At 36.6% G+C, this 72,089-nt stretch overlaps 1 pseudogene; it reads right to left on the bottom strand.

Annotated features, from left to right (window-relative positions):
* Positions 1–40,108: 40,108 nt before the first annotated feature.
* Positions 40,109–40,506, bottom strand: LOC118850903 (annotated as a pseudogene).
* Between the last annotated feature and the right edge of the window lie 31,583 nt (positions 40,507–72,089).

Raw genomic sequence — 72,089 nt, 5'->3', positions numbered from 1 at the left:
CTACCTAGCAAAAGAGCTATAAGGTGAAATATGGAGCTTCAGGGGAAGGAAGGTAAATGAAGGAGTTCCTCTTTACCACAGATCTTTGATTATAGGATACTAAGTGGAAATATCAAAAATGGAATACAGGAATTCATGTTTTGTGTAGACATTAGATGACCTCTGAGGAACCTTCTAGTCTTAAATCAACATGATCTATTATCAACACTTATGCCCTCCCTTAGCAAAATAAGATAAAATACAAAATCCATTTAAAATTTAAGAAAGACTACTTAGACAGAGGCCACAGATTATATAAGGCACTTACATACTTTGAGTTGCTATATGGTGTTTCTGATTCTGTTCAGGCATTCTTCTATTTTCAATATGAATATTCTTTTCAATGTTGGGTATTGAATTTTGGGAGATCCCATAAGTGTCAACATAACCAACACAATAATGAATAACACACACGTTTATGTGTACATATACATACATGCATGTATATGTGTGTACATATACATACACATATGCATATATACACACACATATATGTATGGCAGAAGTAATTCAAAATTTAGTACCAAGCACAATCCAAATACCACAGCACTAACCCTTCACTTGACTTGGTTCAAACAAATAAAGAAGCAAAAACCAAAATTAACTGAAACAACAAAAACATAAACAAGGTAACTCTAGTAAATAAGATAGGTCAATGTAAAAAAAAATACTCAAATCACAATGATTCTGTTAACAAAGGCTAACATAATACCAACAATGTCACAAAAAAATTAAAAAAAAGAATTACATACCAAAGTAGTTTTTAACAGGTTACCACTCCACATAAAGTAAGTAGCATAAACTAATGGAATATATCAAAGGGATATGGTTGTTATTGTCATTCGGTTGTTCAGTCATGTCCAACTCTTTGTGACCCTATGGACCACATCGTCCATGGAGTTTTCTTGGCAAAGACTTGAGTGGTTTGCCATTTCTTTTTTCAGTGGATTAAAGCAAACAGAGGTGACCTGCCCAGGGTTACACAGCTAGTAAGTATTTGAGGCCTAATTTGAACTCAGGTCTTCCTGATTCCAGGCCCAATGCTATATGCAGTGAGCCAATTAGCTCCCTTCTAAAGGGATATTATTCAGATGACTATGGTAATAAAACAATATCACCCATAATCCTATTAGACCACTGCCCAGATTCCACCTCATGGCTCAAGGAGGCAATGGAAAAATAGTGGAATATCATAAACCACAGCGTTATACATCAGGTATGTCATTTACCCTAGAAGCATGACAGTAACTGTGAAAGCCTAGGGGAACGTTGGCTGGACTGGACTTCATCTCGACTGCTACTGACTGCATTCACAGCCCAGCAAATGATGCATCTTCTACTAAGAGCTAAAGAAATAGACTTAGCAATAAAAGATTTCAGGCAGCCCTACATGATGTTCATTTTGACATGGGAGACAGTAGAGCAAATATCCTTCCTTTGTCTTCTGGTAACACAAGAAGGGAAGATACATTAAGAGGAACCAGAAATACCAATACCACTAAATTCCCACTAAAAAGTGGAAAAATCAGAAGTGTGGCTGAAATGTACTGAAAACAAGAATAAATCAATAAATGAAAAGCATTTAATTTATTGAACACTATGTGCCAAAAATTGTGCTGAGTATTGGTGACAAAAAGAGAAAAAAAGAGATGGTCTCACTTCTGAAGATACTCACAGCCTAATTAGAATGAAAACAAATATAAGAGAGATCAGTGGTGAGGCAAATGGAAAGTCCTAGTAGTTTAGCTACAAGGCTAAAAGAAAGGCCTGGAAGTCTTAAGCAAATATATAAGGTGTCTGCCTCATAGATGTAGGCCACCACCATTGAGCAGAGATAATGGGTCTTAGTGTCAGAGCAGAGAGTCAATTCTAGATTGCTTTTGGCATAAGGTGGGACAAGGGTTCATGGTCTGCCCAGGAAGGGTGAAAGGGATGACTCTCTTTCTCTTTCTCTCTCTCTCTCTCTCCCCTGCCCTCTCCCCCTTTTTCTTCCTCCTCGCTCACTCTTCCCACCCTCTTTCTCTCCCTCTCTTCCTCCCTCTCCTTTCATAGATAGAAAGAAAGCTAGCTAGACAGACAGCACTTAATTTGAGTTTTGAAGAAAGTGGTTCTAAGAAACAAGTGGGGGGGGGTGATACTCCAGGTATTGTTATAGTCTTGAGGCCCACAGGTTCCCCACCCCTGGCCTATGCAAAGGTTTATAGAATGTCATTGATAAGAAACATTAAGTTAAGATTGATAAGGAACATTAAGGTCAGTTTGGTTGGGACATAAAGTATGTGATGGTGGGAAACATTTTATCAGCTTGGAAAGAGGATGGATCCAAATTTTTTAAATACCAAAAGGGAACTTATATATATATAACTTATCCTAGAGGAAAATGGTATGTTTCTTGGGAATTACATTGTACCATGATTGGCCATCTGTGGAAAGGATAGTTTAAAGGAGGAGAGGATAAATTAGATCCAAAGAGATGAAGTATAAGTCTACTGTAGTTGTCAAGGAGAGAGAGGTGATGATTTTGATCAGGGTAGGTGTGGTAGAAATGGAGAGAAAAGAAGAAATATAAAAGATTTGGTGAGGTAGAATGAACAGTGCTTGACAACTTACTTGAGATGGACTTTGACGGAGTTCTAGGAAAATCCCAGGGTTTCAAATTTGGGTGACTAGAAAGATAGTGATGCTTTCAAGCAAAATTGAGAATTTTGAAGAAAGGTAGGTTTGGGGAGAAAGATAAGTTCTATTTTAGACATATTTAATTTAAAATGATCATGCTATTTCCATATTAAAATACACAGATATCATTTGGATATAAGGAACTTGTTCAAGACATTACTGAAAACAGGATATGTAAATTTTAGAAGCATCTGTATAAGAACCATAGTTGAGTGCACAAGAGCTGATAACACCACCAAGAAAGAGTATGCTGAGAGACAGTGACAGGGTCTTAGATTGTACCCACACAAAGAGTATGATAGAATGATTATTTTGGAAAGAAGATTGAAAAAGTTGATAAGACAGATAGAAGGATAAATGAAAAATAAGTGTATCACCAAAACACAGAAGAGAGAGAAAATCCAAAAGGTGGTTAAAGGCATCAAAGGCTCCACCAATATCAAGAATGACAAAACCCGAAAAAGGCCATTAGGATTGGCAGTAAGGAGATTGTTGGAGACTTACAAATCACATGACCAATAAGATGGTAGAATAGGCTTTCTCTAGTTCTCACAAATTCTCCAACAAAACAAAAGGAGATTGATGTACCAGAGGTAAAGCAATTACATCTATGTCCACAGAATTAGAAAGTAAGAAGCTCAACAAAATAAGAGCTTTATGAATAACAGCCGAGAATGAGAACACAAATCCTTAATGCATTCACTCATCTCCCCTCCCCCACGTACAAGGAGAACCAGACAATATTAAAATTATCTCTGTACTCTGGGAATTTACATTCTCCTGGGAAGAAAAGAACATAAGATCATAGATTTTACTTAGATGAAAGCACTGCCAAGCCCCAGAAAAGCATATAAGCTGATGTTCAAGCTTATGTTTTGGGAGCCACTCAGGGATTTTTCTCCTGTTGTAATCTCTGAACACCACCCTCACCCTTGACCTTTCCATTCACCCAAGTTCTGTTGCAACAAGTAGTAAATTTTGATTGTCAAGTGGAGGGAGATTTTGGGAGGTCAAATTTCCTGCCTCCTGGGTTATCTATGTTTGGAAGTCCCAATGTAAAGAAATTCTGCCTTGAATAATGACCCTACCTTCCCATAAAGCATCAAGTGGCAGATGTTGATTTGTTCTAGTCTTAGGGAAAAAAAAAAAGATTAGAGAGAAGTGGGATAGAGGGCCAACGCAGCTTCATTAGGCCGGAAAGAAAAGTAACTAAAATATAATGCCAGCCAATCCCTCCCCCATTCCAAGCAGGCTATTGAGACAGAAACCATGGACATTGAAAGGACGTTTCCCTAACATATGAGGAGATCGACATAGCTTTGAGGTCCAGATCTGAGGGTAAACATATTACAAAAGGGAGTAGAATCAAAGACTGATCATTAGGGCAATAAAAGGGGAAAAAAAATTAAACCAAAAACACCAAAAACATCAAGAAGAATATTCATTTAAATACCTACGGTCCATCATCTTCTACTGTACATAACAGTATCATCACCATTATACAGCCTCATTGCCCACAAGAGTCACTAGCACAGTGAGGCCTTACCAGTGTGCATAGCCCGAGTAACTCTTCCCCACCCTAATGAAAAAGCATAAAGGAAATATTTCTTATGGCAGCCATAGAGGGCATCAGTTTGCCGTTAGGCAAAATCTCAGCTCAGGCTAGGCTTAAGGTCAATTGAAAAGGAAACACAGGGAGAAGTCAGCATGGGTTTTCTCCTACCCTTGTTTCTGGAGAGCACACTCCTATTTTCTGAGCTAGGAGCTCAATAACTGGATGGCGCACAGTCTGGGTCACTGACATACCTAAAATGAAGTGGGAAATGGAGATAAATTGATAGAAAATTCAAATCAATGACCCTTCTCCCATTCAATTCCTGTCCATTTCTCTTCAGATTGCCTCCATATTTGGATTTCTGTTCCACCTATTAAATTGTATTTATATAGTCCAAGCATTGTTGGAGCTGGAATAAACCTTAGATATGATCTATCTGCACCCTAATATTTTAAAGACAAGTAAAGTGACATCCAAAGAAGTTATAACTTCTTCATTGTCACATGACTAGTTAGCAGCAGAATCAGGACTAAAAACAAATCTCTTGATTCTTAATTCGGTGTTCTTTCAATACTGTCTTGAGACCATAGCTTTAATTCTTTATGTCATTATTTTTACATTCAAATGGGCTTAGATCATACAGCGTCACAGAGCAACCTCTTTCACCCTCCACTCCCACAACGATGTCAGCATGATCATGTGTATGTTAGACTCCTCAGAGCGGAAAATGAATTTATTAATAATTATAATTGAGATATGCAACGTGGGGGCATAACTGAGGCTTAATCATCCCACATCTGACACCAAGAACTTTGCCTTCAAAAGGATAAGTTCACTCTCAAATTCAGACACTATAAAAGTAAAATGTGTGTCATCAAACCATCTTCAGTCAATTAGCAGTACTGGCCTTATGTTCTGACTGCCAGCTTCTAAAGAAAGACACTCATTCCCAAGGTTGTCTATTTAAATTCTGCTCATTCCAAAGCTGCAATTATTGTGACAATGATACTTCAGCTAGGAATAATTGAACATTGGGGTCAAGTGAAAGATAACTCAAAGTCCTTCTGGTGGAGGTGTAATACAACATCTTTCAGAAATGAGCTTTCTCAATGCTCAAATGCCATTTACTGATGAGCCTTCTTTACCAGTTGAGGCTACTGATAATGGCAAGATGGACTAAAGCCAGCTATTTAGCTGGCCACAACTGCTGTGGGAAGGCTCCTGTGAGGTTGGTTATATGAATTGGCTAATGATGAAAGCTGATTGCTTAGTACTGAATTAATTTTCTGGCCAACAGGAGCTGAGAAATCAAATAGGATTGGACATAGTTTTAGGCCTGCCAAGTATAAAAATCTTTCTCACTTAACCAGTAGTGTGTGCTACTAAAAATGACTGTCCAATGAAACAAGAATTGAACATTTTCTTGACTTTGAATATCTAAAATATGGGGTTTTCTCCTGCCATATGTTGGTTTCTTTTGTATTGTTATTGTTGAATCTATCTCTTGATGTTAAGGTGTGAATGAAATGAAATGAGGATGAAGGATTTGATATTATTGGGATATCCAATCACTGATCATTTGGATATCAGCTGCATAACTAAATTTTTAGTAATAAGATATGTAGAATTGTTCAGAGACAATGGCATACCTATATCACCTCCTTTCCTCTACCTACTGGCAGAGTACCTCACCCTCTATCCTTCTGAGAAAATAGAGGTTATCTATCATGTGTTGCTCCTTTTCCCTGAATCCACACCTGAAAACTTGTCATGATCCATGTCTTCTCCTTTGCTCCAAAATATGATAGAATGGTTGGTCTTCTCCTTGCCAAGGTCAATTCATATTCTTGATCCCACCCCTTCCTACCTCCTCAGAGAGCTTAACTCTGATCTTTCCATTTCTTTCCCTCATCTTCAATCTTTTTCAATTCACTCGTTCTATTTCCAGCACCAGCAAACCTGCCTAGGTCTCCCTGTCTTTCAAAACTTTCCCTTAGCCCTGCCATTCCTTTAAGTTATCTATCCCCTTAAATCTCTTCTCCCATCCATAGCTAAAGTACTAGGAAAGCCTGTCTATCCTCATTACTGACATTCCCTAACATCAAACTTGAATCTTAAACCCCTGAAATCTGGCTTGGGGACCTCCTAATTGCTCACCTTGAGCAATTATAATAACCTCCTAATTGATTTTCCAGCCTATTTATCCTCCATGCAATTGCCAAAGTAATTTTCTAAAACTCAGCTCTGACACTATCACTACCCTACTCGATAAACTCCAGTGGTTGGCTGTTGTCTTTAGGAACAAATATAAACTCCTCTGTTTGGAACTTAAAGCCCTTTGTAACATGAGCCCAATTATTTTTTGAGCCTTGATATATATTATCCCCTTTTATGAACCTTAAGTTTCAGGCAGACTGGCTTTTCTGCTGCTCTTAACATGTGAGACTCCATCTTCAATCTCTCTGGCTTTGCAATGGCTGTCCTTTATGCCGAAAATGTATCCGTTCTCCAGATCTCTCATATCTTTCCCTTTCTCCCCAATTATGTGATCCCCATCCTAATTCAGGCCATTTGTCATCACCTCTCTCCTACACTATTACAGCAGTCTATTAATTGGTCATCTCCTTCCACCTTCTTTCTCCTATCCACCCTCCACAGAGGTGCCAAAATGGTATTTCTAAACCAAGATCTGACCATGTGATCACCCTTACTCAAAAATATTCAAAGGCTCTCTCCCTACCATGCTCAGGAAAAAGATAAAAAAAAATTTCTTCCCTTTGGCATTTAATGCCCTTGACATTATGCCTCTCATTTATCTTTCCTGTCAAATATGCCCATTTGTTATTTTGTATAAAAGACATTCTATATCCCAACTTGGGTGCTTTTATATAACCTGGCTCGCTGCCTTACCACACTCCTAATACACACTCTCTCTTTAACTCTGCCTTGTAGAATTTCTGACTCCCTTCGAAACACAGCTCAGTTTCTATCATCTACAACAGGAGAGGCTGGGGGACAAGAAGAACTCATACCACCTGGGGTGCCTATTTCTTTTTGCTGTTTTCCCTCTCCTCCACTGTTCCTAGAAACTTTACCAAGCTGTTTGACTAATCAGATGGCTTGAGTGACTTGGCAATCACCCATTCTTTTCCTTTCAGTGAGATGGAGGCCCACCAATTCTTATTATCTATTTTGCCACTGCACCTTACATTCACCCAGGCCTCGCCTGCAAACTACCAGCACAGTCCTCTGACCTACAGATGTAACCTGAGGACCTCTGACTCCTGTCATCTGCCTTGTTTCTGGCACACTTAAAACTCCTACCAGCAGTGGGGAACCTGCGGCCTGGAGGCCACATGTGAATTTCTGGGTCCTCGAGTGTGGCCTTTTGATGGAATCCAAGTTTTATAGAACAAATCCTTTTATTAAGGGAATTAGTTCTTGTGAAGTTTGGATTCATTCAAAGGGCCACCCTTGAGGACCTAGAGGGCCACATGTTGCCTCGAGGCTGCAGGTTCCTCATCCCTGTTAAGGCTTTCCCATCAGAAACTGAACTTTCTTTGGTTTGTTGTTTCTCCCCATAAGAGCATGCGATATCTGAGAGTATGGACTATCTAGATTTTTTTCTGTTTTTCATCTCCGTCGACTGGCACACAGTGAGTGCTTAATAAGTTTAATATCCCTTTCACTTATCTATTCCCTCTGTCCTCATGGCTTGTAGCACATACTAATGACAATATCACTTCTATTTCTCCCTCCATAGATCTTTGCCTAGAATATCTCCACTATTTCCCAACCTCCCCAACTATTATTAGTCTCTCTCTCTCTTTTGAAATTACTTTATAATGAAATGAATACAAAATCACAGAATTTTAGGATTCCTCACTAGCAATCTAATGTAACCCATACCTGGAAAAGAATCCCAGCTAAAATATATATATATATGAAAAAGTTTCATAAAACGTTTACTTAAAAACATCCACTGAGGAATAACCCTCTACCACCAAAGGCAGATGATTCCATTTTTAGACAGCTCTACTAGTTAAGAAAATTTTTCTTAAATCAAATCTCAATTGTCCTCCTTGGTAATATTCACCCTTTTCCTGAATCTTTCATTCATTCATGAACCAGGGGTGGGGATCCTGTGGCCTTCTATGAAGTCTGGATTCAGTCAAAGAGCAGCATTTGAGGACCTGGAGAGCCACATATGGACTCAAGGCTTCAGGATCCCCACCCTTGAACTAAAGCATATGCATGACAGCACTTCAAATACTTCAACATAACTATTTCCCATGAATCTTTCCCTTCACCATCCTAAAAATCACCAGAATTTAACACAATATACCAATCATGATCTGACTACGGTAAAGAACAGCAGGATCATTTCCTCCATAGTCCTGGAGGTTACTCCCTTCTTCATGTTGACCCAGATTGCATTAGATTTTTTAATTTTGTATAGCATACCATACAGCTGACTCACTAATCCACAAACAGATGCATTTCTCAAAATAAAAGTCTGTCTCACTTATACTTATAGAAAGTATCTTTTGAACCCAAGTTAATGATTTTATATTTATCCTTATTAGATCTTTAGATTTTGTCCAGTGTTCTAGCTGGTGAAAATCTTTTGTCTTATGTGTGTATGTGTGTGTGTGTATATGTGTGTGTGTGGTTATTCCTCCCAAATTTCTGTCATCTGCTAATTTTTTTAATCATGCTACCTATGTCTTTATCTAAATAATTAATAAAAATGTTAACAGCACAAGACCAAGCATACTTTACTGAGGCACACCACTGAAGACTTCCTGCCAAGTTGGCATCAAGCAATTAATGACTACTCTTTGTGCCTAGCCATTCAATCAGTTTTCAGTATATCTCACTGTGCTATCACCTATTTCATAACCATCCATTGTCTGTCCAAGAACAGCATAAAAGTTTATCAAATGCTTTGCTAAAATCAAGGTATGTAATAGCATTCCCCTGATCTATTAGTTTAATAATTGTAAAAGAAAAGGAAACAAGGCTAGTCTGGCATGACCAGATAGTTTATTATTAATGAAACCATGAAACCTTGCTACTCTTTGAGATTATTGATTTTTTTTCTGTGTATTTACTATTTTTTTTTTTACTGATCCACTATGAAATTTTGCTGGACCCCCAAGTCAAGCTCACTGGAATGTAAAGTCTAGCTTTTGTTTTTTATCCTTCTTGTCTTTTTTGTCCTTTTCCCCCATTTCTGCCTTCTTTTTCATCCTTCTTTACCTTCCTCCCCTTTTTTCCTCTTCCTCCTCCTCCTCATTCTTCTTCCTTTTCCATTCACCACTCACTTCCCTTTTTTTCGCGGGGGGGGGGGAATTTTTGCCCTTATCAAATCCCTAAATACCTCTCCTATTTTCCATTACGTTTTGAAAAATACTGACAGCAGCTTAGTGTTCATATTCCCTACTGCAGTACCTATATCTGAGCCAATGGACTTAAAATCATTAAAGACAAATAGTTGCTTCATAATTGTCTTGGGTGTCAATGACTTATTAACCATTTGTAGCATTTTCTTTCCACTCCATAGTTCATTTCTTTGCAGGGAAAACAGAAGCAAAATAGGAGTTGAGTAGTTTTTGCATCTCTCTGCCAAATTTTATCTTCCTCTCTACCCCAAAAGCATTCTTGCCCTGTCTTTGATCCACCTATTGCTCTCAAAATAGATAATAGTAAAGTAGTAAACCAACACAAAACATAAATAAAACTTGTCCTTTTTTGTTTATGTGGCCTTTTTAAAAAAATCATACCCTTATTCTGAGCTTTATCTCAGCACTTGATATGTTATCCTTACAGGACCATGCCATATGTTTGTATTCATCTATGGTTACTTGTTCTTGATTTCAACTTGTATACACTTTTTTTCTTATCCAAATCTTTAAGTCTGCTTGCCATCTTTTTTCTTTGACCTCAAAGAGGTACCCTTCAAGTTTTGCCAGGAGGCAGTTGAAACAGTAAGGCAATAAACACAACATCAGCACTAATTGTGAATATGCCTATGTAATTCTGTAACACAAAGTATGAGAGACTCTCCATAAAGAAGGTAAAAGAAGTATAACATTTATTCAGACACCAGAAAATCATATCTTACAGCCAGTCAGCTCACTTTATCATAACAGCAAGGAACTTAAAACACCATATCACAGCCTAGAAACTCACCATCCTAAAACCTCTCTGACCCCCTACTGGGGTCTTCCCCCAAACAAACTCACAGTACATCTAAGTCAGCTTGTTCACTTCTAACAATCACAAGGGCAGTCATTAGCAGCCACCAGCAGCCATAACATACATCTCCATCTCTCTCTGTCTCTCTCTGTCTGTCTCTCTGTCTCTCTCTCTCTCTCTCAACATTTTCTGTGACATAAATTCCTTTTCCTGTCAGGAAGCTCCTCCCACCATGTAACTTAGGCTTCCTATGATGTAGACAGGTCACATGGCCTATTAATGGGTGGGAAAGATCTTCAAACCTAATTGCTACTGCAACAGTCATGAAAGAATTGTGTAAAACCATTAAGAAACAGAAAGCCACCTCCTCCATCCAGGCTATATGCCATATTGTGAACTACATCTAAGGATTAAAGAGAATCTATTACTTTTGAAAAAGACAAGTCACAGCTTCTTGCATCACTCCTTATTCACACAAACAGATAATGCCCTTATCAAAGATGATATTTCCAATGAGGTTAAAGCTAGAGATATACTATAGACTGATCAATACATATTTGATAGAATACATATATTGGTTTAGGTCAGATTTCAGACTGTGTATTTGTAGAGGAAAAGGGTCATGGCTACTTAATTTGGTTCCCTGAGACTGAGCATTGTGGATAGAAATCTGACACTAGATTCAGTAAGATCTGGGTTCAAGTCCTACTTCCAATACACACTGGCTGTGTATGATAATGGGCAAGCTACTTAACCTCTCACTGAATCAGGCAACAATTGAAGACCGTAAATTGCAGAATACTTGTAAGTCTGCTTGGTGATTATGGGAAGTTCTCTGCACAGATGAAATCGCAAGTCCACATTAAGAATGAATAAGTATTTACTTTATTAATAAATATGTATGTATAATATGGTTGATTATGAAATCTATATATGGATATATGTTGGTATAGCAATAGATAAGTATACATGTATCGTATACATGCATATAAATATGCAATTTATCATTTGGAATATATACATGCATATCTATGCATCATAGACACATGCACATCATAGGAAATTCATAAGTTGCTTTTATGGGAAATCATCTCTAAATAAAATGCTCAAATGGCTATTTGATACAAGCCTTCCTCCCATTTCCACTTTTCCCCATAAACACATTTTTTTGGACTGAGAATTTCTTTATCTAGATGACAGATCAAGATCTTCAAATCACTAAATTGCCCTTTAATCAGCAGAATCCTCAAGGAGACTGAGTATCCAGGCAACCAAGCTGAGGTTGCTGGGTTGGTGCGATGAAGAAGCAGTAAGGAAATTGGTCAGTTTTTTCATCTATGAGAAAATTGTGTTAGACACATTTTTAGTAAAGTGTATGATATTTGCTATGAACGTGGAAGTAAGGAAACGCCTTTACAAAAACCAACAAGTAATCATCATGTGAACATTTTTTTTAAATCTGTAGGTTTGTACAATGCCTGTTACACCTTGTATTAATTTCTTCTAATACCTGAAAAATGTTCAAGTTTATTTATTTAATCCCTGTCAAAAAAATAACTGACCAGATCCCAAACTTGTCCGAAATCAATTATTATAATTGAACATTAATTAAAATGTTGTGTGGCATAACATTTTTTTCGAAGTGATTTGTCTCATCAGTTAGAATATTCATTTTCCACCCCCTTGTGCCACTGCAGCATCACCCTTGTTTCTAACACAGTTGGCCAAGAAGCTTAAGGATGAGAGACTTTACTCTGAATTAAGGTGCCCCTCAGAATTAGGGTGCCACTATTTCTCTCTGTGCTTATCTTTAGATAACATCTTGGGAGAGAAGAGTAGCTTAAGTAATATATTTTCCAAACATAGTAGCAGTCAATAACCCCTAAACTTTCATTCTTTTGTTGTTTGTTGGCTGAGATACGAGAGTGGCTTACCATTTCCTTCTCTACCTCATTTTACAGATGAGAAAACTGAGGTCAATAGGTTTAAGTGACTTGCTCAGGTTCACACAGCTAGTAAGTGTCTGAAGCCACATTTGAACTCAGGGAGATGAGTCTTCCTAACTCCCAGCCCAGCCCTCTTTCCACTGTGCCACTACCTGCCCCCAAATCTCATTCTAAAGTTGGGCATACAAATAATAGTTGTTAAATTACTATATCTTAACTGCTAAACTTTTCAGGGACAATGATAAATCATTAGAGAAGATTCTCCATATTACAGTGTAAGCCCAGTATGGATGTGTCAAGCTCCTTGCCCCCTTTAACAAATAGTTGGACTCTCCTGCTTAGAGACTGACAGGCCAGAACAAAGAACAGGAAACTCTTAAGACAAAGGACAGGAAATAGCTCCTCTCCCACTGGAGAAACATTAACCTGGCCAGTTCTTAGGAATGAGGGGGGCAGGGGCGGCTCCCCTCTCTGGCGGGAAAAACTTTCTTTGTTCAGGACCCTATGAAAGTCACCACGTGGGACAGGCACATTGGAAGGAACCTCAGCCATGGAAAGGATGCTTTGCCTGGGGCTACGTTCAGAAGGACCAACCAAGGAGGCTGTAAAGGGGTTCCCCAGCTTCGAAGAAGCCTTGGGTGCAGGTGCTAAATGTGAAGTGTATTTTGTATGCTGTGTGTGTGTGTGTCTTTTGTTGTTGTTGCTGCGTTTGTAGAAAAGAGAGGGATTCCCCAGCTTGAAGAAACTTCGGGCCATGGTGTTCCTCTGAATAGGTGTTGCTTCTGTGTGTCTGTGTCTCTGTTTTTGTCACTGCGTTAACTGTGTAGTAGGAATTGTTAAATAATGTGGTTGGAGGGTTAAGAGAGTATTTCCCCTGTCTTCCAATAGAAACTTTGTTCTGTTGGGAGTGTGCCTTATTGCCAGCGCGAATCTGAATCCAAACCTAACCTAGCTTAATCGAACACAGGGTTGAAAAAAAGGGAAAGAATTTTTTTTTCTTTTTAATAACTCATTGACATTTCTTAATTAAGGAATTTATCAAAGAAGGCAGTTGTAAAGCATTGTAAAGCATTACAAATATTAGAAATGAATGTTAGTTTATAGTTATTCTCACAGTGCCACAAACATAGTAGATCCTTAATAAATGCTTAACTTGACATGAATAAATGATAAAGTAACAAAAAATTGATTCAAAATACACCTCCTATACCTTATGATGTTATAAATTTTAAAATGTGATATAATATTCCCACTTCTGTGCTTTAGCCCAGGCTCAATCAATCAATAAACAATTATGAAGAACCTATTATATGTCAGGCTCTGTGCTAAGCAATAGGCATATAAAAAGAGACAAAAGACCATCCTGCCTTCAAGGAGCTCACAATCTAATGGGGAAGACAACATACAAATAAATATATAAAAGCAAGCTATATACAGGAAAAATAGGCAATAATTAACAAAGGGAAGTCAGTAGAATTAAGAAGGGTTAGAGAAAGCTTCCTGTAGAAGGTGGAAATTAAGTTAAAACTTAAAAGAAGTCAAGGAGGTCAGAAGTCAGAGCAGAGAAGAGAGACCATTATGGAAGCCAGAGAAAATGCTCATAAACTAGAGATGGAGTGTCTTGTCTTATTCGTTGAAGGCTTGAGGGCAGTGTCACTAGGATGAATATATGTCAGGGAGTAAGGTGCAACAAGACTGGAAAGGTAGAAGGGAGTTAGGTTTTGAATGCCACACAGAGAACTTTGTATTTGATCCTGGAGGCAATAAGAAGTCTCTGGAATTAATTAAATGTGTGCGTGGAGGTGGGTGGTGACATGATCGAACCTGCACTTTGGTGTCTGAATGGGGAATGAGTTAAAGCGGGGAGAGATCTGAGGCAGACAGACCCACAGCAGTCTATTGTAATAACCCAGGTGTGAAGTAATGAGGAGGTGTGCACTAGAGTGGTGGCAGGGTCAAAGGAGAGAATGAGGCATATAAGAGAGAAATTGCAGAGGTGAAATCGACAATCCATGACTCCAGCTTGGACCTGGGCTTGAGAGATAGGGAGGAACCCAGGATGACTCCTAAGTTGTGAGCCTGAGGGACAGGGGGGATGGTGCTGCACTCTGTAGTGATAGGGGAGTTTGGAGGAATGGAGGGTTTAGGAGGAAAGAGAATTCATTCTATCTGGGACATACTGAGTTGAAGATGTCTGTTAGACATGCAGTTTGAGATATCTGAAAGGCAGCTGGTCTTGAAAGAATATAGGTCAGTAGAGAGACTGGGGCAGGGTAGCTCAATTTGAGAATCATCAGCAGAGAGACAGTAATTAACTCCACAGGAATTTATGAGATTATCAAGTGAAGTAGAATAGAGGGGGAAAAGAGGAGGGCCCAGGAGAAAATGCGGAGGGACACCTATGGTTAAAGGGTATGATCAGGAAGAGGATCCAGCAAAAAAGACAGAGGAGTAGGAGGAGATAGGCAGGAGGAGAAAGAGGAGAGAATAATATTCCTAAAACCTAGAGAGAAGAATCAAGCTAGAGAGAGTGATCAGTAGTGTCAAAGGCTACAGAGATGTCAAAGAGAATGAAGGATGAGAAAAGGCCATTGGATTTGTCAACTAACAGATTATTAGTAATGTTGTAGAGAGTAATTTGCGTGGGACGATAAAGACGGAAGACAGATTGTAAGGAGCTAAGAAAAGAGTGAGAGGAGATAAGGTGAAGGTATCTATTTTAGGCAAACTTTTTTGAGGAGTTTAGTTACAAAGGGCTTAAGAGATATAGGATGCTAGTGAGCATGGGTGGAAAGATCTAGTGGGTTCTTTGGTTCCACCCACCCCCAGGAGGTAGCTGACAATGAATATGTGTGTAGGCAGCTGGAAATGAGCCAATAGACAGGAGAGATGGAAAATGTGTGAGAGTGGGGATTTCAGAGGGCTCAAATATGCTGGATGAGATGGGATGGAATGGGATCACTTGAACAAGTAAAGGGGTTAGCCACGTTAAGGAATAAGGTCACTTCATGTGAGAGGGGTGAAGGAGGAGAAAATGACAGAAGGCATCTGAGTGACAGAAGATAAGGAATAGGGCAGATTAGGGAGCTCATGGAGAATAGCTTCAATTTTTTCTGTAAAATATGAGGCAAAATTCTCAGTTGAGAGTGAGGTGAGAGGGAGCCATGGGAAGTTTGAGGAGGGATGAAAACTTTTGGAAAAGCCTCTGTGTAGACCGTGATAGTGAGTTGATAAAGGGAAGTATAGTAGGTTTCTCTATGAGCAGTGATGGCCCAGTTGAGGTTGTGTACCATAAATTTGTAATAGACCCAGTTATAATGGTTGTTTGATTTTCTCCACCTCTGCTCAGCAGCACATACCTAGTATGAAAGTAATGAATGGTGGGAGTGATCCAAGGCTGAGGCCTGACTATACTTAATTGGGATATGATAAAGGGTATAGAGATTCAACAGAGGATTCAAGAGAGGCAGTCCCCAGTGCAAATAATCTATACCTCTGCCTCTTGAAAACCCTAACTCCCTCCAAGATTCAGCACATTTATTATTTCTACAAGAGGACTTTCCTAATTGCCTTAAATGTTAAGGCTCTAGTGCCCTGAGTAGGTACAGCGCAACCAGATTGTAGAGGGCCCTGGATGCCAGGGAAAGAACCTGAAATTTTACTTAATAGACAATAAGGACCCAGAGGATATTTTTTGCCCACTAGAGTGACATGGTTGTAGAATTTGTACTACATTTTTCTTGCACAGTCTAATGATTCTAATTGTTACATGGAGAATCTTAAAACAACTCAATATCACTATTTTGAACGTGAATTCTAAAATACAGTGGTATAGGTTTAAGTATAGGATAGTGGACTGTATGTATATGGAACCAAGGGTACCTCTTGGAAGCGTTATTTGTTTGCTTCGTCAATTCATAGACAGCTCATTTTGTTGTCAGTTGGCTTTCTCAAAAAAAGAAGAGAGTACAGAGGAAGCCAGCTAATTGACAAGTGGTTTGTTACTAGTTAATCAACATTTTACTGTAAATAGAAGCTCAATGGTCTCCAAAATGCCTTTTATCCCCAGTGAGATTTGGACATGATTATAGCCAATAAGCTAAGGTATAAATGGACTTACTTTTGAAACTATAATGAATAAATGGCTAGATTCTGGACCATAACCTTCTTTTCAATTAAGTCTCTGTATAATCACTGCAGACCTTGATAGTTGAACTTGAGCTAGATTTATTTTATTGAATGAGAACTAATTTCACTACAAATTTGTGGTCAGGGTACTGTGGGCTCGAAATTCACTTATAGCTCTTTAAAACGGCCATAAAAAGTTATGCTACAAGGGGGTGGGAAGGGAGAAATGAATTTGACAGAGATGGTTTTCTGCTTTTATTTTTCTATGCTTTCGAGATACATGAGATACAAGTTGCAGCTGTGCTTATTGAATGAGTTGCTGGTGAAAAGATATTCTCTATGTTGCTCAGAAGGTTCCCTTTGTCCAAAAGCAGTGTTACATGTCACAATGTCTTCATTATTTTCAATGGTGAAAGAGTTCACCAGTGTTGTTGGTCCCTCTACTGGCATAGATTATAGCCTTTCTGATAAATTAGTGTAAGGGTTCTTAACTTGGGTTTATGATTAAAGATGTATTTATGTCAGTTTATTTCAAGATAATTGGTTTCCTTTGTAATCACATATATTTTATTTTAAACATTGAAAAGATTATTCCTAGAATGGGTCAAATAAGCTTCTTTCATGACTCAGCTATTTTCAGCAATACAATTATCTAAGGCAATTTTAAAGGACTCATGATGAAAAATGCTACCTAACTCCAGAGAAAGAAGTGATGGTGTCTGAATGCAGATCAAAGCATACTTTGTTTTTTTACTTTTTAAACTTTCTTTTGGTCTGTGTTTGTTTTTACAACATGACTAATAGAGAAATATAGTCTGTATGGTTGTACATGTATAACCTATATCAAATTGCTTGCCTTCTCAATGAGAGTGGACAGGAGGAAGGGAGAGAATTTGGAAGTCAAAATTATAGAAAAAATATTTTAAAAATAGGCTTCACCAGACTGGCATATGCCCATCACACACACACACACACACACACACACACTGAATCTTTATGCAGATTATTCCTGCTAATCTTGGGTATCCCAGAGGACTGTGTACTGAACCTTCTTATCTTATCCCCTGGTACTATTTTCCTCAGTAATCTCATCAAATCCCATGGATTTAATTGCCATCTCAATGAAGATGTTTGTCAGATTTATTTATCCAGCCCTAGCCTCTCTCCTTACCTCCAGTTTCACATCTCCAACTTCCAATTATACATCTCACACTTGAAATGCCATAGACATCCCAAGTTCAACATGTTCAAAACTCAACTCGTTACTTCCCCCCCCCCCCCCCGCCACACACACACACAAGAATTCCACTTTTCGTTACTTCCCTATTCCGAAGGCACCACCATTCTCCTAGTCACCTCGTCTAATAATCCAGACGTAATCCTCAAACTCATCACTCTCTCTCACACCCCTTAAGCACATAAAAGCAGCTGTCAAGCCCTGCTGATTCTTCCTTCAATAACATCTCTCATAGAGTCCTCTTTCTCTTCTCTAACATTGCTAACACCTTGGTTCATTCCTTCTTCATCTCATCCTGGGTCAGGTCTCTTTGCTTCAGCCTCTTTCTACTCTAGTCTATCTTCCACTTACTTGTCAGATACACATGTTCTTCTTTCCTCTCCTCCTCTTCCTTCTCCTTCTCCTCCGCCCTCAAGCAACTTGCCTAGGTTACAGAGCTAGTAAATATCTGAGACTGGATTTGAACTCAGGTCTTTTAGGGCTAGTACTCTATTCACTGAGCCACCTATCTCCCCCTCAAAATGATCTTCTTAAAGCAAAGGTCAGACCATTCCATTTTCCCAATCCTTACACATTAAACTCCACTGACTGCCCATCAACTCCACAATCAAATTTAAATTCTTCTATATAAAGTTCAAAGAATTTCATAACCTGGCCCACTCTTATCTTTCTGGTCTTCTTATTTCTGATTTCCCTCTATATACTCTGTCATCTAGAGATATTGGCTTCTTTGTTCTTCCTCAAATAAAGATACTCAATCTTAAGACTGTGCATTTTTACTTACCCATGTCTGCAATCTTTTCTTTCCTCTGTCATGGCTTCCTTTAAGTCTTGATTAAAATCCTACCTTCTCTAAGGAGCTTCTCCCAAACCCCTTTCCTCTGTTTAATATTTCCAATCAATCCTGAATATCACTCTCTTGTACATATCTGTTTGCACGTTGTCTTCTTTGTTAGAATATTAACTCCTTGAGAGCATTACTTGCCTTTGCCTTTGTTTGTATCACTAGCATAACCATCTAGTACTTAGCACAATCACTGGCATATGGTTAAGAACTTAATAAATATATGCTGAATTATTAAATAGATTAAGAAAGAAATTAAAGGGATGATGAATAAGGAAGGATTTATGTATAGTTTCCTGCAGTTGGGGATAAAAGACTAGGAAGTCTGTAATATTTTTAAAGTTTTCTGTGTCATTTGTTATTTAAACATATATGTGTTTTCCTTTAGTCATTACAAATTAAATAAAGATCTTTTATAATAATCTCTGATATCAGCCATTTGGAAGTTCCCCACTACCACAAAGAAGATAGTAATCCATCCATTCTTGTAATTTGCTGAGATTCTTGACCTTTTCCCATAATTTCGCCATGAAGCACCCATGCTATATGCTAAAGAATTACTTTGCTTTCTTATAAAATACTGAGGGTACCAATGGAGCCTGCTGGATCTCCACCTCTCATCCCATGCTATTTCCTTGTGACCAGACCACATGTTTTTTATCTAGTATATTTACTTTTACTTGTATTCTTTCTCAACATTCTTCATTGGTTATATGATCCAGACTGCTCATAACCATCATGTAGGTTTCTAATGCCCTTTGTGTACTATTAACTTTTGAATTTTTAGAGTCAATTGTATTCCATGTTTTTTTTTTTTGCCATCCAACAACACTCTTAAAACAATGATAATAATAATATTGCCAACATAGGCATTTGTTTTCATGGAAAGCTTGAGGCCATTAAAGGAGTCTACATTCCAGTTAGCTTTCCTACTCCTGCTTAATTCTGAGACTACTTCATTGTCCATCTGTAATGTCTGTCATAGCTATATAACTTAAAACCTTAGAAAACCTAATCAGGTCAGGCTACTGATTTAAGAGAAATCAATATAGGGGAGAAGGACCAACAAAGGTTCTTTTTCTGTAAGAGTTGGGGTGAGAATGATACAGGATGAGACAAAAGGTGGTAGCAACAGAAGACAAAGTGGGAAGAGTCAACAAACAAGTCTCTGAGCTCACAGACTGAACAAAACTGGCTGACCATTGGATGTGGGTGTCTTCATACTTTTTAGAATAAATTCGTTAAGGAAGAATCATTTCTCAAAAGCATCAAGTGGGAAATAGAACCTCTTTAGATAGGGAAAATCCGGCACTGCAGAGGGCTACGTAAAGATGCTGCAAAATTATCAGTCTGTCAAATGCACTAGCTGGGGAGAGTCATATTTACATTATTTCAACTAAATTTACTTTGATTCTCATTATCACCTCATGGCAATTTCTCATAGAAGAGAAAAAGGACAGACAAACTCGTCCCATTCTTGGAGTAATGTATAACAAAGAGGAAAGGATGAACGATTATTCAAAAGCAATATTCCTCTTAACTCTAATTTGACTCAGAGTACATATAACATGGAATTTGATTTGAGCTCATCCATATTTGTGTAGGTTACTTTCATAAAATGCTATGTTACCAGGTTGATACAGCAGTTCTAATTTATAAAACATGTATATGGGGATGACATTAATTCCTAGACTAAATGCATTTTTTTTTACTTTTAAGGACTTTTATATACCCTAGGGAACCAGACCTGAGTGTTCATATATCCTATCTGTATCCATGTAAAAATACTGAGTCGCACAATGAAGTGACCACCATGGCAAATAATTGAGTATTTATCATACATGTGAAATATTATTCATTCCCGTGTATTCATATGATGAGTCCTTTATCTACTAAATCCAGAATCTTTCAGGGATGCTTAAAGAAGTAGCAAATCATTATTATATGATTTCATACAGTGATCATTAATTATGAGGACTTTGAGGCTTTGAGGAAGGCCATCAGTTTGAATACAAATGGACATAATCTAAAGCAGAACAATTCATGGTATATTTTTGATCCATTTACCTCCGAAGTTCATTTTGCCTCCTTTCCCTTCTCTCTTTTCTCACCTCCCTTCTTCCCTGCCATAAAATAGCCCTTTTATATCTCCCCAACTGATCTTATTTCATTCACTATAGTGACCATTCCAACCTATTTGTTCTTCCTCAAGGCTCGTATTTATGCTCTCTTCCTACCCGCCCAGCTGAGGAACTTAACTGAAAAAAACTGGGAGCATTCTCAGAAAGCTCTCTCTTCTCCCTCCTTAAGTTAATATATCTTATTAATCTCTAGAAATATCAACCCAGTCAGAGCACTGGACCTATGATTAGTATTTGAGCTTATAAGCAGAAAGGCAAGAAGGATTCAATCAGTCAGTCAACAAGCATTTTATTAAGGGCTCACTATGTGTCAGTCATTGTGCTAAGTGCCAGGAATATAAAAGGCCAAAAATATTGTCTCTGACCTCAAGAAGCACAAATTCTAATGGACAAGGTGCTCTCCAAATAAGTAGGCACTTATGAGATGTATACCAAATTGTGGAAAGTATTCTCAGAGGTGAAGGTACTAGTAACTGGGGTGGGGAATAGGAATTGGAAGGGCTGAAATAAGTGGGATTTGAGTTGAATGAATCTTGAAAAAAAAATGAAGACTATAAGAAGTGGAGAAGAGGAAGAAATGAAATTCAGGCATATGTGGTAGCCAGGACAAAGGCATGAAGTTGTAAGATGGAATATCTGGAACAGCATGTATTAGGAATGACGAGTAACTAGATGAAAAAGTGAGAAGAGGGACTCAAATATCCAACTTGGGTTTTGAGGAGGCCTAGTTTGCCTCATGGAGAGCCTATCAAGCCCCCAACCACATGGGTTGTATGGTTTCCTTCAATTGGCTGTCTGTGTCTTTAAGTTGGTGAGATGGAGATCTTTGTTCTCTTTCTGCCATTTTTTCAGCAGGGCACTTATCTATGATTCCTATCTTCTGTGCCCTGAATGGATGCAATGGACTGAACCAGTGAGAGGGTTTTTCTGTTTACCTCTTTCTTACTCTACCTGAGAAATGGGTCTGGGGGATGTTTATGTTTTTTTTTTGTCACTTGAAGTTTCAGGTACCAGAGGTGATCCCCACAGGATAGGGAGTTCAAGCCATGGCAACCTTGGCACCATATTGCAAGTGAGGTGGTATAGTAAGCCAGTCAGGTTTCCCTGGTACTCAAGCCTAAGACTTGAAGTTGGATCTGTGATCTATTGAAATTGAGCTAAACTATGAACCTAATCCCCGTTCCCCTCCTCAGACTCTGAGGTGGTGAGGTAGGGGAAGGAGAATTATGCCTCTCATGGGTCAAAAGGATAGTGTTTGGTATTTGTGATTATCTTTTGAAGCAAATATTCTATTTTTTAAAAGCTCCACTCTTACAAATATGATAAAACTAGAAAGGTAGAAATGAACTAGGTTTGGAAGGGAGGCAAATGGCAAATCAGGGACTTAATTTTGATTCTCAAGGTAAGAGTCAATCAGTGAAGTTTACTGAGTAGGAAAATGATATGGTCAGCCCTATAATTTGGTTAAACCAACCACACAGTTGAGTGGAGGATGGATTGTAGTGAGGAAAGACTTGAATCAGGGATAGAAGTTAGCAGTCTATAGAAATAGTCTAGATGAGAGGTGATGAGAACCTACAAGTTTGTGTCTGTGGGAATGCAGAGAATGTAAATGAGAAATGTTAGGAAGGCACAAATGACATTTGAGAACTGAATGGATATATAGAGTAAATGTTAGAGATGATTTAAGCTTGGGTGATTGTGATAATGGTGGTGTCTTTGACAGTATTAGGAAAGATGGAAAGAGAAGTTTGCTTTTTGGATAAGTGCAGACATTGCATTCTATTACATTTTGAGTTTAAGATGCCTAGCCCTAGAACAGTTCTGTCAAACTCCAGCAGAAACAGATTTCTATGGGCTGTATATTAACTTAAAAATCACAAATTAACATTCTCTATGTTGTATTATAGTTTATATTTATTTTGTCAAACATTTCACATTTACATTCTCATATGGTTCAGGGGTGTTTGGTAGGTTTGTTAGTCACAGAGGGTCTAGGAAGTTTGATACTTCTGTCCCAGAGAATATTCATTTTCAGATGTCTCCCAAATATGGTGATCGGTATTACAGATCAGGAGAGAGACAAGAGATAGAAGTATAGATCTAAGAATCATATGCGTAGAGATGATAATTGGATTTATGGGATCTAATGCGATCATTGAGGGAAATAGTACTGAGTAAAAAGAGAAAAAAGGCCAGAAAAGAGCAGTGAGTAACAGGAAATACTGGGCAAAGATTTCTAGCCAATATGAGATGAGGAGAATATGTCATTGCAGAGCCAAGATGGCAGAGTAGAGGGAGCATTCAAGTTGAACTCTCACAAAATTCACTTCTAAATTAATTTAAAATAACATGTACTGAATTGAACTCTAGAGCCTAAAAGACAGTACTCCTTCCCCAGGTGAGTAAATCCTAACACTAATATAAATTTCAAAGTCAAGAAATAGGTTGAAAGATGAGCAAATAACAAACAAAAACAACCTAACCATAGAAATCTACTTTAATGACAGGGAAGATCAGGACATAAACTCAGAAGAAGACAATGATATATAAAAAAAAGCTATAAATAAAGCCTCAAAGAAAAGTGCAGATTGGACACAACCCAAGAATGATTCTCAGAAGAGATAAAGAAAGAATAAATAAAAAAAAAACTTGATTTTAAAAATCAAATCAAAGAATGATCCCAATTCTGTTGGTGAAGTATGAGTTGAGTTCCTTAGCTAAAAATATAAAAGCAGGGGAGGTGATGGGAGCCTTGAAAGGAGATCAAAAGGTTCAGAATAACAACTGTGTTGAATTGGAGAGCAAAGTGATTGAGAAAGTGATTGTTGCAGTAAGGGCTCATTAGCTAATATGAATTTGGAGGGAACCAATCAGTATGGTGTCATGATTTTCTTTAGTTCTATCCAGAAGCATATGAATAATTTTGAAAGAGGTAAATGGTGAGAGTCATATAGGGTTTGTGTTTGGCAAAGAATATTTGGAGATAGGGCAGGGACTTCAAGAGTAGAAAATATAATGTAGAGTTGAATTTGTACACTAAGATGTTGAATTAGAGAAGGAGCATAGACAGTGTAGGAAAAAAAAAAAACTATAGGATGTCAGAAGGAAATGGAGGTCGTGGTGAGAGTGAAGAAAACGATGGGAAGAGGCTTAAAAAGAATATGTCCCAAAGCACAGGTCTGACCCTTGCTCAACAAGTTCTAGTGGTTCCCTCTTGCCTCTAGGATAAAACATAAAGTTTTGTGTTGGCCTTCTAAAGCCGTTCACAATCTATCTCTCACCTTTCTTTCCAGGCTTATTACTTATTACTCTTCCTCCATTAGTTTAGAATTCAGCCAAACTATCCTGCTTGATATATCTCTTACATTCCATCCCATCTGCCATCTTGATGATTTTGTACGGGCCATTTCCATAGGCCTGTAATAAATGCTCTCCTTCTTCAACTCTCTCTTAGAATGCCTATCTTCCTTTAAAGCTGAAACCTAAATGCCACAATCCCCAGAAAACTCATCTTGATGTACCCTGTTTCTAATACTCTCTAATCATGTTGTTTTTCTCCATTAGAATGTGAGCTCCTTGAGGGCAGGGACTTTTATTTCTGTCTGTATCCCTAACACCATGCACAGTACTTAGATCCTAGAATATGGTAAACACTAAATAAATGCTTGTTACAGGGATGAATTAAATAAACTTCCCTTTCCCTTTTCATCCATATCTCTATTTTTCTAGTCTCTTAATTTTTGTATTATACCTATCACCACTAGATTATATCATTTTGGGGGAACTGATATTAGATATAAGCATTTAATATCATAGGTCACTTAAATTCTCAGCAGGTGGTCAGTGTTGTTGATTTATAGCCTGAGAATGAAGATGTTAGGAATTTTGTTCATCTCATAATGAAAAATCTAACTATTCTTGTATTCTGAGTTTCTTAGCCAATGTCTGCCTTTTCGTGATTACTGAGCCAAGGTTTTTTTTTTGTTTGTTTGTTTGTTTGTTTGTTTTGTTTTGCTTTGTTTTCTACATCTGAATTTTTCTTCTACTTTTAGAATAGGCATCCCACATTGCCTAACAGTCATATGCACCTACATTAATGTCTGCCAGTATTTGAGGATATTTTGACTACATTTGACAATGTACAGTGAAAGGAGAAAAGGGAAATATCACAAAGAGGAACTGACATTTGCATCTAGGTTAAGTGCTGAAACAAGTCATGATCATAGATTTAGAGCTGGAAGAGACTTGGTAGTTTTCTGTTGTTCCCTTGTGAGCTCCCTTCCCCCATCTTTATAAATGAGGAAACAGATATATTCCAATCCCTCTAAAGGTAGAGATCAATACCCAGCCAGATTTTATCTCCTTATTCAAATTATTTAGAAAATTTTGTCCAGCTCTCTCTTTAGCCGCTATCATACTTTCCGTGTTACAAAGGCAGATAGCTAGGTGGCCCAGTGGATGGAGTGGATTGCTGGAAGTCAGGAAGATATGAATTCATTCCCAACCTTAGAGACTTATTATCTGTGTGACTCTGGGTAAGTCACTTAATGTCTCTGTGCCTCGGTTTCTTCAACTACACAAACTACAAAAAACACTATTGTTCTTGTGAAGATCAAATGAGATAATATGGGTAAAATGTTTAGTAGAGTGCCTGGCACGTAGGTACTTAATGGACTCTTGTTTCTTTCCTTCTTTGTGCTTGACTATGTGCATTTCATATCCCCTTCCCTCCCCCAATTGAACATAACCTCTTTCAGTAATTTAAAAATGTGTGTAGATGCAGATATGAGTGTAAATGCCTATCATATATACATATTATATATATATACAGATATATATGCAGGTGTATCTGGGTATATATGAATATATGCATACACATGTATATGAGGACTACAACTTTTTAAAATGCTTTGATTTTATTATTGAAACTTACTGTGCTAAAGCTAGAGCTACATATTTAGGCTAAGTGAATGAAGTGTCATGTTTAAACGAAAATGTAATGAGAAAGTATAATATTATTGCATTAGGTCTTAATATCTTACCGATGTTGTCTGTAGTTTCCCCAGCTGGAAGTCTAGACATGAGTAACATTAGAGGCAGGAGATACTGGGGATTATTTATTCCTGCCTTTCGTGATTCTTCAGTCTCTCTCTCCATCTGAGAAAAGCACATTTCCAAATAGGCCCTGGGGTTAGAACAAGGTTATAGCAGGAAGTCCTTCTTGAATTTAACTTCTGTGGACTAGCAAATCTTTAAGAAAATAGGGCATTTTGACCAGAAGAAGGAAAAGATCTGGAACATGCAAAACTACATGAAAAGGACATCTCCATTTGGATGTCAACAGGGTGGAGGCTATCACTCTAACTTGGCAAAAAGAGACCAGCACTAGGGCACTGTGTGCCTGGCCAGAAAAGACTATATTGCATGGGATAGCAGAGTGCCCAAAACAAGCTTTGTCTGCCTCACAATTGTACCTAGGATTGTGTCACAAATATGGTATAAAAGCAAATTTGGTTTCCAAGATAATTGCAAATTGTCAAGGCCTATGATTATACCGGTGTGGCTCACTTTGTACAACAGATGTATATTTAACAAGTTCTCTGTTATGTAAATTTAAAAAAAGAAATTCAATTTGAAATAGGCCAACGGAGTTTACTAGTTAACATCCTTTATTAAAGCAAACAATTACCTCCTAATTTATCTGCGTAGTAAGTTGAAGTTCTCTTGCTTGGGATTTTCTTAAAGCAGGTTCTCCTATGTTAAGTTTGGAATAATGAGTGACACGTCATTTGTGGTCTACACGTGGTTGAACAATGAAGTTTCAAAGTGGCCCTTGATCGTCTTCTAGAAGATGAGCAAGTAAACAGGATGGTTCCTGGTGATAGTGAGGGGCAAGAGAAGGACATAGTGTTGATTCCCTGAAGCAGTAAAACTTCTTTCTAGATATTCTACTTAATACTGGAAAAAAAAACACAACAACAACAACAACAAAAGCTGTGTAAATCCCAGAAAATCCCTCTGCTATTAGCAGTTGAAGAAACATTGGTGCTTTGTATCTGGTGATGAAGAAGATAAAAGCCAAAAGCAATTTGGTCTTTATGGGCCTCTTGTTTGGATCACTGATAAAGCCTAGTGTCACATAAGCGTTTAAGGGAAGTAGGAATGATGGGAAATGTATATACATACATGTATATATATATATGTGTGTGTGTATGTATATATATATACACATATATACATATATATATAGTATACATATATATATATTTAATTCTGAGTCTTAAAATGCATTAGAGTCCCAATTTTAGAAAGTAAATTCTTTTATCTTAAAGAAGCTTCCAAGCAACTAGAAGCAGTAAACAGTAAAAGTAGCTTCTCTGCTTATGAAAAATTCAAACTTTTATGGAAATGTCAGAATACAAGTCACTAGTACAGATTGTAAATTAGACCCTAGCTAGAGGACCCCAAAGTATCTTTGACTTTAAACCTAGAATGGAACCCATCCAAGACAATAGATTTCATATATATGTACACACATACACACACACATACACACACACACACACACACATACATTAAACCTTTCAAAGTGAGCACTTTCTATGAAAAAGTCACTGGACTAGGCATTTCAGGGAACAAAATAATAAATAACATGATCTCTATTTTCAAATATAGTAAGGATGGTAAATGGACATAAATAAATATAACAGAAAGATGTTTGTGATCACTGATATGACAGTGGTACCAAGAAAGCATCATTAAGGCTCCAAAGACAGAAACATTGCTCTCTACCTCAGTTTTCTCATCTGTAAAGTAAGTTCAATGAAAGAGATGATATCTAAGGTCCCTTTGAGCTATAAAGTTCAGTGGTTCTATGAAACTGATAAGACTCGTGGAATTGATCATGAAAGCATTACAAGGAGAAGGTCTATTGTAGCTGAACCTAAAGGATAGGTGGGATTTGGAAAAAGATTTTTGTTCTTGTGGGGAGTGGGAGATATTCATTGTATATGTAAAGTCACAAGCAAAAAGAAAAGAGAAAGGACAAGAAAGATGTATTTGAGGAGCAGGAAACAAATAGCTATTTGACTAGAAGAGAGGGGCCACATTACAAATATGTGTTCATACGTCTGTGTGTTCTAGTTACATTTGAGAATACACACACACACACACACACACACACACACACACACACACCACATAACCTGAAGACACTGGCACTAGCAGCATGGAGAATGGGAAAAGCCAAGGCCTTTATCAGAAGACAGTCATTGGTATTATGTCAAGCATAATATTGACAAATTAGTATACACACACATATAATGTAAAAAATATAACATAGGATTAGGAACAATTTAATGGAGTTAGATTGCTGAAAGACTAGCATGCCAGTGTCATGAATTTAGACAAAATATTTGAACCATGTGAATATCTCTGAGAAGGAAAGTGATGTGACTAAATTCATGGAAAAGACAGTGTTGCTAATGGAACGCATACTGCCTCTGGAGTCAAGAGAACTGATTTCATGAACCACATCTGATATCCAATACCCGTGTGACCTTGACAAAGTCCTTACCTTCCCTAGACCTCTATTTTTCTTCTAAATATATGATCCTTATATATGATCTTTTTGCTTGACAGTCTCATAACTGTAGCATGAAATGACTCTATAACCCAAGTTTAGAGTCACCATTCTTAAACAAGAGGAAGAAAATCAGGCTCTCTTATTGATACACACCCCTGACATAGAATGCAGAGATGCTTAAGGAAGCTACGTAGCATCTCTGGCCTTCACCTTTCTCAACTGTAAAATGTACCCCCTGAGGAGTATTCAGTTAGAATAACTCTAAGAATCTTTTCTGCTCTAGACTATAGCTATGGTTTTTGTGACCATATGACTTTAAGGGACAATCAGATATATCATAGGAGAGATGTTAAACAAGTGCCCCGTGACTCCATGTGGCTCACAACACTCCCAAATCCTGCCCAAATGAGATTCAAATGTAACTGGGGAATATTTAACAATAAAACATAGATAATGATAATATATGGTTTTCTAAATTGATATGTCAGAGAAGAGTTCATTTGTATTAAGAATTAACTTGAGAGGAGAGGTAGGGAAGAGAAGGAGTTTGAGCTATTAATTTTTCATGATAACATCTGTGGTGGCATTACAGTATCGTAGCATTGGGAATATGGTGTTAAATGTCCATACAGTTTGTCATGCATCGGAGCTGAACAGAAGCACATTTTTAGTCTATGATTCTAAGGCCATGAACTGACCCTGGAGAATAAGCAGGAAGAGAGGGAAAGGATAATGATTTGAGTTTGCTTGGCTACATGAGCCCAGTATTCTCCCTAGGGCTCTTGTACAAACAGCATATATCCTACCTAACACAAACACTTAGGACTATTAAAATGTCTCAGAAAAACTTAAAAACATGTAACTCTAGTAATTTTATATATCTACTAAACCAGCTTGGGCTTTCAATGAATTTCACTGGTTACTTAGTTGGACCAGGTCCCTCATGCACAACCTTTTTCCACCCTGCAATCCTGGTACTCCCAAAGATGCCCTTGTATTTATGTATTCAGTATGGCTAGCTAGCCTCCAGATGGCTCCCAGTTTTAGGTGTACAAAATTTGATTTGTAGGCCTACTCAGGGACAGCGGGCTGTCACTTACCTGCTGCATGTTAATATTTTTGATCTGCTTAAAACCACTCCTTCCAATCCCGTGGATTCTCTTTGCCCCCTTTAATCACAGACTTTACAAGTTACAAAGGAGTGCCCTTCTAGTTAAGCTCATAATTAGTTAAATTAGTATAACCATTATAAAATACCTAACACATGAACAAGCTAGCCTCTCTCTGCTTGAGGATCTCCAATAAGCAGAACCCACCACCTGTCAAGGCAATTCATTAAAGCAGCTTTATTCAGGTGCTGAATCTCTTAAAAGTCACCTGGAAACTGATCACCCATAATGATGGCCAGACCCACCTCATGCAATTACTAACTGTGTGACCTTGCACAGGTTCCTTAATCTCTGCAAGCCTTAGTTTCCTCATATGTAAAATGGAGATGAGAATAGCATTTACCCTTAAGGGTTGGTATGCTGATCAAATGAGCTTATACATACATATATATGTATATATGTGTGTGTATATATGTATATGTGTATATATGTATGTGCATGTGTATATATGCATATATGTGTGTGTGGTTATGTATATGTGTATATATATATGTCTGTGTGTGTATATATATATGTATATATGTGTGTGTGTATATACACATGGACACATATAAAGTGCTTTGCAAAGTTTAAAGTGCTGGAAAAAAGTGAAATGGTAGTATCATTGCTGTAGAAAAAAATTAGCTAACTCATTCACATAGAAGGATGTCGTGTTCTTAAACATATTAATCAATTAATAATATGATGCCAGTTCCCCTATTTTACCAGTTAGACAGATGTTTCTATAATTATGTAAAAGAAACATCTTCTGCTCAGAAATTAGAAGCATATATGCTTTTTGAGAATCCTCAGAGGCCCTAGAGATGAGCTGAATAGATATTTAGGATGCAAGAATCATCCCCTCAACTGGGGGAAGCCTTCTATAAGGATGGTAACTTCAGACATATACTTTCAATCCAGGGTTGTTTTTTAATCTTAGACCGCATATGTCTAATGCCAGTCAACCATTCCCCTGAATTTTCTCTTTTGAAAAAGAAAGGGCAGAACTAGGTGTTTTCCAAAGAAATCTCCTAGTTATGATTCTAGGATCCTAAGTGTAATTCTGTACATATACCCAACTACCACTCCAGCTATGCACAGATAATCATATGTAACACTGATAAATGCAAATTATCCAGATGAGAGGGTGCCCTAACAGCCCTAGACAGGAAGCTGCTCTTTCTCCAGTGGAAGAGAATGGAAGATATATGATTTAGAGGGTAAGTGGAGCCAAGAAACAATGGAGGCATCTTCACTCTTATTTAGTCATGAAAGTAATGTCAAAAGACGTGGTTGTGCCTCTCAGACATTTTCAAGATCAACAACCCTTCACCCACCCAATGTGAATTTTACAAATGCTCTAATAGCTTATCTAAGCCACTTATCATTGGGCTACCCAGCTAAATGTGTTAAGAACCTCTTTAAAAACTCTTCATTACATGCTCGGAGTCACTTGAGATTCTTAATATTATAGATGGTAATATTCTCCATTTTAAAACCTAGAGTTTATTCGTATGGTTAATATGCATATTAATCTGTAAATAATGCAGAAAAGATTTCCTACCTCATCCGTATTTACTGAAGGGGAAAAATGTGCATCATCTTATAAAACATGATATCATAAATGGGTAATTTAATCCTAAGAAATAGCTATTCTATACATTTTTCAAAAGACTATCCCACACATGCCTTTTTAACCCAAAGGAGTTCTAGCAAAGTCTCTGTTCTCATTTTATCTGGGTGTTGGTGCTGGCTCTTGCAAATGATTGAAGTTGTTTTCTGACTCCAAGGACTGTTTTTCTTTCCCACTCACAGACTTAGGTCACAATTAGAGTGCCCTGTTCTTCCCAGCATTTTTGCCTTGCATGAGTGAGCAGCACTGAAACCTGTGATGATACAACACCATCTGGGAAATGACAGTAGGCGACAGACCATGCTGGCATGTAACAATCAGGGATGGGATGGCTCAGTTGGAACAACAACCACCAAAAAAAAGGGTTATGCTCTCAGAGAGGCAAAAGACCAAACTACAAAGCAAAATAGGTCCTATAAGCATAACGCTGGGCACAGAGCAAAAAGAATGAAAGATATGTATGCATGAGGCCCTAGGACATACAATCCAGGGGATTATGCCAGCAGCATCACGGAGGGTTGGAAGAGAGCATGAGATCAGTCAGTCCATCCCCTACCATCAGGTAAAAATCATATTTTTCATTCCTGCTAGAACTCTGGGATTCCTTCTGCAATCCCAGAATGAATGAAGTACAATCCTCTGAGCATTACTTGGCCTTTCTATTGAGAAATAACACCTTTACCACCAGCGCCAGGGATGATAGGCTCTATTGCTTCAAACTTGCATATAGACGGTTTCAAAGAAACTTATGAAGACTTGTACGAATGGATGTGGAGTGAAGTGAGCAGATTCAGAACACATACAGATTTACATTTTAACAAAAAAAACTTTGAAAAACAAGAACTTTGATCAACACCATGATAAACTCTAATTCCAGAAGGCCAATGATGAAGGATGCTACACACCTTCTGACAGAGAGATGAGGGAGTCAGGGTAGAGAATAAAACAAGCATTTTGGGACATGGACAATGTGAGAGTTTGTTTTGTTTGATTATTTGTTACAAAGATTTTCTTTTTTTAACTAAGGAGGGTAAAAGTGGGAGAGAGAAAATAAATGCATGTCAATTGAAAAAAAGTTAAAAGGAGTTCACACGCTGAATTTTCAAGATAAAAATTAAGCTGTACAGGAAGAAGATCAGGAGTTTTTGTCATTAAGCAATAAAATATCATCAGCAAGTCAGGGGTACTAAGCTTAAGGATAAATAACTCTTTGTTTCATTTTGCTCATTTAGCATATTCTAAGGGAGAAGGTTTTGGTACTATGGAAAGAGTCCTGGATCTGGAGTAAATAGAACTTTGGTTCAAAAGCAGCCTCTGTTCTTTACTATCTGTATAGCCATTAGTAGGGCAGGGCCAGCACAGGATACTGAGATGGGAGGAAGAGCTTCTTACTCTTACCAATTACAATCTGTATATTTCCACTCCTCATGCCTCATCATCCACAATTGCTGGTCCTCTCCCAGTCTCTACCATAAAGCACACCCCAATGCCTTGCCTGACCCTGCCCTGTGGATTCCCATGCAATGTCACCCCCCTTGTAGGGCTCCTTTTCTTTTCCAGTCCATCCTGAGGGAACCACCAGGCCTCTTTGTGAAAGAGCCAACCCTTTCCATGGTGTAACTGCACCTTTGGGCAACATGTTCTCTGTGATTGCCTCCCTTCCTACGGGCCCTCTGCATCGAGATTATCCAACTCAAATAGAAACGGGGCCACTAAACCATGCCTAAAGACCTCTGTGGACCACACATTGACTCATAAAATCACATATTAACTATGTTCTAATATAGTTTTATTTATTTTGTTAGGTAATTCTCAATTACATTTTAATCAGGTTTTTGTTCCACTTATAATGTCTGACACCTCTGCTCTGTTTCCACAGCTGTTGTCTCCCTCTTCACTCCTGCTCTAAGTGAAATAATTCCTTTTTACAACTCTACCTGTCCATATACATCCTGGAATAAGTCACTTAGTCTCCTTGAGCATCAATTTCCTCTTCTGTATATAATCCATGGCCCAGACTCCCCCTGTCCCAAACCCTCTCAAAAGTTCTGAGTTCACATGGACTTGGTTGGATCTTAGAGAAACACTCCAAGGGGATAAGTATCTCTCTTCAGTTCATGTCCCACAACTGGTAGTGCTCTACGGAAATATCCTAATATGCTCAAAATTTGACTCATGTCCAGATTTCCTGAAGTTGGTTTAAAAAAAAAAGGTTCACAGTTCCCATGTAAGCATTAAGTTTGTAATATAGGCATTGAAAATAGGGCAAAATGCAAAAAAAAAAACCCACAAAGGATTTCCGGGATACTATAAAAAGATGCAGAAACGTATAGACCCTAGAGAAAGTCAAATCAACAAGTATATATTAAGTATGTACTATGTACCAGGCACACTGGTAAATGCTAGGGATACAAAGGAAGGTGAAATAGTCCATGTGTTTAAGGAACTCACAATCAGAAGAGAAAGACAGCATTCAAACAACAGATTGAATATATACAGTATAAATTGGAGGCAATCTCAGATGGAACATGCTAGCATTAATGGGGACTCACAGAGGCTTCTTCCAGAAGGTAAGATTGATGGAATCCTAATAAAGCTGCCCCCAGCCCCAATACTCGAACTTCCTTATAGGCCCCAGTGAACAGCAGGCCTGCCGCCCCTACCTAGCCACTCACCCCACCCCCACTCAATACCTAACTTCTTAATATATGCCTCACTGCTCACTAGAACAGGTGTGTCCATAAACTCACATTTCTCATAGAAACAGCAGGCGTGTCCATGTGATGGGATCCCAGCCACTCACTGTCTCTAGCTAGACAATCCCCCCAGACCATTTCTTCATGTTTCCCACAGAAACAATAGGTGTGTCCATTTACTCAACCACAACCACATCCATCTAGTCTCAGACAGGACCATGATATTCAGCCAATAAGAAAGCAGCAACACCAGGATGCCCAAGCAGCATGTGGACCCCAAAACAATAGATGGGACTTTCCCTAAGTAGGCACCTGCACAGTAATACTATTGTAAAGAGCTGACTTAGAGTGAACTTATGATATAGAGAGGCTTATTATAATATCACATACATACATACCCCCCCAATGGGTTTTTCTGTATGCATTGTGGATAATTGCATGCCCAGTTCCACTGTGTATGGGACCCTACCCCTAGTACCTAATCACTTAACAAACCCCTCCTGCCTTTTTAATATTCATAATTTGGTATGTCATTGCATCTTGCTTTCTCTGAAGTTGCTGGTTCCTCTTGGAACTTAGTCCACTTCATGAGAGGCATCAATCCCAATAAATGCCCATACTTGAATTAGAGATGGTCTGACTCTGCATTCTTTGAAATGGTTCTACCACAATACATCATGAAATTTGGCATCCTTGGGTGGGCAGAGTTGAAACCAAAACAGTTTTTACCATCCCTGGGTGGACAGAGCCTAAACCCCATGAGGGATTTAGCTGATACTTGAAGGTATCAAGGGAAGTCAAAAAATGGTGGTGAAGGATTCCAGGCATTGGTAGTGAAAATGTAGTCAAGAGATGGAGTGTCTTGTGTGAGAAAAAGAGAAGGGCCCGGAGTAATTGGATCATAGAGTACATGAGAGAGAATACAGTGTGAGAAGACTACAGTGGTAGGAAATGTCTAGATTATAAAGTGATTTAAAAGCCAGAGCAATTTGTATTCAATCCTGAAGGTAATACAGAGTCACTTTAGTTTAATGAAGGGGGAACTACATGGTCAGACCCGAGCTTTTGGAAGATTACTTTGATAACTAAATGGAAAATTGACAAAACTGAAGAGGAGAATTGAGGCAGGGAGACCCCTCAGGAAGCTACTGCAATAGGCCAGGGTTGAGGGAAGAGGATCTACACCCAGGTGTTGGCAACAACAGAGGAGTGAACAGGGTATATAAGAGACCATTTGGAGATAGTGCACTCCTATATTCTTGGAGCCTCCTCTACAGAAAAGAATTGGAATTGGATTTGTTATCAGGGCAATATCTTGACTCCAGTGAACTAGCTGTCCTTCAGAGGATCAAAAATAGCTCCCTTATAGGTTCATAGTGATATCCTGTGATTTAGAATCCCTTGAAGGCAAACACAGTTCAGGAGCTACTAAGCAAACAAGCCCCTTTCTATTAGAGTTTACTGCTCTGTCCAAGGAACTTACTGACTTTATTCTCGAAGTAGAATACAGTGCAGGAATCATTGTAACCATATATGGCTCTTCCTCTTTTTCCAAAAAGCATAAGGCCTAAGAATTTTTTTTTTCTCCTGTAGAAGTTCTTAAGCTGCTCTGTCGCTGCCATGTTTTCCTGCTTCCAGACACCATCAGCTATTTCCAAAGTAAGTAGGGAAGGGTACAAAATTGCTCTTCCCCCACTGCTTCCTCCAGTATTGAAAGAAGCATGAGGACAAAATAAAATGCAGATAGAACATCCTGAGGGGGAAGGGAAAGAAACAAATGGAAGGTTAGAGAAAGCATGAAGAAAAGTGGTGGGATGATGGTAAGGGAGGGGGAAAACAGAAGGACTTTGTCTTATTCATTTCAGTATTTTTCTCTCTGCCTATGCCCCAAGTTCAGAGCTTGTTAATTCTACATAGTAAGTGCTTAATGAATCAATGTAGATTATTGAATGAGTATTTATGAGTTTTTGTTTACCAGACTCTTGCCCTGTGGTTTGGGCTACACTATGTTTAAAAAACAATAAACATTTTACAGAGTTAAAGCTTTTGATTCCTCTAGTCACCCAATCGTTCAGTTCAGATTTTGTCTTTATACCTCAAAAAATATATCAACACCAAAAAAAGTCTCACAGCATCTTTAGATCTATCCTGAGATCTTCTTTATATATATATATATATATATATATATATACATCTTTTCCAGATCCACTAGCATCATTTAGAGCGTTTGCCCACTTTCTTATGCTCACAGCAAAAACTTTTTTGAAAAAAAGAAGGGATTCTATACAAAATAAAGTCCATACTCATCCCCCCTCAAAAAAAAAAAACAATGGTAGAACAAAAATAAGTGAACTCACCAAACCTAGTATTCCCCAAAGAGAGAAGATGCTTTCTCCAATTGTCACTTTCTGAAATATTCAACTGTAGATGGGTCAAGGAGGCTATGCACGTGCTAAACTTCTGGGGTTTGGAAGAGAGGTAACTTTCTTCTTCAATAAGCTATTACATTCCCTTTTACTCTTATTTACTAGACCCTGTTTCAACTTCCAAATAGTCATTCAACTATGCATTTCCTCCAGACAAACTGAAGGTTAAGTATAGCTGTCAGATGTTAAATACACATTAAATGTACTTTGTCCTCTAATCCTCTACTGTGTAGACCCCACTTTTCACTACACAGCTATTATCCTACTTTTCATGTATATTTTCAGGTGGGCCAAATTTAATTTATTGCTTTGGTTGATTTTTTTTTCTTAATGGCCTCACAAATTCCATTTTTCTGCTTTGGGCCATTTGTTAATACTCAGGAAATTGTCAAATTTGAAAAAAAGGAGTTTATGACTAATTGCAGGAAACGGTTTTTGGCTATAACATTTGAGCCAATGGGACTATGAACACCAGCACTTGGATGAATGGTGGCATTTCTTTCATGAAGGGCCCAGTACTAGACATATTTCTCAACTGACTTCCATTCAAAGGAAAACAACAACGATAGCATTACCATTTCTTCAGAATTCTTACAAATAATTTTATTGATATCTTTATAATAAAGTTTTTTAAAAGATAAAAAGACAAAGAGAAGGAGAAAAAAAGTCAGTAAAATAAGGTAACACAATTTTTTAAAAGGCTGATAATAGAGGCAATGTAACATATCTTGGGTGCAGCTAGGTGGCAAACTGAATAGAGTGCCAGGCCTGGTGTCAGGAAGACTAATCTTTCTGAGTTCAAATCTGGCCTTGGACACTTACTAGGTACGTGACCCTGAGCAAGTCATTTAACCCCATTTGCATCAGTTTCCTCATCTGTAAAATGAGCTGGAGAAGGAAATGACAAACCACTCCAATATCTAGAAAACCCTAAATGGGGTCACAAAGAATCAGGCATCACTTAAGAGACTGAACAACAGTCACCAAACTGAGGAAACCCCTTATGCAAAAAGGATCCAAGGAAGGGTTTTGTTTCTTGCTTTTCATATCTGTCCCATAGGGCTAATCTTACAACTTTCATTTTCAATTGTTTCCCCTTATTGTTCTTCCATTTACATAGTTGGATTCATTATGTATACTGTTTTCTTGGTTCTCCTTACTTTACCTTGCGTCAGTTCATCAGTTCATATGTCTTTTTATATTTCTCTATTTGCATATTCAATTTTTTTGTTTATAGAAAATTCCATTGCATTAATATACCTCAATTGGTTTTAGCCATTTTCAATTGACTGGTATCTATTTTGTTTACAATTCTTCGCTACCACAAAATTAAGTGTTGCTGTAAATATTTGATGTATGTGTTGCAACAATCTGCTAGCAGCTGCTGTGCGGGGTGAAAAACCAACACAAGCCCAAAAAGAAGAACACTGCAAGCACAGGTTCTTTTGATCTGCTTTACTAAGGAAAGCAACGTTAAGGGGTTAATAATCTTACTTTAATCCAACATGGAAATGTCATTCACTCAGCTGGGGGGGGGGGGGGGGAAGCCAACACCCTGAGCTTCAGAGCAAATACAAACAGAGCAAATAAACATGAACCAACAGACAGATTTCCATCTGACAAAATCACAATACACAGTTACCAGAGAAGTATCAACATCTGAGTTTTCTCCAAACCTGGGGAGCTCATAACAAAGGCTGGTCCAGGGTCACGAGCCACTGCTTCGGCTCAGAGCTCCAAGGGAGAAAGCCAACCTCTGGGTTTATATATATTATATTATATTATATATAATATATTATATATATTATATATAATATATTATATATATTATATTATATATATTGTTCAGGGTCAAAGGTGAGTCACACGTGTGACTCACCCATGTGACCTAAAATTGTCACAAAGACGTGACTTAAACCCACGTGGTCTAAAAGCCTCTGATGTCACAAGCATGTCCCTCAAACCCAGGTAAACAAGGCTTTCCCTTGAGGTAAGGATGTCATCAAGGACTCCTAATTTAATCAAAGAAACAAAAAACAAACTCTTCAAGGGCACTTGGTTGAATAAGTGCTAAAAGCCCATCTTGATTGCCAGTACAGTATGTTATAGAGCACTTCTGTTTATCAATTAACACATTAGGGTAAATGCCTAGCCCAGGAATCCTGGGGCCAAAAGGCATGGATCTTTTTGCCACTTTCCTTTCTTTTATTTTCCCCCTTTTTAAAAACAGCACTTTTTTTTTTCCAATTACATGTAAAGAAAATGTTCAATATTCACTTTTCTAAGATTCAGAGTTCCAAAGATATTTCTCTTGCTCTCCCTCCCCCCCTTTCCAAGATAAAGATAGCAAGTAATCAGATATAGGTTATATATTTACAATCATATTAAACATATTTCCACATTAGTCAAGTTGTTGCCACTTTATTTTCAAAACTTCATACTGCTTTCCACAATGGTTGTGCCAATGTACTGTTCCACTAACAATGCAAAAGTGCTTGTCTTTTCACAAGCATCTTGATAAATTTCCTATCATCCTTATTTAAATTTGGAAACGACTAAAAGGAATATGTACAAAATATTTATTTCTTATCTTTTTGCTAGCAATAACTTTTGTAGGCAGCTTAGTGTTTAGGATAGAGAGCTAGGCCTAGAATCACAGACTCCTGGGTTCAAGTTCTGCCATACATACTAGCTGTGTGATCCTGGAGCAGTCATTTAATTTCTTAGTACCCCCAAGCAGCTCTTCAAGGCTTTGAGAGCAGCTGCTGAAAGGCATTGATAAAGGGAGTTTACTCAAGGAATTCCTACTGATGAGATTATGGTTAACTCCAAACAACAAAAAACAAATAAAACTAGGTAAAAAGCCCTTTTCCACTTACTCCTTTTAGTAAAATAGCCTTGTAGACTCAATCCAAAAGGAGCTTACCTTTAAAAAAAAAGTTATATTTATTTCATTAAGTAGTTCCCAATTACATGTAAAAATTTTTAATATATTTTTTTTTTAATTTTGAGTTCCAAATTCTCTCCCTTTCTTTCACTGCTTCTCCCTCCTGGAAAGGCAAGCAATTTTATATTGATCATACATTTGAAAAAGATTCAAGAAAAATAAAATTTAAAAGAAAGTATGCTTCAGTCTGCGTTCAGGGTACATCAGTTCTCTTTCTCTATAGGCACACAGTATTTTTCCTCAAGGATATTTTGGAATTGTCTTGGACAGAATAGCTAAGTCTTTCACAGATGACCATTCTTATAATACCACTATTATTGTGTATGACATTCTCCTGGTACTACTCACTTCAATTTGCATCAGTTAATGTAAATTTTCTAAGTTTTTGTTTTTTAAGTTTAATGTATTTTAATAGCAAGGAACAGCACAGAAGACAGACAACATTAAAAACATGTACTTGCATGTAGGGCAACTCAGAAATGGATAGAATCTATCCTATGATAAAAATGCAGCAAACACCATTTAGTTACCGTCAATAAGAAATTTACTTTTTTTAAAAAATCCAAATGTTGGCATTGTCCAGAAAAATTTAACAGGTTTATTTATAATTGTTATAAAGTTAAATCATTGAGACTTGTTCACGGAAACTTTTTTTTTTTGACCGCATTAATGTTTATGTCCTCGCATTTATATTCAAAATTCACACACAAATGAAAACGGAAAATTTTTTTTGCCAATACCTGCTTCTGTTTCCTGTTTTTCCATTGGCTATCACATACTTAAGTACCTTTTGATCCCGTGGGGGGAAAAGTTTTTGGTTTTTTTTTTTTTTTGGTAGTTCAGAATTACCAATAAGAGGAAGAAGAGATTATTTTCTGTTTTGAAAACGAAGAATGTTTCCCATCACACTGGAGGTTCAGCACATTCTCCGCGTACTCAGCGTGCTAGCTGGGCATCTTTTGGCATGATTGTGACACCTTTGGCGCGGGTAGCATATAGGTTGGTGCCCTCAAATGGGCCAACCTGATAGGCTTCACTCGCCTCCTGCAAAATGGCTGCACTCTGGGAGCGCAGGTCTGTTTGGAAGTCCTGAGCAATTTCACGCACTAGTCGCTGGAAGGGAAATATACCAATCAGAAGTTCGGTGGATTTCACAGAGAGCCCCAGTCCCCGGCAGTACTTGGCCTGTAGCCATGAGGTTTCTTGACCCCTCTAAGTAGAGGGCACGCTCTTGTGAGCTGCTTCCTGCGGGCTTTACCGCTGGTGGATTTATGGGCAGTTTGCTCGGTACGAGCCATTTTCCTGAAAACTTCTCCTTCTATACCCCTCTTCTCTTTCGGTTTGGGCTCGGAGAGCGACAGGCGGTCCCAGCTCTGGAGAGCCACGGCGGCAGCGGACATCTTTCTGAGGGTTTTTTGAAACCATCCTGCTTATCATTTCTTAGAACACAATATTGTTCCATCACCATGATACACTATGAGCTGTTCAGCTAATTGCCCAGTTGATAGACCACCTCTCAACTTCCAATTCTTTGCTATAGCTGCTGTAAATACTTCTGTACAAATGGGACCTTTTCTTTTTTCTTTGATCTAAGATATAGACCAACTAGTGGTATTGTTGGGTGAAAGAGTATCACAGCTCCACCAACAGTGTATATCAGGGTCTCATTTTTTTCTACATCTTCAGAATGTCATTTTTCTTTTCTATCATGGCAGCCAATCTGATGGATGTAAGGTGGTATCTAAAACTTGTTTTAATTTCCATTTTTCTTATCAATAATGATTTAGAGAATTTTTTATGTGATTTCTTCTGAAAACTGCCTATTCATCTCCTTTGATCATTTAGATAATTTATCAATTGGGGAATAGCAATTATTTTTAAAAGTTTGTCTCAGTTCCCTATATATTTGAGAAATGAGGCTTTATTAGATAAATTTATTGTAATTTCCTCCCAGTTTACAGTTTTCCTTCTAATTTTGGCTGCTTTACCTTTTACCAAAAACTTTTTTTAAATTTCATATAATCAAAATTATCCATTTTTACTTCCCATGATCCTCTCTATTTCTTCTCGGATCATAAATTCCTCCCTTATCCACTGTTCTGACAGGTACATTTTTCCATAATCCCCTAATTCACTTATAATATCACCCATTATGTCTAAATCATTTATCTGATTTGACCTAATCTCTGTTTAGAGTGTGAGATTTTGGTCTATGCTTGGTTTCTTCCAAACTGTTTTCCAGTTTTCCAGCAATTTTTGTCTAATGATGAGTTCTTTTTCTTATCCCCAAAACTTTGATCTTTCAGTTGATCAAACACTGTTGTCATTTCCATAATGGAAAATTATCATATTGACAATCCCCTGAGTAAAAATGTTAGGTGAGGCATAAAGCAGGGAGAAATGTGATCACTAAAGGTATTTGCTAGTGTCATGGAGAATATATTGTATAAAATTCAAATGGTAGAGAGATTCTCCAGGTTGATTTTTTTTTTGCAAATGACATTGTAATCTGTGGCATGCTCCTAAATGCAAGTGTATTCACTCTACAATTAGTGCCAGTTTGTCCTGTCTATATAGTGTCTGTTTATGGCTGATCGCATATTCCCTCCCCAATAGACTATGAGTTCTTGAGAATAGAAACTGTTTGGGCCTTTATTTGCATCCCTAGGATTTAGCATATGGCCTGGAATATTGTAGGTACTCTACAAATATTTGTTCATGTGAGGATATGTCTATATTAAAGTACAGTAATTGATGACATAGTTAACATATAGAGGGAAATATACAATTTATACAAATTATACAATTTGTATTGTATATATACACATATAATTTGTATATATATACAAATTATACAATTATACAAATTATACAATTATACAAATTATACAAATAAATAGAATTATCAGCTGTAGCTGAATAAAAATTTAGACACTAAATTTAAAAGGAAAGTAGGCTAGATCACATTTCAAAAATTGGGGCACAAACTTAAGTGATTCCAATTCACTCTCTGATAACTTATTTGGGCATTAGTATTCTTCCACTCATGCCATATTGCTGCAAATCATGGGGCCCTGTAATCAAAGAATCAAATTTGCAGATGACACAAGTGACCATGGCAGGAGACATGGTAGATGGAAATAGGTTGAAGCATATTATCAATGAGAGCTTACGTGTGATAACTGGTGTAAATAGACATTATAACAGACATCCCCTTATAACTGCCAAAAGTGCTCTGTCCTGGGATACTATCTCTTCTTCTATATTCATTCCCTTGGTGATCTTATATACTACAGTTTCAATTTCTAACTCTGTTCACCTCACTTACAAATCAATATATGTACATCTAATCCCTCTCCTTAATTCCAGTCCCATGTTACCAATGCTTGCTGGATAATTCTAACAATATATACTATTGGCATCTTAACTTCAATACGTTTAAAATGGGATTATTTTATCCACCCTTCCCAACCTACCTGTCCTTCAGCCTGCTCGTTTCTGTTGATGACATCATCACCCTTCTAGCTAAACAGGCTTGCTACATTGTAGTCATCCTTGATGTTTTCCCAACCTTCAATACCCATTTTTGAAATGTCCATATTTCATATTTCTTGCATCCGTCACTTTCACTATACTCCCCAAATACTATGGATTAGTTTTGACCCTTACCATCTCCTGAGTCCATTCCTTTTGCATGACTTATCCTTTATGTATAGAATACAGAGTCTCTAATAAAACTCAAAATTTCAACTCAAATTAAATCCACTAACTTTGAAAAACACTAATTAAGTACTTAAGGCACTCTGCTACACATGCTGGGCACTGGGGATTCAGAGACAACAAAGAGGCAGTTCCTGTCCTTGAGGAGCTCACTTTCTATAAGGATAGGGGACTGATGAAGGGAATACCTCTCTTAGATCACTGATCAGATTACTGAAGTGGAAGATATAAATTAATGAAATGTACATTGTGGGAAATCACTGATTTGAATTCCAGGAACTCTCTTCAGCCATCAACAGTTGGCTTCCAGGGAAGCCATTAATTTGGTATCCTGGTACTCCCTCCCATCTTGCATAACTACGTGGCAGAAGCCTTGACCCCCCACTTTCCCCCTCCCACCAAGACACTTCCATCCAACACACTGCTGCCTGATGGCCTCGTACCACTCCACACCTAGGATGAACCTCTATGGACAATGATAACTTATTTGAATTTATTCTTCCGTGTTTAACATCATGCCACCCTCATTTCCTCACCATTCCAGACATTGTAAACACCTGTGTGTTATGTACCTAATCTATTTCACTAATCCATCCCTCTGTTTCTTAGCCAGTAGCAGATTGTTTTGACGATTACTATGTTATATGTATTTTGGAATCTGATAATGATAGGCTTCCTACCTTCATATTTTTAAAATTTGATTACCTTGATATCCTTGATCTTTTCCTCTTCAAGATGAATTGTTATTATTTTTCACATCTACATAAAACAATTCTTTGGTACTTTGGTATGGCATGGAATAAGTAAATTAATTTAGGTAGAATTGTCATTTTTATTATATTGGCTCAGTCTACTCATGAGAATTAATATTTCTCCAGTTGTTCAGAGCTGTCTTTATTTTTCTGAAAAGTGTCTTGCAATTGTTTTCATATAGTCCCTATGTGTGTGTGCTGTGGCAGGCATACTCCTAAGTATTTTACACTGACTGTAATTATTGTAAATGGAATTTTTCTTTGAATCTCTTCCTGCTGGGTAATACATAAAAGTGCTGATGACTTATGTGAGTTGATTTTATATCCTGCAATTCTGCAAAAGTTCTTCATTGTTCTGATTAGTTTTAACTTGATTCTCTAGGGTTCTGTAAGTACACTATCATATATACAAAGAGTAATAGTTTTGTTTCCTCATTGCCTATTCTTATTCCTTCAATTTTTTTCTTGTCTTATTCCTATAGCTAGCATTTCTAATACAATATTTAATAATAATGGTGATGATATACACCCTTGCTTCACACCTCATCTTATCAGGAAGGCTTCTAATCTATATCTATTGCAGACAATGCTTGCTATTGGTTTCAGACAGTTAATACTTATTTTAAGAAAAGCTCCATCCATTCCTATGCTATCTAGTATTTTTGTAGGAATGAATGTTGTATTTTGTAAAAAAAAAATTCTACATCTAATTTTTTTGTTTGTTTTCATTATTGATATGGTCAATTATGCATATAGTTTTCCTAAAATTGAACCAGGTCTGCATTCTTGGTATAAATTTCATCTGGTCTTTGTGGGCGATATATGTGATCTATTGTAGTATTCTCCTTTCATTTAAAATTTTGCATCAATATTCATTAAGTAATTTAGTCTATAATTTTCTTTCTCTGCTTTTGTTTTCCCTTATTTAAGTTTCACAACCATATTTGTGTCATGGAAGAAGTTTGGTAGGATTTTGTCCCTGCTAGTTTTTCAAATAGTTTCTATAGTTCTAGAAATAACACTGCTTTTTTTAAAAAAAAAGTGTTTGGTATAATTTACTTATCAATTCATCTGGTCCTTGGGACTTTTTCTTAGAGACTATACTTATGGCTTCTTCAATTTCTTTTTCTAAGACAGAGTTATTTAAGTATTCTATTTTTCTCTTCTCTTAAGCTGGCAATTTATGTTTTTGTAAATATTCATCTATTTCTTTTTGATTATCAGTTTATAGGCACATAATTGGGTGAAATAACTCCTAATAACTGCTTTAATTTCATCTTCATTGGTAGTGCATTAAGCCCTTTCATTCTTGGTTTTGTTCTTTATTTTAATCATGTTAACCAATGTTTTGTCTTTTATTGTTCTTTTTTTAACCAAACCAGCTCCTAGTTTTATTTTTTAATTCAACTTTTTAAATTATAATTTTATTAATCTCTTCTTTAATTTGCAGGATTTCTATTTTGTTGTTTAATTGGAGATTTTTAATTTATTTCTCTAATTTTCTTAGTTGCATGCCCTATTCATTCATCTGTTTTTTTTCTCTCTCTCTCTTATTGATCAAAATATTTACAGATCTAAATTTTCCTCTCAGTACTACTCTGGTTTCATCCCACAAATTTGGTATATTGTCCTCATTAATGTCATTATCTTTAATAAAATTATTGATAATTTTTCTTAGTCCCCTTTCCTTCTACTTTCCTGTTTGATAGGATGGATTTCAATTCTTAACAGAGTTTGTATATATGTTCTTCTCTCTTTGAACCTATTGAGATGAAAATGAAGTTCAAACAGTGCCCTCTCTCCACCCCCATTTTCTACTCCATTATAAAATTCTTCTGTGTGGACCTCTTTTATGTGAGATAATTTTTCCCCTTCCTCGTTTCCCTTTTTTTTCTCTCAGTACATTCCTTTTTTTCACAGAATAGACACCCCCATGCACGCAGTCGAAATAGCTGCCTTCTAAGTGCCCTAATAATAAAATTCTTGGTGGTTAGATGTAACATCTTCCCATTTTGAAATACAAACAGTGTAATGTTATTAAGGTCCTCATATGTTCTCACTCATGTTTCCTTCTTTGTATCATTCTTAAATTGTGTGTTTGAATGACATTTTTTCTATTCTATTTCATCAAGAATACCTGAAAGTCCTTTATTTGATTAAATGTCTATTCTTTCCCTCATACCCATAAGATTACACTCAGTTGTGCTAGGTAGGTTACTAGGTTCTGATGATATCAAGGAACTTTAATTCTTTCAGTAAGTTGTCTCCAGGCCACAGTGTAAAATGGCTTTCTCTTCTGGAGGCTCTCTGCAAATCACTAATCTTGTTTATAATCCATGGGTTTTTCTACACCCCAGTCACAGAGCCGATCTTCCCTGGATCTATCAATCAATCAACATCTATTTATCGAGCAATTACTACATGTAATTTTGTATATGTGAATGTCCCACTATTATTACTACCTGCTTGGTGATATATGTGAATGTTTTGAAATTTTTGCATGAATTTCCTTCTGATACAAAATTATATTGACAATCTTATCTTTGAGTCTGTAATTCTTTGTCCACTAACTATAGTACACAGATTACTTCAATTTTCACATACTTATAAATAACCAAATAACTTGTATTTTACTTGGCCAATAAACATCCCCAGGTTATAGGTGATTTCTCTTCAGTAATAACAGTGTCAGATTATAATTAATATCTTAGGTTTCTGAGTTCATTTTAATTAAAAAAGATACCCCCACACACTTATATTTCCCCACTTACCATGCTGTACCCGGGATACCAAATGAGACTGATTTGTGAAACACTTTAGATAAAACAATTCTGACAATTTTATTGAAAGTTACGAGAAAAGCCACAGCAAAAGGTGCTTTGAAAAAGATATTATTATTATAACTTATTAAATTTTAATAAAATGATTCATTTAGGAATTGAGTGAGTTTTAATATGTACGTATTTCTAGGTGAATGATTACACTGGCCCAAATTTGCATTCATCTTTTCACATACCACTTTTTATCAAATGTATTTGTTTCTACATTTCTTATGCACATATGTAGGTATTTAGGCCCTAGGCTATATATTCATACATTTGTATATACACAGAGATTCTATATATATTTACAAATTCATTTAATATGCAAGTATAGATGGGAATTGTATACACCTATATACACTTCCCTCCCAAGAAACAAAATGTAACCACAATTTCCTTACTATATCTTATTAACCCATTTATATCTCTTAGAGCCTAGAACAGAATGCTATGTAAGCAAGCATTTAAGCTTTTGATGAATGAATAAATGAATAAATTGAATGATATGATTTAATGTCTTCTGAGTTAGTATGGAGATGCCATTAATCTTCCAGTCAGGAAGATCTAGGTTCAAATCCTGCCTCAGACACTTGTTAGCTTTGTTATCCTTGTCCAGCTGCTTAACCTCTCTGTGCCTATGTGAGAGCATGGCACTTTATGGCCTCAAAAATCCCCCCCAATTCTCAATCTATGATCTTATGCCTGACTGGAGTTGTGAAAAATTTGGCAACAGTAAAAGGTTTCTGAATGCACAATGACCAAAATTTAATTCAGAAATAAAACAAGTAAGAAATCTAAGGCTTTTCTGGCAGTGCTTGTGTTGCATCACACGACTTCACTACAGCCTTGGTTCTGAACATGAAAAGTGCTCTTTGTAGTGCGCATGCCCGCCATGTAACACCAATGAATGCTGCCAAAAACACCCTGGCTCAAATTCAGGACAATTGTATATTATAAATTGTAGTGTTTTTACTGGACATACAAAGTTTTCTGTTCTTAAAGAAACATAAGTTTAATTATGGAAAATAAAGATTTTTAATATTTTCTTACCATTATTCCTCAGCATATAAGTATCAAATTAGTATATCTTTGGAGTGTATTGTGTTAGAATATTTGATTTTAAAAATTGCTATTATCTCCTTCATAAGTGTTTAACTACAGCAAGTAAAGACAAAAGCCTTTTAATAATATTTCTCCACCATCACCACTGTATGTGTATATAAATGTGACTATCATTTTTTAAAAATTAAGCACAGAAATTGGAATTTCATACACTAAAGCTAGTATTTTTAAAAATTGTTAGCAATATTTTTTTAATATCTTAGGAGAAAAATATTTTTCAGTTATGGGTAAGTGGCTATATTTAGACAGAAGAGGTAAAAATACTAACGACAATGTGGCAGAGTCTTCACAACCAGGTTGTAGTGCATTTTAGTACACCTAGTGTAGCACATGTGTACTAAATTGACAAGAAAAAGAAAGTATATCAATTTTTTTTTGCAATACAAATTTACTTCTAATAATGATGATGGTGTGGAAAAACCTCTTTGCTTAATTTGTAATGAAGTTTTGGCTACAGAAAGCATGAAACCAGCCAAACTAAAATGGCATGCAGCATACTGCAATACACCAAAGTAATATTTTGAATGACTTTTAAAATCTTCAAATAAAGAAAAACAATGGTTTGAGAAATTTGTTACTGTCAATGCAAAGTATTTACTGAAGCTTATGAAACTTTTTATTTAATTCCAAAAATTAAAAAGCCCTCCACGGTAGGAGAAGATCTCATGTTACCTATGGCTATTAAAATGTCAGAAATAGTTCATAGTTAAAAGTATTGGGATGAAATTAATAAAATTCCTTTATTGAATGATACTGTTTCCAAAAGAATTTCTGAAATTAGTAATTACCAATTCCAACAGCTTATTACCAGGCTTAAGGACAGCCCAAAGTTTGTAATTCAGTTAGATGAAACAACTGATATTTCTAACATGGCACAGTTGTTACTTTATGTAAGATATGTTTATGAAGGAAGCATACATGAGGAATTATTATCTTATCACCCTCTGAATGGGCACACAAGGGGGGGGGATGATATTTATCTTAAAGTCAATGAATTTTTCCACAAATGAAGATTTTTTTAGTAGAAAAATTTCACTGGAGTCTATATAGACTGTGCTGGAACAATGATGGGCAAAAATATTGTATTTATAGCAAAAGTTAAGCTGTTGGCAATGAACATATCACTTTTACTCACTGCATGATCCAACAGGAGGCATTCATAGCCAAAAAATATGACCAGAGTTAGATGTACCTAGAAATACTGTCAACGTTAAAAACTTTGCCTTTAACAGTTGTTTGTTTTTAAAGCTTTGGAAAGACATGGACTCTGATTACAATACATGCAGAGGTAAGGTGGCTGCACAAGAGGGTAGAGTTTAAACAGGCTATTGAAATTGAAAAATGAAGTTGTTATGTTTTCCACTGAGCAGAAGCACAATTCTATTATTTTTTTCACAATTAGTTACAGCTTTCAAAACTGTGTTATTTGTTGGATATTTTCAAAAAACTCAATTATTTAAACATATCACTTCAAGGAAAAAAATGTAACATATTTATGTTAAAAGATAAAATTGAAAGTTTTACTTAAAAAAGTTAACATATGGAAGAATAGGGTGGAAAATCGTTCTTTAGAAATGTTTATAGCTATAGATGATTTTATAATTGAAAATAACTTTCCCATAGATTTAATTATATGACTTATGGAGTCACAGTTTCAGAAATACTTCCCTTCAAATTTTGATTCTACAAAACTAAGTTGGTGCAGAAACCATACTCAATTGAAATAAAAAATGGCAGTGATCTGCCATTAAAAGTTCAAGAAGAATTTGCTGAGTCATCAAGTGACACTGGTTTAAAAAACTTTAACATGAATTTTAGCTTGGGATTAGGAAAGAATTTCCAACAATTTCTGAAATGGCCCTAAATATACCTCTGCCACTTTGTAGTACATGTTTATGCAAAGCAGCATTTTCAACATTGTTGATTACAAAATCAAAATATAAATCAACTCTGAAAAACGTTAAAGATGCTCTATGTCCTGCATTATCAGTTATTCCACCAAAATTTCATTATTTATGTAAAAATAAACAAGCACATCCATCTCATCAGTATACAAATTTGCCTTCATCTTTAATAAATGGTAAAATTACGTGCATGCCAAAGAATTGTTTTAAAATAAATTTGTTTATGATTTGTTACCAGTAAATGTTTGATTTGCATACCTATTTTATATACCTAGGGGTCCCACCAAAAATTTCTCAGGTGAAAATGTGTCACAAATGGAAAAAAAAAAGTTTAAGAAGCCTGGGAATAACTTCTAGGGCTATATCCCAAAGAGATCATACAAATGGGAAAAGGGCCCATATGTACAAAAATATTTATAGCAGTTCTTTTTATGGTGGCAAAGAATTGGAAATCAAGGGGATGCCCATCAATTGGGGAATGTCTAAACAAATTGTGGTATATGAATGTAATGGAGTACTATTGTCCTATAAGAAATGAGGTGCAGACAGACTTCATGTTGACCTGGAAAGACTTTTGTGATCTGATACTGAGTGAGGGGAGCAGAACCAGGAGAACATAATACATTATTACAGACACACAATATCTGTAAGGACTAACTTTGTTAGACTTGGCTCCTCTCAGCAATGAAAGGTTCAAAGACAGCTCCAAAAAACTCATGATGGAAAAAGCTTTCCACATCCAGAGAAAGAATTATGGAGTCTGAATGCAGATTGAAGCAAACTATTTGCGCTCTCTCCCTCTCTCCCTCTCTCTCTCTCTCTCTCTCTCTCTCCTTCTTTCTCTCTCTTTTCTTTCTCATGGTTCATTCCATTGGTTATAATTCTTCTCTACAACTTGACTATTTTGAAAATAAGTTTAATGTGGTTTTGTTTCTTCTTTCTCATAGTTCATTCCATTGGTTATAATTCTTCTCTACAATTTGACTATTGTGAAAATAAGTTTAATGTGAAAATAAGTTTAATCCAATATAGAATTTATATCGGATTACATGCTATCTTGGGAGGGGGGAGAGATTCTATCTCATGTCTTTTCTTTTTAAGAAATACATCAAATTTATTTATTTTTTCCAGTTAACAACAAGAACAAAAATCTCCTTCTTATTCCCCTCTCCTTTGGGAGAAGAAGAAAAAAAAATCTTATAATAAGATTACATAGTTGAGCAAAATAAAGTCCTGCTTTATCTATTTCCAAACAATACATGCCTCATTGTGCATACTGAGTGCCACTGGTGGGTTGTATATGATATTATCAGTCCTTTCAAACTGTGGTTTGCCTTTGAGTCAATAGAAGCACTCAAGGTTTTCAAAGTTGTTCATCTTAAGATGCTCTTGTTTTAGTATTGTGTCCTCATTCTGTTTACTTCGCCTGGCATTATCTCATGCAAGTCTTTCCAAAACCATCGCTTTTGTCTTTTCTTATGGTACTATTATATTGCAGTAAAGTCATCTAGCACAACCAACTTAGTTTAAAATTTTATTTTCAGTTTCAAATTCTCTCACTCCACCCTTCCCCTACCTATTGAGGTGGCAAGAAATATGATACCCTTTATACATATGCAGTCCTACAAACCATTGTTTAGCCATTCCTCAATGGATGAATACCCTTTTAGCTTTCATCTCTGTCACTATAAAATGAGCTATTATAAATGTTTAGACAAATAAGTATTTTTTGTTTGATCTTATTGGAGGATAGGGCAACTAGTATTATAGCTACATCAAATGGCATGCAGTTTAGTGACTTTTGGGCTACAGTTCCAAATTGCTTTCCAGAATTCCTGGACCAATTTATAGCCCCACAAACAGTAAATGAATATGGCTCTTTTCCTATAGCCACTCAAATTTGATATCTGTTGATAATTTGTATTTCTTCCTGAGAAAATGACCTGCTCATGTTCTTGGAATACTTATCAATTTAGAGATGGTACTTAGTTTTATAAGGGGCAGATAGGTGGTGCAGTAGATAGTGTTCCAGGTCTAAAGTTGGGAAGACATCTTACTGAATTCAAATCTGACCTCACTAGCTATGAGACCCTGGGTTTGCCACTCAACCTTATTCGCCTCCATTCCTCATCTATAAAATGTTTTGGAGAAGGAAATGGAAAATCACTCTAATATCTTTGCTAAGAAAACCCCAGATAGGTTCATGGAGAGCTGGATACAACTAAAAGTGACTGAACAACAACAACTTACTTTTATAAACTTGAAAACATGAGAATTTTATCAATTGGTTATGATTAGGAATACAGTTGACTCCATTCAAATCATCAGGGAATCACTGAAATCTAGGCTTCAACTCTTCTCTGGGGCTATTAATAGATTTCCTTGAACCCTCTGACACCTGTGGGTTCTCTTAATCATTACATAGAAAGTGAAAAGTTGATTATTTCTCAGAGGTTCCATTTCTGTTATTTATGGAAAGGTTTGTACATCAAATGTTAACTAGGATTTTTAAATTGATTGTATAGAGCTCCTATGAAAAACAGACCACATCTCTGGGGACTTATGAATGTCTTAAATTTGAATTTTATGAAAAGTTTGGGTATCCTCATGGAATATTAGATGCTATAAAATCAATGATGAGCATCTGGAAGAGAATAAGGCACCAACTAGAACATGAGGATGACTTCAAGAATACAAAAATCATTTGGTGCTCAGAAAAGGTTGTCTTGATAGGAGAAGTGGAGCGATAGAAAAGTGGAGTGTGAGGGAAATGAAAGACCTTCATCCATACAGAAGAGAAAGAGGGGAGGTTGAACAATGGGAAGAGTTCATGTATAGGCAATTCAGAATAGAACCCAAGCTCTACTGAATTTCTTTCTAATCTTGGTGTGGGAATAAACCTCAAATGGGGTCAGGAAGAGTTGGACATGACTGAACAACAACAGCAGCTCCCAGTAATTGGTGTCCATTATGCCTTCCACAACTGTACATACATACCACCTAGATATGTTTCCACTACCATTTCCTTTTTCCTTTTTTTTTTTTTGTTCTGCAGCTGTAAAGCACCTACCACTGTGCCTGTGCTTCTAGGCAGCTGTGGCTCCCTTTGGGTGATAGTTTTGGTGCTTTCCTTCCCCCCCAAAGAAGCCTCTCTTCTGTTATAAGCCCAAGAAAAAATGCAGAAGAGAGAAAGGTGGCATTTTAAAGTTAGTCAGTTGGTTAATAAACATTTCTTAAGTCTTTACTATGTTCCAAGTGCTGCTAGGTTCTGAGGATACAAATAAAGCAAGAGACAGACCCTGTTCTCAAGAAGCTCATAATCTAATGAGGGAGAAAACATGCAAACAACTATGTATACACACATATATAATATGGTTATATATAGATATATAGTTATATAGAGTGCTTATATATGTGTATGTGTATATAGATATAGTTAGTTATACACAGGATAAATTAGAGATAATCAACAGAAAGAAAGCACAAGAATTTTAGAGGCCTCCAGTATGGTAAGAGCAACATCTGCTTCATGTAAACTAGGCTAGTTTCTCCCTAAAAAGTCAAGGAAACTAACACAAGACTTAAATGGTATATAGAGCATTGTCTAAACTTGTTGATGCAAATTCCTGGTAAACTAACATGCCCTTCCCTGCCATTCCCCACAAAAAATGCCCAAACCAAGTGTCGGGGTTCCCTACACATTATGGAATCTTATGTAACTTTGACTTAATGGAATCCCATGTGTGTTAATGCACCTTCATGACCAGGTACACCTTTGTATGAAGAAGAGGAAACTTCTTTCACCTGAATCGATTCTGTATCCTTGCTGACTGTCCTTTCCATGCTATGTTTAAGTAAAATTCATTTTTATTAAGTGTTAGATGTCTAGGTGACAGGTATCTTGTCTTGTTCTAGTCTCAAGACTGGAACAGGAGAAGAGCATGAGTCATTCCTTACATGGTACACATGTCACAGAGGCACTGCCATTTAAATACCAGGTCAGACCAGAGTGCCTACATGCTACTAAAAGACCCAACTAAAAGGAACACAAATCTGCTCCTTTCATATTCAAAAGGATCTCTGGCACAGAATTCACATCTTCCTCCATCATACACACAAATATATTTTGTGGGATTTCTCTTTTCTACCTGATCCAGAACTTCCTTTAGGTCTAGAATGCCTAGCAAAGCACAGTTCTTAGTTGTTTCTCAGTTCCATGAAAACTTTTGGGACTCTCTGGCTAGGGAATACACCCCTCTGAGGGCATAAATTGCTTCTTTACCTTCATCTTTGTTGCCCCAATACTAAAATGCCTCTCAGATAATGGGCAATTAATATTGTTAATCAATTGTTGATTTGCATGGTGGACAGAGATGTGGCTTTGAAGTCATAAGAGTGGAATTCAAATCCTGACTTTTACAACCTGTGTGATCATAAGCAAGTCACTGAACCTCTTTGGGACTCACTTTTTTTTTGTCTGGAAAATGAAGGGCTTGGAATAAATTTCTTCTAAAGTTCCTTCCAATCTAAATCTATGATCCCATGTTACCTGGGGCAGCTTCCTTTGAAATAGACCAGAGGATAGAATGACAGATATGAGGAGCTAAGTGCATCCAACATTGGCAGCCCCACTGGAAAGAGAAAAATTTACAATCCCTGCTGCATGTAGTGGGTGTTATTTTATCACTAGTTCCTAAAGGTTCTGCTAGGTAAAGAAGGGGAAGTATTGATTTTCAATTCCATTGTTTTTAGCTAAGATATACTTTTCTCTTATCATTAGGGGAGATTAAAAAATTACTAATGCTTTTTACCTTTTAGGGAAGATTTATTCACCTGTTATCTTGTCTAACCTTCTAAAATATAAAGCGATCAATATGTTCCCAGTAATTTGCCCTGCTTTCGGGTGAACAAGACAGCAAACCTGATAAAAAATACCAAGTATTAATAAGGATAGGTGAACCACTCAGCCAGAAATTCAAACCTGCCAAAACACATCCCTTTAAATGCATAGTAGAAGAGAGTTTCGTGGTTTTTTTTTTTTGAGAGCACATTTTTAACAATGGTAGAGGGCGATGTGATTGTCCAATCATCCTTCCTAGGTGTAGAAGAGACAGATGGTATTCTTTTACTTGGAGGCTTAAAATCTATTCACCCAAAGAGCAGGACAAAGGCATTTCCTCTGGACATTCATGTCATTCACACATTTGCTTTTGATATAATACCATGAAAAATAATTTGGGGAGTGAGGGATAAAGCATGAAGAGTTGGAGGATCCGAATAGGCCTCTTAGAGGAAGCTGAACTTGAGCTGAGATATTCTAGGAGGTAGAGCTGAGATGAAAGGACATTCCAGGGATGAGACAGCCCATGCAAAGGCAGTCAGGAAGGAAATGTAGCATTGTGAACAGGGAGTGTGAAGAAGGCATGGCTGGAACTGCATGTGTGAAAAGGGATAGTTCCCTGTGGAGAGTGATATGAGATCAGTCTAGAAAGATAGTTTGGAGACAAAATGGTCAAGGAGCACTTTAAACACCAAGCAGAAGCAAGAGCCAATCACTTTCAGAATTTGAAGGTGACAAGGTCTCATGGTAGACCTGTGCCATATTCCAAATTCAGCCCACAGGCAGTGCTATTTTATGCCGCCCGCCTGTGGGTTTTAATTTTCACGAATGAAAAAATAAAATAATAATTTGCATGGGATGTGTATTAGACTTTTTAATTCCACCACTAATAAATATTCTCATTGATGTTAATTTTCTTTGGTGTTTTTAAGCAGTATTACTGTTGCAACAATCTGGCTAGCAGCTGTTGTGGGGGTGAAAGACCAACACAGGCCCAACAACAAGAATGCTGCCAAAGCCCAGGTTCTTTTGATCTGCTTTAGTAAGGAAAGCAACATTAAGGGGTTAACAAACTTACTTTAATTCAGCATACAAATACCATTCACTTAGTTCAGGGGAAAAAGCCAGCACCCTGAACTTTGGAACAAATACAAACAAACTATAAACATCAATAGACAGACCAAATACAATTCATAGTTACCAACGTCTAAGTGCAGAACGGGAGCTCATAACAAGGGCTGGCCCAGAGTCATGCACTCCACCATGGCTGTGGGTAAGAGCTCCAAAAAATAGAAAGCCAACCCCTGGTTTTATATCTTTTTCAGGGTCAAGGGTGAGTCACACATGCAACTCACCCACATGACCTAGAATCGTCACAAAGAGGCGACTTAAACCCAGGTGGTCTAAAAGCCTCTGATGTCCCAAACATGTCACTCAAAATCATGTGTAAACTAGTCCCTCCCCTGAGGCAAGGAGGTCACCAAGGACTCCCAAATCTAATCAACGAAACAAAGGCCAAACTCTTCAAGGGCACTTGATTGAATTGAGTGCTAAGAGCCCATTTTGTTTACCAACACAATTATGGATGGAACACATGGCACGAAATTTTCAGTTGATCTGTGGGATGCGTTCCATCTGTACCATGTAGACTAGTCAGTAAGCACCTACCTTTATACTGTTGTGTTGTCACTTTGTTGTTTTGTTTGCTTTCGCCCTTTCTGCCTTCACCTGTTCCCCCACTTTCTACTAGTATACTTTTATTCTGGGTGTGGCCCTCAAATAATTATTTTATTTTAATGCAGCCCTAAGATAACCTAAGGTTGGACAGCCCTGATATAAAGGATAGATTAGAGAGCGCAGAGACAGGAAACTTGAAGAAAGGGAGTAAGCTATTTCAATAGTCTAGGCAAGAGGTGATGAGGGTATAAGCTAGGGTAGTAGTTCTGGTCAACAGGGAGAAGAGGAAGTGGAGAGGACCCTGATATAAGAGGTAATGTGCAAATAGGTTCTCCAGTGGATGTGCTGGACCTGCATTCAGGTACATCCGAGTTTCAATACAGCCTCACACACTTCCTAGCTTGGTGACTCTGGGCAAGTCATTTAACCTCTCCCTCGGTTCTCTCATCTGTAAAGTACAGAAAAAAACAGCACCTTTCTACCAGGTTTGTCATGAGGACAAAATGAGATAATATTTGTAAACTGTTTTGAAAACATTAGAACATATATCAACACTACTTTTTTTTTTTAAATTAACTTACCTGAGCCTATGTTTCTTCTAAGAGAATGAAAATTTCTTGTTTTTCTTTGTCTATTTCTGGCCTTTTATTCTCCAGTGTCTGGCAGCTAATAGCCATTGAATCTGTTTGCTCTTATAATTTATAACTACATTCTAAAAATTCATTATATAATCTCATTTGTGCAGAAGGAAATGTTTAGATTTCTTTTAAGCGAAGTATTTTATTCCACTTTAAGCACAGAATTATATTCATAGAAGATTTCCAATTTCCACTTCATAAGAAAGAGAAAAAAAAATAAAAGCCAAATCCTTACACTCCCTGACAGCATGAAATCAGATAATTTCTCCCAAGAAGCAGCTTCCATAGTCACCAAGTCTGGATAACACTTCAGGCCTTCAGTGTCATTGACAATGATGCTTAATACAAGCTTCTCTGATGATTCACACCAGGCTGGGCAAGACGCTAACTTCAACAAGAATTTCTCTGCCCATACTTACTGAGCTACAGAGAAAAACTTCATTTTTTTCCATTAGTAAGAACCCTCTTCTTGTCTTGTCCTTTTTTTCCTGAGAGAGTTACTGTCTCATCTCTTCTCCCCAACTTACCTACCCACTGTCTTTACTTAAATTCTTGGCACATTTTGCCATGTAGGATCCCCAGTGCTTTGAGAAATTCATCCTTTCGAGGTTTTTTACAGCAAAATTCTTTTCTCTTTTTTAATTTCCTTTTTCAGAAGAAGCAGAACCTCCAGTTAAATGATGCCATCAGCAAACCATGTGGGAATTAATGCCTGTATTCAACTCTAGAATTTATTAGCTTTATAAGCATGAGTTAGTCCTACCACTTCTCTGACCCTCAGTTTCCTCATCTGTGAAATGGAGATAACAGATGTACTACCCATATCACAAGGATTGGTTTGGGAGAAGACATCAGAGGGCTCTACAGTTGTGAATTACTATTTATAATGAAGTCCTTCTTTTTAACCTTCAGATTAGAAGCAAATGCAGATATTATATCCTCTTCAGATTTATTGCTGTCTATTAGCCTAAGACAGTGGTTGGAATAACCCACATTCCTCTTAATTTTGTACAAAAAAAAGCCAGTCTAAGCACAGCTTCTAATTTTTCCCACCCAGTTGAAGGTGAACAATTCTTAGGAAAATTTATGAGTGGTAGGAAGTTGGAAATCTTTGGTTTCTAGCATTCAAACATTACACAACTATCCCCCGCCCTCCTATGCTCATTTCCCGATAAAAATAGGTAAAGATTTATTATCAGTTATTTACTTTTGACAGACTGCACTTTATAAGTTATGCTATTAAAAACACATATATTTAAAGCATTTTCCTCATAGCATCTCTGTGAAGAAGGTAATGCAATTATCATCCACATTTTACAGATGAAGAAACTTGGATTTACTGAAGGTCCATGACTAGCCTAAGGTCATAGGTCAATGAGAGCAGAGAAAGAACAAGGCCCAAGTCTTCTGGCTTTAAGCCTGGTACTCAGTGAACCGTATGGTCCCCTAAATGTTTTAACTATATCATATTTTGTGGTTTAGTTCTTTTATCTCTAATTCTTAAATGAAACACTTTGTCTCTTGTTAAAGGGATTTCAGGCTTCAGCAAGCAACTGGGGAAGCTTAGTTAGGAGGGAAGCAAAGGACGAGTCTGCCCCCACATCCATTAATGACTCCCTATCCTGGTCTCCAGGAAGGGATAAACAAGGGACTCAACTCCAACAATTAATATGCAGGTGAACTATTTTCCAGACCTGCAGTGAGGAGATGATTTTATGTCTTTTGGTTTCAATTTCTTCCAGGACTTTCCTATAACAGGTCTACTATGGGTCCCATTTTGTCTGACCTCTTTCCTATTGCCTCCTCTCTTATCATTGCTTAGGTGTCTTTCCTTCTCCTCTCCTAACCTCAAACAAACAATTCTTCCTCTCGCTGCTCCATCTTCCCATGACTATATTCTGTCTCAGCATAGTGTAACCATCTTAATTAGTATTTAATGATATTTTCATTGAATTACATATATACCCCTGATTTGATATTCTTAAAAAGCACCTCTATGGCATTATTTTTATATTATGTTTGCTTCAGTAACAAAGATGAAAGAAAAAGTGTGTTGATGGTATATATTGTCTTCCCTAATGGATATATTAATACAATTTTACAATTTCTACTTCAATGCCATCTATCCTAATACCTGTCCCCCAAACAGCCCCTAGATTAATGTTCCCTAAACTAACCCCAGTGACTATCTTCTTACAACTAGCTTCCATAAGAAGAAGGGCAGAGATAATGTTTACCCACAGGCTGCTTTTGGTTCATTATAGTGTACTCATTGTGATTTGAGGCTATCAACGCTGCAGGGAAAAGATGTGGTTTCCTGGAGTCACTCTACAACAAAGTTTCATGAATTGTGGTGTGTAGCAAGATCCAACTATTTTGATGAAAACAGTGAAAATCACAATAATCATCTAAAGCCAACACCTGTAATTTTATCTTCAATCATTCCTATTTTAGTGGAGAACAGCAATGGAAATGACCAATGGAGTACGGATGTATATGTGCAGCTCTGTTCAGCTTGGTGTACATAAGGAAAAACTTCCATCTGGACGGCTGAGTTTACATGATGCCAAATTATTCTGCTTATTTTTTTAATATTCAGATATGTCAATATCTATTTCTATCTAACTAATGGGAAGTATGTATTTGTATTTCTCTCTCTCACTCTCTTTCCCCCCACATATATAATGTAGATACATATAGATATATAGAAAGTTATATATAGGAATATCTATAAGCAGTTATAGATATAGCTATAGAATATTCATATAAATAACATATAAATAGATATAGCTATAGAGAGAAGAATTTTCTCTCTATAGCTATATCTATAGCTATCCTTCTATAAATCTATATATCTGTAGGTCTTTCACTTTGACTCAGTTCATATATGTCTTCCCATGTTTTTTTTTTCCCTAAAACCACTTCCTCACAATTTCTTATAGCACAATAGAACTCCATCACAATCATATACCACAATTTGTTCATCCATTCCCCAACTGATAAGTATTCCCTCAATTTCCAATTGTTTACCACCACAAAAGAGCTGCTAGAAACATTTCTGTGCATATAGATGCTCTTGCTTGTTTTTTGAACTAACAGTAATATTGCTGGGTCAAAGGGTATGCCTAGTTTTACAAATTCTCCAGAATGATGGGATTAGTTCCAAACTCCAATAACAATTTATTGGTGTACCTATTTTTCCTCAACCCCTTCAGCATTTGGCATTTCTTAAAATGTGAGGTGTTTTAATTTGCCTTTCTTTAATCAATAGTTATTCAGGACATTTTTTTTCATATGAATATAGCTTTGAGTTTTTCTGAAACCTGAATAGTTATATACTTTGACCAATTATCAGTTGGGGAATGGCTTTTATTTTTATAAATTTGGATCAATTCCCTATATGTTTGAGAAATGAGGTCCTTATCCAAGCAACTTGCTATAAATATTTTTGATATTACTTCACTCTCTATGGTAACTTTTAGCAAAATATAGTTTCCCTAATTATTTCTTTTAATTAGATCTATTTTGGCTTTTCCTTTGTCTGAGATCATGATTATTACCCCTTCCTTTTCTACTTCAGCTGAACCATAATATACTTTCATTCATTTTATATCTCTCTCTGTGTTTTTCTATTTCAAGAGTATTTCTTGTAACCAACATATTGTTAGATTCTGGTTTCTGATCCTGCTATCTGCTTCCATTTTATGGTTGAGCTTATCCAATTCACATTAAACAGTCATTATTACTAACTGTATTTCCCTCCATATTATTTTCTTGTTTATCCTTATCTTTTTATCTTGTCTCTTCTCAAAAGTCTCTTTTGTTTCTGACCATCACCTCCCTTAATCTGCTCTCCCTTTCATTATCCCCTCCATATCTCTTATCCCTTTCCCCTCCTATTTCTCTACTGAGTCAGATAAATTTGCATACCCAAATGACTGTGCATATATATTATTCCTTCCTTAAACCAATTCCAATGAGAGTAAGATTTAGCCATTTTCCACCATCCCTATCCCTCATTTCCCCCTCCACAATTAAAGGTCTTCCTTGCATGCCTTGATGTGAGAAAATTTTCCCCATTCCATCTCTCTTCCCCCTTCTCTAATGCTATCCCTTTTTCTCATCTCTTTTTTGATATCATCTGAATATAATATAATCACACCTATGACCTCTGTCTATATAGATATTTTCTAACTGTCTTAATAATGAAAAAATATCTTAGATGTATCAGCTTCCCATATCAAAATGAAATCAGTTTAACCTTACTAAGTTTCTTGTGACTTCTCTTTTATTTTACTCTTTTAGGCTTCCCTTGAGTCATGTTTTTAGGTCAGATTATTTGCTCTGGTCTGTAGAATTTGGCTTAAAATGTTCACGAAGGTTTTCATTTGGGGAACTCTTTTATGAGTGGAAGAGTATGTTCTTTCAATGTCTATCTCAACTTCTGGATCTAAACTATCCAACAGTTTTTCTTGGATTTTTAAAAAAACGTGATGTCTAGGCTTTTTTTTTTATCATGGCTTTCAGGTAGTCCAATAATTTTTAAATTATCTCTTGTTGATCTATTTTTCAGGCTAGTTGTTTTTCCAATAAGAGATTTCACATTTTCTTCTATTTTTTTTTTATTCTTTTGACTTAGACACTTCCCCAACTGTACTTTTTAAGGAAATATATTCTTCAGTGAGTTTTTCTACCTCTTTTTTAATTTGACCAATACTATTTTTAAAGAAGTTATTTTCTTAGTGAATCTTTGCATCTCCTCTTCCATTTGGCCTATTCTGCTTTTTAAGGAGTTCTTTCTTTCAGTGAATAATATAGTGCCTCTTTTTGTCATTAAGCCAATTTTGTTTTCTAAGGTGTTTTTTTTTTAGTATTTTTTGTTCCTCTTTTACCAAGCTGTTATTTTCTTTTCATAATTTCTTGCATGACTCTCATATCCTTTTCCATTGTTTCATCTACCACTCTTATCACTTTCTTTACCTCTTCCAGGAACTCTTGTTGTACTTGGGTCCAATTAGCATTGTACTTTGAGGCTTTGCTTCTAGTCATTTTCACAATGTTGTCTTCTAAGTTTGTGGCTTGGTCTTCCTTATCACTCTAGTGGCTTTTCATGGTCAAGTTCTTTTCTTGTTTATTGCTGGTTGTTCTAGCCTATTTGAACTTTATGTTAAAGTTGGAGTTTACTCACCTGGGAATAGGTCCCAAGATTCAGGATGTTTTGTTCTACTGTTCAGAACTTGTTGTATTAGGAGGGCAGAGTTTATAATCTCAAAGAGGATCATAAACATGTCTGAAAGGTTCGGAACCACCGGATATAAGAAACTCTCAAAGTAGAAGGCAGAAGAATCAAAACATATATTTAGGCTCCACAGTAACCAACCCATGAACCAGCAACCCCATTTTGATATATTGATCAAAAGCTTCCAGGCCCAATAAGTACGCCTTGAAAGAGTAACCAGGAGGCTACAGAGAAGCATGATGGCGTAAAGCAAAATCATGCTTCCCCCTCTATGGTAATAAGATTACCCACTGGCCTGAAGTCTTTGTTCAGCTTCCTCCCGTAGGTCAGCTCTGCTACTGGCAGCTCCTGCTTCGGCTGTGGCTATAGCTATAGCAGCCTCTGGCTCCAACAGGGGCTGCTTTTAACCATCCGGCTTTTGCGGGGGTGTAAGGTACGCCGGGGAAAGCACAGGTTCTTTCAATCTGCTTAAGCAAGGTGAAGGGGTTGACCGGGAAAGCACAGGTTCTTTCTATCAGCTTAAGCAAGGGAAGCAAGGTGAAGGGGCCGACAAGCTTACTCCAGTCCAACATACAAACAGCATTCAGTTCAGGGGAAAAAGCCAAACTAGTCAAGGGCACTTGTTGACTAAGTGCTAAGGAGCCCATTTTTGGTTGCCAATACACGTTCTGGAGATCAGCAAGTTCCTCATGCACACAAAGTGGTGTAATCCACATAGAGGTATGGTCATAGTTCTCCTGGTCTGTGATTTGGTCTTTACCCAGGGATGGCCCCTGCTGCCCTGTAGCCACAAACTGTAGCACTCTTATTGACCCTGCAACCAAGGTACTATTGTTCCTTTCTGCCTTGGAACTGTAACTAGGGTCTCTGTTCCCTTTTGATGGACCAGAAGCATCCCTCTCCACTCTGGAACTGCAGCCCAGAACTGTGTACGGGCAATAACGTTGTGAATCAGCAACAGCTGTACCCAATGCCAGCAAAGGGTTGCCTATAATTTCATTCTTATCCCCTCACAGTCTCTGGGCTGAGAGCTCTTGAAGCTCCTGCTTTTGCCATTTTCAAGGTCCCTCTTATGCTGCTGTCATGTGTATGTCCTATGAGTAGGCATCCATCTCAGTGTGGAAGATCTTTCCTGCCGATCTCCTAAGCTTTCTTGGCATCAAAAATGTCCCACCCCCAACTGTTTATTGTCTCTGTGCTCCAAAATTTGATTTGAGGCATCATTTTACAGTTGTTAAGAGGGGAATGTTGAGTGAGTTGAGATGAGTTGCTACCTGTGCTCCACCATCTTGACTCCATATATTGGGGCTTATTATTCTAATTCTACAGTATTTGCCATATATTCATACTTTAGGCAAAACTGGATAAAGCAAAGTCTGTCTTTTGCACCCTCTATTAAATTTTTGGTTGGGTCTCTTTCTCATTTTGATGCCCCCTTTTTTTGCTCAGCACTCTCATAAAGACATTTGATGATCTAGTGTTTCATTTCATGATGCCACTGAATAGAGTTTTGCATTTTGTAATTTAGGGATCTGATAAAGTCATAAGGTACAAAAAGCCATATCCATATTTTAGTTAATCAGCATGATGAAATGGATAAAGAGCAGGCCTGAGAATCAGAAAGACCTGTGTTCAATCTGGCTATGATTCATAATGTCTACATGGCCCTTGGCAAATCACATAACCTTATGATGCTTTAGGCAAATATCTAAGAATTTAAATTTCGTAACATGAGAGATTCCTATGCCAGTGAAATCACAGTTCCAGCTTCTTTCCCTATTCTGAAGTGTTGGTTAAGTCATTTTCATTGATGACCCACATAAAACAAAATATGGCACAGTAGATACAGAATCAGAAGACCTGGGTTCATATTCTGGCTCTTTCACTTGCTATGTGTATGATCTTAGGTATATCATTTCCTCACTGGTCGTGCCTATAATTTTCCCTTTCTATGCTACCTTCAGGACGCTAATAGGATCCCAACTTCTTCAGGAAGACTTTTCTTTCTCCCCTTTAATGTGAATTCCTTCCTTCTAAGATGAGTTCTAATTTGTCCTGTCTATATCTTGTTTTTTCATGGTTTTTATTGTTTTCCTCTACTTACCCTTCCCCCACTTAGATTGGGAGATCTTTGAAAACAAGGAATTTTTTTTTTTTATTTTCACTGTATCCTGAGTACTTAGTACATACATCATATAAGTATGGGTTGATTTGACTTGTTGACTTACCCACATACAAATCCTGCTCCCTCTTGTGACAATATATTAAAGGTCAATATGGGAACTCTTTCCACTGATGTAGATCACAATCACCTACAACTTAAGAGATTAGTCTTGGGAAGTTGCCTGAGGCCAAGAGAAGTTATGTGACTTGTCTGTTACAACATAGCTAGTGTCAGAAGCAAGATTTAAATTCAGGTTCTTAACTCTGAATCAGCATTCCATACCATCTACCACAGTACCTGTCCCTCCAGCTAGCTAGATTTTAGACTTGCAGTAAGTCTGGAACCAAAATTATTAATGTTTGTATCCCTAGCAAGTGGCCCAGAGGGGCACTTAATAGACGTTTGTGGGACTGAATTCCAGGCAAAAGCATATTTCCAATGTTCATGTCCCACATTGTATTATTTATGCAGAGGAAAGCTATCAATCAAATAGGTCTCTCCTACACTCAAATAAAGAATTCTAGAAGAAAATATAATTTAGGTGAAGGTTTGCATCAAGGTCTAGGACCCACATAATTAAAGCAGACAATTTGAAGTTCAAGTTTACTGGTCTATTTAGAGCTGATGACAAAAAAAAATGGTCTTTGGCAGATGCTTGATATTTTTCTCAAGGTTTCAAGTTCACAGATACTTTCAGATGTCAAGATATGTAGAATTTTGACAAGGCACTGTGTTCATAGTAACCTAGGAAACTCAATCAACAGCCTTAGCAATCATTGGAAATGGGGTTTATATTAGAAATGGTTCTGCATTTTTTTCTTGTCTAAGCAATTATACTAATTAGATTGAAAAATCCTGACATCTCCAATTAGTACTTACTGAGAAATGTATATCTACAAATATGGCAGAAGGTAAATACTGATTTGTGAAACTAGAATAAATTGCCTGGTATCATGCCACAGGCTTGGAATAAGACAGCACAATATGTTAACAATTTTGTCTAATTTTCACTGTTGTTGAACTGAGGCAGTCACCAAGAACTTAAAAGAGTTAGTGAAAATATAAGTAAAATATTTGAGAATGAAAAGTATCAAGTTGGGTTTAAAGTAAATATTTTTAAAATATTTAGAAAAAGAAAAGAAACTATATCAGATTCTAAGCCTAGACTTAGAGTCTGAGGAACTAGGTTGAATTCTTTTTCTGATACTTTCTATGAGACCATAACCAGCCATTTAACTTCTCTGACTCTGTTTACTCATTTGTAAAATGAGAATTTCAATTAGATGACCTCTAACATCCCTTCTGGCTTTAAATATATAATCCTATGGACTTCTCCAATGTTTCATTACAATATCAAGATAAGACCATGCCAGTATAGCACAAGCTCTTTGAGTATGGGCTCAGTAATGGATGAATCTCAACTGTTGGAGTATCATTCTACCTATGAATAGACAGTCTGAGCACCAGAGTTTCAGGAAGATGAACTTTTGTTCCACAAGTCATCTCTCCAAGTCCTTCCGGTAAGTCACAAAGGAGTTGCATTCTGTCTCAGTTATCTGAGCAGCTAAAACCCAAGGGTTGAAGAATTTAGCCAAGTAGTCTTGAATAACTATCAGCTGAAACCTCATTCTCTCAAGATCAAGCAAGAACTCTGCTCATTCTCATAATTATATTTTCTATCATCATGATCCACCAAATTTTAAAATGTCTTAACTTTGATGGCTTTTCAGTTTGCTTTCTAGACTTTTTGAAGGTATCCTTGCAGTTATGCCTTATTCTCCAACAAAACAGAAAAAAATAATGATTTCAAATATGTTAATGATTTCAACTTCCTGCTAGTGTTTTATAACATTCTCAATATCTAGTGTGCCTGGTTCTTTAGGTTACCTAAAGGCTATAAAAATACACCCTATATTGTCTTTAATATAGCCTCCCCCACTTTCAAAGCAAATTAATATCATGATTCCCCCTTTCATATTATTTTGGAAGGTTTGTTGGACTACATGAGCAGAACCGGAAGAGCGTCTAGATGTCAATTACTCTTGATGAATAAACCAAAGAGATTAAGTGTCCAGGCTGTGGTCATACAGTAGTGACTGAGCATGGCCTAAAACCCTGACACTGAGGTGCAAGTAACATTTTTTTTTTCCATTTATCAATATTGCTATCATGGGGAGCATGAAACTGGGCACAAATTCATAACTAAGGCGATAAGGAACAAAATGCGTATCCCTAACGTTCTGCCTCTTGGCTGAAAACTGCCCTAAGCACCCTAAGCAATGGATATCCCTTTCTTATCACTTATGAACTTCCATAACAATTCTAGGTGCCAATCATTTGGCAGTAATGAAAAAAAAAACCTTAAAAGTTATCTTTTTGTAGCTATATTTTAAACCCTGACCATACTAGATTCCAGTAAGATCTTATTGACATGTACATTCTTTCCAATAATACAGATCACAAAAAAGACCATATCTCTAATGAAAACTAACACTATTTTTTTAAAAAATACAAGGCTAGCAAAATGGGGCATAACAATGTATCAGAAGGAATTATACAGCACAGATTCTATTTCTACCAGGAATGCAGGGTTGGTTTAATATAATAAAACTATAGATGAAATAAACAATATTGAAAACAAATAATAAAAACTTTATATGAATATGTGCTGAAAAGAGTTTTTTTGACAAAATTAAAAACCTATTTATGTTTAAAAAGTAGAAAGCATAAGAATAAATAAAATACACTAAATTATATGTATTTAAATTGAATAGTCAACTTTAGATATATAGGTGTAAATTGTAGGTCTATCACATTAGATTGGAGTAAAGGAAGGATTCTTATTATTTATCATTATTGATATTTATATACTGTTAGAAATGTTAATAATATCCATAACACAAGGAAAAGCAATTGAAAAATTAACACAGGTAATAAACAATAAAATGATAACTTTTGCATTTATGGCAGTATAATTAAAAAACCTTAAAGAGTCAACAACAAATAATAAGTAGAACCAAGTTGTAGGAAATAAAGTATGTCCAGATAAGAAATTTCATGTCCACATATTACCAATAAACATAGTGGAAAATGACAGAAGGATAAATTCCTTTTAAAATATCTACAGAATATATAAAACCTATATAAAACTATCTACTCTTAAAGCCAGGAAATATAGACCTAAAAACTGGAAGAATATTCATTATTCATGGGAAGGGATATGCCAACATCATAAAAATGGCAATTCTCTCTAATTTACTTATTTAATGCCATAAAAATCAAACTAGCAAACAATTATTTTATGTTGATAGAAAAAGTAAAAACAAATTCATCTGGATGAATAAAAGGTTAAGAATATGAAAAGAATGGATAAAAATAAAAACTTTGAAAGAAGGGGGCCAGCCAATATCAGATCTCAAACTATACAACTGTAATTGGTAAGAAGAGTGGGACTTTTTTATTGTTTTCTCTTTTGGAATGCTAAGGCAATCAAGTGCCTTTAATGAGTCTTGCCTTTCAAATGTAATAGTAAGCACAGTGGGGTCTTTTTTTTTTATTTTTTTGGAGTGCTTCTCAGCACTGAAGCAATTTGGTGTCTTTGAATCTGGTCTTTGTTTGAATCAAGAGTCATTGATTGGAAACAATGTGTATGCTGTGGTGCTAATGATTAAAGATCTTTCCCACACCCCTTTTTGCTAAGCAGGTGTTGACTTTTTCCCCTGAATTAAGTAAATGATATATGTATGTTTAATGAAAGGGAAAGTGAAAGTTGCTTTCCTTAGAAATGCAGCTCAAAGAACCTGTGCTAAGTAGCCCTCCTATGTGCTGGTGTTATTGGCCTTACACAGCCATAGTAGTGGCAAGTAACGTTGTTACAACAAAAAAGTGGTTATTATCTAAACATTTTGACAATGGTTAAAAAACAGATCAATCCTGGGAAAATATCAGGAATACCCCTAGCAAAATCAATAGAACATAATAGCTTAGTGTTTGATAAACCAAAAGATACCAGTTACTGGTTTAAGTACCTGGTATATGACAAAAATTCTGGGAAAAATAAAGAAGGGTGACAAAAATCAGATATAGTTCACTCTCTCACACCGAATACCAAGATAAGACCCAGATGGATACCTCACTTAGGCATAACATGCAACATCTTAAACAAAATAGAGGAGCAAAGAAGAAATTACTTTTCAGATTTAAGTGTAAAAGAAAAGTTCGTGACCAAACAAGGGATAAAGAAGAACACAGAAGATTAAATGGTTGATTTTGATTACACAAAATGCAAAAGCTTCTGTAAAAATGAATCGAATAAGACTAAGATCAAAAGGAAACACTTAACTAGTGGAAATGCAAACAGAAAACTTTGTAGCAAGTTTCTATGAAAAGGTCTAATTTCATCTATGGAAGTCTTTCAAATTTGTAACAATAAATGACATTCCATAATTGATAATTTGCCTAAGGATCAAAACAGGAAGTTCTCAAGAGAAAAAAGTCCAGATTTTCTATAGCCATTTAAAAAAATGCTCTAAATCACTATTAGAGAAATATAAATTAAGCACTTTTAACGTTCCAACTCAAATTCATAAGACCTGCACAGAAGTAACGCACCCACGAGTGATAAATGCTGGAGGGAAATAATTAAGCACATTAGTTTACTGTTTTGGGGCCTGTGAGTGAATACAACCAATCTGGAAAGTAATTTGAAATTGTACTAAAGTTACCCTTTGACCCAACTATGTCACTCCTGGGTCTATACTCAAAAAAGTTCAAGGAGTTAGGAAAAGGCCATATATATGCCAAATAAAATTATATTTACAGCAACTTTTCTTTTTGTAGTGGGAAAACCTGGAAACCAAGGGAGTGCCCATCATAGAATACTACTGTGCTAAAAAGAAGTGAGAACATAGATTTTTTTTTGAAAGAGACATGGAAAGACATAAGCAAACTAATTCATAGTAAAGTAGAAAGAAACAAAAATAATTTAAATTATAAACTCAATATTATAAAAATGAACTATTTTGGAGTCTTTTTAAAAAAATAATGAAGAATGAAAGGAGTAGAACCAGGAGAACAATGTATACAATGATACTCTAAAGACAAATAACTTTCAAAGCTGAAACAACTGTGATCAATACAATGACCATCTGTGTTTCCAGAGGACGAATGTATGCTATCCATCTCCTGACAGAAAGATGATGAATCTAGATTCATAGTTTCAGACAGACAAACAGATAGATAAACAGATATAGATACATAGAAATATAGAGATATCTAGACACACAATATACATATGTATGTCTATACACACATATGCATGTATATGTATATGTGTGTGCATTTTTCTTTTAATTTTTTTCCAATTACATGTAGAAACAATTTAAACACTACTATCTTGGCTCTGCCTGACATTTTCTAAAGGTCTTTCTTTTTTAAAATGTTTATTATTTTTTTTAACATTCTTTTCTTTTTTAATTTTGAGTTCCAAATTTTCTCACTCCCATGAAGCAATAATATAAATTATATACATGAAATCATGGGAAACATTTCTATATTAGCCATATTGCAAAAAAAGTGATAAAATTATACTTCAATTTGCACTCAGAGTTCTTTGTTTCTCTCTTTGGAAGTAGATAGCATTTTTTCATCATGAGTAGTTTGAAACTGATGAGACAATTTTTACCAAGGCAAATTAGGGAATATGTTTTGTTTGACTATGCTTATTAATAAAGTTGTTCCCTTATTGGATAGGGGGGATAGAAAATATATTATTGTTAATTAAAAAAATAAAATTATGCTATATGGATGTAACAGAATTTTATTACACAATAAGAAATGTCAAAGTAAGCAGTTTCAATGGAAATTGGGAAGACCTCTATGGAGTGATGCAGGGTGAAGTGAACAGAATTAGAACAATTTATATGATAAAAACAATATTACTTAGAAAAATCCATTTGAAAGACTTTAGAATCTTGATTGATGCCATGAGAAACCATGAATAAGCAGACTAAGAACAAAGCACAGCATCATTTCCCGACGGAGAGGCAATGAATTCAGACTACAAAATGAAACATGCATCTTGGGCTCTGGTCAGTGAGGGATTTTTACAAGGCTTATTTGTTATGAGGATTTATTGCTCCTTTCCAACCATTCATCATTTTCCTGGTTATATGTTTCTTAGATAGCATCCCTTATACCACTTTAAACAAACATTTTATTGATGTTTTAATATGTGATCTCCATCCTGGGGATCACACACACACACACACACACACACACACACACACACACACACACACACACGCGCACACACGCACACACACAGTTAAGCAAAACAAATCAACACACTGACCATGTCTGAAAAATGTATTTGCCTTTCCACAACCATAGTCCACCACCCCTATGCTAAAAGAAGGCATGTTTCACCTTCAGTCCTCTGGTGTCATTATCGTTCACTACATTGATCAGTGTTTTAAGTCTTTCATAATTATTTTTCTTTCCTTTCTTATGTTCATTTTTTTGAGGCAACTGAGGTTAAGTAACTCACCCAGGGTCATACAGCTGGTGAGTATCTGAGGCTAGATTTGAACTCAGGTCTTCCTGACACTAAGGCTGGCGGTGCTCTGCTATGTTCATCATGTAAACATTTCTCCAACCTCTGTTTACTTTACTCATTTAATTCAAGTCTTCCCAAGTTTCTTGGGTATTCATATTTGTCTAGCTCCCAATCTGATTACTCAACTGAAACAAGCCTCTCTAAAATTACCAGTCCCTTCTGATGTGCTAAATTCAATGCCCTTCTCTCAATTCAAAGTCTTCTTGACTTCGGATATGGTTTATAAAAAATTCTCTTCCTTGATTCTTTTTCCTCTCTGTGTTTTTGTGACATTTCTCTTACCTGTTTCAACTTCTACTTAACTACACTTTCTAAATTTTCTTGCTGGTTCATCACTTATATCACACCTACTTAAGCCACTCATGGCCTCTCACCTGATTTATTGCAAGTGTCCTAATTGGTTTTCACTCCAAAGCTCTATCCACTTCCTTTTGCTCATTATTCAAGTGATTTTCCATAGACATATGACTGAGAAATTTGGATTCAAATCCTACCTGTGACAAAAATGACCTTGGGTAAGACATAACAACCCAGGATTTCAGTTTCCTCCAACAAGTGGGTTGGACTTAGCTTTTTTTTTTAATTGTTAAATCTTTGACCCTATCCATGACCACTGACTTCTATTAGATCCTTTGGGATCTATATAGGCTGTGGCTTTTATTGTTTCTGATCTTGTCTCAACCTATTTTTCTAGACATATTATATAACATTTTATGATCCTGGTCTTGTCAAACTGGACTTCTTACTGTTCTTCAGGCCTAGGGTACACTGGCTCCTGTCCCTATATAGTGGGGAAAATAGTGAGGATTTAATAAATGCTTCATATTCATTCATAAGCAATAATTACACAACTATAGTATGTGTTTTCAGGATATACACACATATACATATGTATACACATATATACACACAAACACATACATACATATACACGCATACATACACACACATACATATACACATTTATAAGTGCCAATGCTGGCAAATAATTCCTGTTTCTGATAAACTTATCAAAAGTTGCAGGTCTACTAGTTCATTGATACTTCCTTTATAGAGATACTTTAATTTGGTGACTGCTTATACTTTCTCACATATTCTTTCATCCTCTTACCTACCTACCCCCAATCTTTTTAGATACACTTGGTTATGTATAGTATCTTCCAGTGTGGTTATTTTGCACTCAAGCTACCAGAGAAATTGCAGAAATTGGAACAGATTGCAGTAGCTAAAAAGTTATGTGTTTCATAATTACAGTGCCTAGCAGACATTTGTAAGATACTAGATGGTTTGAAAATGATAATTTGCATTTATATAATACTTAATTATTACAAATTGCATATATATAAATGTAAATACTATAAAAAGTCAACAGGATACATGCAAAAGAGTA

This window comes from Trichosurus vulpecula, chromosome 5 (assembly GCF_011100635.1).
Source record: "Trichosurus vulpecula isolate mTriVul1 chromosome 5, mTriVul1.pri, whole genome shotgun sequence".
NCBI classification, from domain to species: domain Eukaryota; kingdom Metazoa; phylum Chordata; class Mammalia; order Diprotodontia; family Phalangeridae; genus Trichosurus; species Trichosurus vulpecula.
Note: the sequence above shows the minus strand (reverse complement) of the source record. Positions and strands in the feature narration are given on the sequence as shown.